Genomic DNA, 63,524 nt, shown 5'->3' with positions numbered 1-63,524 from the left:
GCTCCGCCTTATCTCAGTTCACTGGTCACGATAACACCACCCACCCGTAGCACACGTTCCAGCAGGTATATCTCACTGATCATCCCCAAAGCCAACACCTCATTTGGCTGCCTTTCCTTCCAGTTCTCTGCTGCCAGTGACTGGAACAAATTGCAAAAATCGCTGAAGTTTTCTGCTCTTTTGCACACCAGTATCTCTACTTGCACATCATCATCTGCTCATTTATCGCTCCAGTGTTAATCTGCTAAATTGTAATTTCGCTCCTATGGCCTATTTATTGCCTACCTCCTCAGGCCTTTTGCACACACTGTATATAGACTTTATTTTCTCTACTGTGTCATTGACTTGTTTATTGTTTACTCCATGTGTAACTCTGTGTTGTTGTCTGTGTCACACTGCTTTGCTTTATCTTGGCCAGGTCGCAGTTGCAAATGAAAACTTGTTCTCAACTAGCCTACCTGGTTAAATAAAGGTGAAATAAAAAATACATAAATTGGCATACAGAGATTGTCAGCAACCATCACTCCTGTGTTCCAATGGCACGATGTGTTAGCTAATCCAAGTTTATCATTTTAAAAGGCTGATTGATCATTAGAAAACCCTTTTGCAGTTATGTTAGCACAGCTGAAAACTGTTGTTCTGATTAAAGAAGCAACAAAACTGGCCTTCTTTAGACTAGTTGAGTTTCTGGAGCATCGCCATTTGTGGGTTCGATTACAGGCTCAAAATAGCCAGAAACAAAGAACTTTCTTGTGAAACTCTTCAGTCTATTCTTGTTCTGGTAAATGAAGGCTATTCCATGTGAGAAATTGCTAATAAGCTGAAGATCTCGTAGAACGCTGTGTACTACTCCCTTCACAGAACAGCGCAAACTAGCTCTAACCAGAATAGAGTGGGAGGCCCCGGTGCACAACTGAGCAAGAGGACAAGTACATTAGAGTGTCTAGTTTGAGAAACAGACGCCTCACAAGTCCTCAACTGGCAGTTTCATTAAATAGTACCCGCATAACACCAGTCTCAATGTCAACAGCGAAGACGCGACTCTGGGATATTGGCCTTCTAAACAGAGTTGCAAAGAAAAAGCCATATCTCAGACTGGCCAATAAAAAGAAAAGATTAAGATGGGCAAAAGAACACAGACACTGGACAGAGTAAGATTGGAAAAAATTGTTATGGACAGATTAATCTCAGTTTGAAGTGTTCGGATTAGTGAGATGCAGATAAGATGCTGGAGGCAATGTGATGGTCTGGGGGTGCTTTGGTGGTGGTAAAGTGGGAGATTTGTACAGGGTAAAAGGGATCTTGAAGAAGGAAGGCTGTCACTCCATATTGCAATGCCGTGCCATACCCTGTGGATGGCTCTTAATTGTAGCCAATTTCCTCCTACAACAGGACAATGACCCAAAGCACAGCTTCAAACTTATGCAAGAACTATTTAGGGAAGAAGCAGTCAGTTGGTATTCTGTCTATAATGGGTGGCCATAATAGTCACCGGATCTCAACCCTATTGAGCTGTTGTGGGAGCAGTTTGACCATAAGAAGTGCCCATCAAGCCAATCTAACTTGTGGGAAGTGCTTCAGGAAGCATGGGGTGAAATCTCTTCAGATTATCTCAACAAATTGACAACTAGAATGCCAAAGGTCTGCAAGGCTGTAATTGCTGCAAATGGAGGATTCTTTGACGAAAGCAACATTTGAAGGACACTTATTTCAATTAAAAATCGTTATTTATTACCTTGTCAACGTCTTGACTATATTTCCAATTGATTTTGCGACTCATTTCATGTATGTTTTCATGGAAAAAAAGAACATTTCAAGGTGACCCCAAACTTTTGAACGGTAGTGTATATCATTTTTTCTAAATGAGAAAATATTAGATCAACTTTACTTCAGAATCGTTTTGTTGGTGACTTGCATTTTTTTATATGAGCGCTATAGCATTTTCAGCTGAGCAAGACTAGCGGTAGCCAGGGAAAGTGGTTTCTGTGAGAATACAGGGGCAGTTACCCAGGGGGGCTAGTTATCCTGTTCAATGTGCACATGGCGTTTACCTCCTCTACTTGACCTGTTATTGATTCTATTCTGCAAGGTCAAAGTAAAAAAATGTGGGTGAATGACTGAACAGCTGTGGTGCAAACTATGAACAAGTTGTAGATCTTGAAAATCTGAAATAACTATTTTAAACAATACCTGTTTACTGTCACTTGGCAATAATAATTATTCATAGCTTATACAGTTACTTGATGTTTCAAGTGCAGCTTTGCAATTCATTCATCTTGATGTTATTGAGAGGTTGTTTCCCTTCAGATTGCATGCTATTGTCCCTTTTCACATTGAAATAACAGGGCTATTCTTTCCTGTGTCAGTGTTGGTCCTCTGTCTGTCAGCAGCTCTGCTTGGCAGACCTATTTCACACACAATTGGACTGTTATTTAATTGCCTGTGAAAGAAAGGGAGAAAAAGACCTGATATTTTAAATTAGCCTTGGATAAAGAGCATCAGTAAAGCTTTGTTATAACGTTGACTTCTCCTTCCCTATCACCATCAATCCCTGGTTACAAGCAATGAGCCATTTGCCATTACAAAGCTTGTTAGGAATGTCCAGGCTGTGTAATTACCTGTGTCAACGGCAATGATTGTCTCCGGTGTCAGCTGATTCGTCACTACATAATCTTATAGGTTGAAACATTTAAGAAATATCTTGGAAGGTGTATACATTGAAAATGTTTGTCAAATGTTCTTGAAAGATTGACATGGCTTGAAAAAACTCCTTTACATCCAGAATGTGCATAATGCTGTCTTGCAATAACAAACACTTTGACAGCCCTCTTCAAGTACATATTTTTCGTATAATGTTATTTATAAAATGTTTGGCTTTGGGATGAATTCTACAACTGAGTTTCACCATCGGATTCGGTCAATGTTGGTATTGCACATGGACCCTCTTTTAAAAAAATGTATTAGGGGGAGGCTGAGTTTGGTGCAAGCCACAACATCCCCCAGACAGCTAACAACTGACTCCACGTCCACGGCAGCAGCTGTCCTTTACAGTTCCCCGTGGCGCAAATATTTAAGTCGCAATATTTTGCTAATATAAAAACGTTATTTACTGTATCTGGCTCGACGAAACTCACGCTAAATTGCTGTTTTTCTGTCATTTACGCAGAGATATTAATGATGAGGTAAGTGCTTCCGGTCGCCATACTTGTGGTGCTTAACAATAGCAGCAGCACAGATAGAACAAGGACCGATTTCTAAATATATTTGGCAGCAGTGTGCAGAAATTGTATGGCATCGACCTACTTTTGTTCCTTATTGTGGATAGCTATTTATGTGTAAAACAAAAAATGTCGAAACGACATCGATTGGGTTTGGGAGATTGTTATTCATCGAGTGAAAAGAGAGTCTTCTGATGGGTGTGTATAGGGAATAATAGGGAGAGGATCCTTTGTTTTCGTGTGATGGGCACTGCAGTGCAGGAGTTTTTTTGGGGGGCTACAGCTAACGTCGCTCGCATGCTATCTAGCTAGATAAAATGTAACTGGCGAATCGACAAAACGTCCAGGGACGTGCATGCGGCGGAAAAGTATTCTAGCCTAGTTACGTTCGTTAGCTTGTCTTTTAAATAAACACGCAGTATAAGCTAACATAGCTAGGAAGCTCCTAAACCAGGCTAACGTTACAGAACAGTGCAAAAGATGCATCATACATGCACGTGGGTAGCCTCCTGCGCGTGGCCATAAGGTAGGTAGGTAACTTAGGTATGTAGCTAGCTAGTTAGTATCCAGTCAGTAGTATTGCTAATGCTAACTAGACCGCTATCATGGCAAGTTAATAATGTTAACTAGTTATATTAGCTAACTATATTATTTGTGTTTTTAAACATAAGTGGCTAGCTGACATGCTTTAGGTTTGTTTTGGTTGAAACTACCCGAAAAGCCGTCTCTGTCCATTGGGTAAGCCAGCAGCATACCACCCTGCATCCCACTGCTGGCTTACTTCTGAAGCTAAGCAGGGTTGGTCCCTGGATGGGAGACTAGATGCTGCTGGAAGTGGTGTTGGAGACCCAGTAGGAGGCACCCTTTCCCTGGTCTAAAAAATATCCCAATGCCCCAGGGCAGTGATTGGGGACGTTAAACGGGTGTCTTTATTATTTTTGGCCACTAAAGATCCCATGGCACTTATTGTAAGAGTAGGGGTGTTAACCCCGGTGTCCTGGCTAAATGCCCAACTTGGCCTTCATAGCATCATGGCCACCTAATCACCCCCAGTTTACAATTGGCTCATTCATCCCCCTCCTCTCCCCTGTAACTATTCCCAAGGTCATTGCTGTAAATGAGAATGTGTTCTCAGTCAACTTACCTGGTAAAATATGGGTTAAAGAAACAACGCACTGTTAACTAGCTAAGTCAGACTTTATACATTTATATAATCCCTAGCTATATAAAATGTCTCATTTTGTATATCATCTGATGATTCAGTTGTCAGAGGACATCAACGTGGTGCTGAAACACATGGCCAACTTTGTCAGAACAAGATTCATTCATTAAGTCCTTCGCTATAATTGGGTACTGAAATGTCAACATTCTAGGCCCATAAGAACATGACACGAGTTCTGAAGGGTCAACTGGTGTGTGTATGTATGTACCCAAGCCGACATGATGTCCTAGGAAATAGTGTAGTTGCTCATGACACAGGCTACATTGCTAAGACCCGTTTTTGCTTTTTGCCAATTCTTCAAATGGAGTCTTCAACATTGGTCTCATCAAAGAAGGAAATTCAATACTTTGGTTCTTGGGTGCAGACATGCATTGTAGCATAATAAAGATCTCGCCCCGCTACATTGCCACAACCTGTTTTAGCCTTTTGCCAGTTCATCAAATGGAGTCTTCAACATTGGTCTCATCAAAGAAGGAAATTCAATACTTTGGTTCTGGGGTGCGGACATGTGTTGTAGCATAATTAAAAGGAAATAAAGATATCACCCATTTGTAAAAGGAAAGGGTTCCCCTTTTGACTTGATATTTTAGCCTATTAATTTCTTTATTAATGTGACCTTTGCATGCAACACTTGATTACATCCTTCTGCAGCGTGAAAGGGAAAAGCGCAGTAACCTTTTCATGTTATTTGAGGAAAAGGACATGACATAGCCGAGCCGTGGCACATTGTAGAATCTGAGCCGTCCTATTTCTGTGTTGGTTGTTGGGTTCATTCCATTTTGGAATGGTGATGGGAAAAGAGAAGGGAATTGGGCCTGGCCGATATAAAAAAAATATATTTAAAAAAGAAGCTTTGTCTCGTCTGTCACACTACTCACATTCATGCCTCGACCACAGGCGAGACAGGGACCGCGACGAGCGGTCGAAGGACAGGGACAGAGACCGGGATGCCAAGCTCTCTGGCATGGCCCTGAACCCGGCTGTTGGCAGCGCAGGCCTCTCCCACAAGCAGACGGCCATGCAGCAGCAGATCAACCCGTTCACCAACCTGCCCCACACGCCGCGTTACTACGAGATCCTGAAGAAGAGGCTGCAGCTGCCAGTGTGGGAGTACAAGGAGCGCTTCAACGACATCCTGGGACGCCACCAGAGTTTCGTGCTCGTCGGAGAGACGGGCTCAGGCAAGACCACGCAGGTAAGCAGGACAAGGGATAGAGGCTTTACATTCATGTGGTGAGACGGAATGTATCTATTAAATGTTCTCCAAGCAACATATCATTGTATTCACGAACCAACAGTAACACAGCCGAGAAAAGCCAACTGATAACTCAATACTGTTTCCTATGAGATGCCTTGATGCCCTCACACACTTTCCCGTTATTTTCAAATAAATCCTGCTGCTGTGACTCATCTCCTTTCCCCCCATCTTGATTTGTTGAAATGTTAAATGCAGAGTGTGTGTTTCCCTTCCCCGTAGCAAAGAGGTTGGTTGCCACTGACGGGCACTCATCCGAGCACAAGGCTAATCCGGCAGAAGAAACAGTTTCTAACTTTAGGCTGCTCTTAGCAGGTCCCCTCGTCTTTTGAACAGTGAGCGGGGGGATCCCCACCGGGAGTGCCTATCAGCAGAAAGCTGGCAGACTGTCTAATACAAGCTATCATCTCAACTTCTCTGGAGCTCGCAGTTGATTATCAGAGAGTGGAAGTGATCGGGGATGGTGGCATGGGGTTTACAGACAGTAACTGGCCGTTTTATTCTTTGCTCTCCAAAACATCCATGCTATCATTCATTTTTTTGACTTAAAGTTATCTTCAGTGCCATTTTATAAAGCACTTTTGATTGATATTGGTTTGGTTGCTGATTTGTGGAAGGTCAAGGTATTCTAAAAGTGAGTGTGGTTGAGTAACTTCTTCCTCTCACTATCTCCCCCTCTCTCTCCTCAGATCCCCCAGTGGTGTGTGGACATGGTTAAGGGGTTGGGCGGACCTAAGAAGGCAGTGGCCTGTACCCAGCCCAGGAGGGTGGCAGCCATGAGCGTGGCCCAGAGGGTGGCCGACGAGATGGACGTCAAGCTGGGCCAGGAGGTCGGTTACTCCATTCGATTCGAGGACTGCAGCTCGGCCAAGACCTTCCTCAAGTAAGTGCCAGTCTCTACTGAAGTTGAAAAGCCAAAGATACTGTTTTATTTCACTGGGGTTCAGTGGGACGCTTCGAAGGATATGTTTTCCGTTGAAAAATGTATTGCTATCTGAACATTTGGCATGTTCAGATAGTACCTCCCTATTTTTTGCTGTTAGAAAAAAAAAGTTCGATTTCAAATATTCTTTACAAGAGAGAACTGGCTGATTTGGCAGTACACAGTTAGCAGTTAAATTGTTCGACGAAAATGTCCACTTTAAAGACTTACCCGTTGTGTTTCCTCCCTCGGTGCAGGTACATGACAGACGGTATGTTGCTGCGGGAGGCCATGAATGACCCTCTGCTGGAGCGCTACGGCGTCGTCATCCTGGACGAGGCTCACGAGAGAACGCTTGCCACAGACATCCTCATGGGTGTCCTCAAAGAGGTGGTCCGACAGAGGTCAGACCTCAAGGTACACGTCAAATCCTCATACCCCTGGGTGCAATGTACTGAACCTTGTAGGTAGAGGTGTCCTGAACAGAGCTGACCTTATTTGTACTTGACTCTACTTGTCAGAGGAGCATGTCAGTTCTATGGTGTGTTTCTATCTAAATGTTTCCTAACTTTGTGCACCTCTTGAAAGTGATCTGATCCGTGCCAGGTGAATGCAACCCTGGCCGTGCCAAGTTTCCTCTCGCCAGTCTACATTCCACAGCATCTCATAGAGTCATGCCACAGAGTTTCTAAATCCAAAGGTGGGAAAAAAAAACGTTTTTATGGTTTGAGAAGTCAGTGAGAGAAGTGAACAATTCTTCCTTATTTGTTCATTTTCTCGATTTCTAAAGGCGCAAGCCAGTGTCTCAAGTAGCTGAACCTGTCGTTACTACAACCTTGTGAAAGTGACAAACTGACACGTTTTCATTTGAATCAAAAACAACTTTATATCAGAAGAGTGCGTTTGATTTCATGGCCGCAGTTCGACACAACCTGCAGACCTATGACGTGTTTCTGTGCATGAGCTTAGCTAACTAACGTCACCATGACATCGTCTACAAGTGATCAGGGATTTCTATTGGAGAACCAGTTTCTGTTGTGTTCTTTACTGCTTCTCAAAGCCCTGTGCCGTCTGATCCTCATGTCTTCTCCTCAGCTCACTCTCCTTAGACTCAAATCCTACCTCTGACCTAGTCCTCTATCCTTCATGAGAGCCTGCCTCTCTGTGTGCACACACCTGGTTGTGTACACACACACTCAATTATTACCCCCCCCCCCTAAAAAGCCTCAGTGTGGCAGTCTCTCCACGGGCTGACTGCTATGTGTCTATTGAGGAAAAGACAAACGTCAGCCATTCAGCTCAGAAATGCACGGCGAGTCTCCTCTGCGGCAGCACTGAGATTGCTGCCCGGGTCAGCCCATTTAAGAGAATCAGACAGGGATGGGTGGGGGTTCAGTTTTTATAGGCCGAATGTGCCGGACACAATTCTCATAAAACAGATGGGTAATGACTAGTTGTTGTCAGGGACGGCATCAAAGGTTACACACGTGTTCAGGGACTTTTAAATAAGGTCTAGGTTAGTGGCAATGATCGTACCGGCCCTGCTCATGTCCCTCTTCCCAGTCTCCCTCCTCTCCCAAATTTGAAGTGTAATTTGCCTTGATTAAGAGGAATTATAATGTCTTGTTATGCGTAAAGCGAAGTAGCGCATAGACCGTGGACCGAAATATTTGAGAGTGAAAATGGGAGAGCAGAGAGGCGCGCCGCCCACCATCAGAATTTTAATGTGCTTAATGGGCCCTAGGGGAGAACATGGTGTGCCCGCGAGACTTATCCGGGCAGTGAGCGTTGTGATCCTCATGGGTCAGGGGCTCTGTCCTCCTGTGATATGTCCACCATTTTGTTTCCTCTCACTTGGCCAGGGTCTAATCTACACTCTCTTTCTGGCTCACGCCCGCTTCCTATTCTCCTGCATAGAGGGTATCTATTATGTTTCCTATTTCTTTAAAAAAAAAAAGCATTTTGCCTTGTCATTATGGGGTATTTGTGTGTAGATTGATGATCATTATTGTTTATTTAGTCCAGGGGTCTGAATACTTTCCCAATGTATTGTATGTTCTACGTCCTAGGCCTTATCCATTTCATCAGTCACATGTGTTAACTATCACTCTTAACTACCCTGTGGTGAGACTACACCAGACCCTACCATTCGTCAACTTCTAAATACTCCTACCTTAACCTTTATCAACCTACGCTATACTATCGCCGCTGTCCCCTGGCTATATGTAAGCTCCTCTCTTCACAGTATTGCTCCTGCTAAAAGCTGCTGTTTCGGGTTGCCCTTAGACACTGATCTAAGATAACGCTAATCAGAATCTGAACCATTAGGCCAAACTATAATCTAGAACTCTGATCAGTGTCTAGGGGCAACGAAATCCTATAGCATCATATAACCCCATCGGCAGCCATTTTCTCTTCCCAGTCCACCTCTCAACACCCTGTCCTTTGTCTCATCAGGTCATCGTCATGAGCGCCACGCTGGATGCCGGCAAGTTCCAGGTGTACTTTGACAGCTGTCCGCTGCTAACCATCCCGGGACGCACGCACCCGGTAGAGATCTTCTACACGCCGGAACCTGAGAGGGACTACCTGGAGGCAGCCATCCGCACCGTTATCCAGATCCACATGTGTGAAGAGGAGGAGGGCGACTGTCTGCTCTTCCTCACTGGACAAGAGGTAGGCCCTTTTCTGCCACCATTCCAGCTTTTCGCACACGCACAAACGAGATGATCAATGCTTAGATGAAGAGGGGTATTGAATGCATGTGGCCTTTCCTGTTTGGAACATTACCCTGGTAAGAGGGAAAAAAAGACAATGTCCCAGATTTTGCCTGCCCCATGAATCCTTGAAATTTCACTCCTAAAAATGTTGTATACTAATGTGTAATGGAGGGCGAGGTTTATGCCCATAATGATGAATTTGGTCACAGCTGGGCGGGCGCACGCCTGCCTGCCTTCCCCCAGAAACATCTGTCTGCCTCCCAGTTCACGAGTGGGAGAGGCAGCCTGTCTCAGGGCTCAGCAGTACCACACTATTATTCTCACCATTCTCTCCCTACGTAATGTAACAGTTCGTGTAGCTTATGGTTGTGACATGGGAACTAATTAAGTGAGGTTTGTATGATTGTAACCCTAGACTGAGTTTAAAGGGATACTTGGACATTTTGGCAAGGAAACCCTTTATCTACTTCCTCAGAGTCAGATTAACTTGTGGATACCAATTGTATGTCTGGGCTCCCAAGTGGTGCAGCGGTCAAAGACATTGCATCTCCGTGCAAGAGGTGTCACTACAGTCCCTGGTTCGAATCCAGGGTGAATCATATCCGGCCGTGATTGGGAGTCCCATAGGGAGGCGCCCAATTGGCCCAGCGTCGTCCGGGTTTGGCCGGGGGAAAGGCACACATTGTAAATAATAATTTGTTCTAAACTGACTTGCCTAGTTAAATGAAAAAGATGTCTCTGTGTCCAGTTTAAACGACGTTAGAGGTAGTTTTGCGAGCCAAGGCTAACTAGCAATAGCACAATGACTGGAAGTCTATGGGAACAGTTAGTTAGAAATTGCGCTAACGCTACTTAGCAACTTCCTTCAAACTGCATGCAGAGAAATAGAAATGGTATGCACAAGTTCATCTGACTCTGGGGAAGTAGGCTAGATAAATCTCTTAAGTATCCTTCGTGACTGAGCGGGAATGTTAATGTGCCTGGAGCTTCTCATTTTGAATGTATGGATTTCCTTACGTTAGCGCCACGTCATCATCCAGCGTAGCCATCTTTAAAAAATAAATCATATCTGCCGAGGGCTCACCCAGTCAGATAATATGGCAGCCTATTCATTAACGGCAGTCATTTGTCATTCATCGGCAGGACGGCACTACCGCGCATCTACATCCGTTTTTATTTGCAGATGCCGGATCGATGCCTGGTTCGTTATGGTAGGGATGAAGTCACAGAGGAGCATTGTATTTGAAGTGGTATCCTTCAAGGGGCTGGTAGATTAGATTAGTGGTGTTCCAGCCACTCAGACAGCCAGGGAACAGCATTGGCCTCCCCTCGTTGCGGGAAATGTGTTAAACATTGATACGTCTCTTGCTGAGTATCCACCCCCATTGCCACCTCCCCTAGCTCAATAACGCTGAACGCGTCAGGGTGTCAAGCTGCCGAGGCAAAGCAAGCAGTGCAGTCGGCGAGCACTCCCACGGTGAGTTCATTAACACTTTCCTAATTGGGTTAAAGAAGTCAATGTGAGGTAGCTCTGGAGGAGATGGGCGTTAAAATAGTGCCTCCCCGGAGCGCATCTCAACCTCTCGTCGTCCCGCAACTTTGATGTTGACTAATGATCGGGTACGCAGCTCTGCAACGTAGTTCTGTCTTTGAGGTAAAGCTGTTTTCATTTATGACAAATGAAAAGCGAAGGGGGCGGGTTCCTTTCCCTCCCAAGTATTTAGGGGAGATTGTCTGTTTTTTAATGGTTCGCGGCAGGGACAAACTCAAACTCCCCAAAAAAGAGAGGCAAAACTTATCACAGCTGCCTCGCCCTGATAAGTCCCACCATTTAAGCTGCCCCCTCAGCGGTTCACTTCAAAACGTAAAGATTCGCCCGGGCCTCTGCTAATTAAGTGGACCGAGGCGAGTGCCTAATTGAGTCTGGTTATAGGTGCCTGGTGCTCCACCGCATCGCTCCTGGGGTCGCGTGGGCCGGCTGGTGTGCAGGTTCTCACAGTTGGCTGGCCGCCCCGCTGTGCACGCGCTCCATTTCTCTTCGGGCACTGGCACACCAGCTCAATCCCGGCGCCTTGGCAACGGCGTCCACTTTTCATGACAGCTGCTGCATCCAGAGGGTTGATGGTCTATTAATACCCAGGCTAATTTTACCAATCTATTCATTACTCTTTTCCACTCTAACTTGTCAACGTGTTGATTACATGGCCATCGGTGGGATGGATTTGACTTGTGTAGTGAGTGAACACAGCAGGGAAAAATTGGGCTAGGAATGCATTACTGTCTGCAAACAAAGTCCACAAACACACAGAGAGATCCTAGCTGAGGCTCCCTATGTTTTTGTGTTTTACTCAATCGGGGCAAAGCCTTGCCAGTTCTTACCCTGAGTAAAGTAAATGCCACGTAAAGAGTAAACGCTCCAGGTCAAAGGAGAGCATCTGTTCTACTGGGTATTTCTAGGTTGCAGTCAGTGTCACATTGTGGCTTTGGTATGACTATCAAATATGGTTCCCATTAATTTCAGAATACACCAAGCCCCTATACCCCTTCCTGCCCCAGCCCCAGTCTCCTTCGCATTCCAATAAAACATTTATTTTAATCTGTAAGTGCTAATTGTCACGTGACCCCGAAACAAACTATAGAAGGAGCTGCACAGTTCCCTAGGGCCTGAAGGTGGAGCAACAGCACAGGCTGTGACCGTTTACATGTTGGTGTTCTTGTTTAAAAGGAAGATTGCAGAATTAGGTTTCTTTTAAACATTCTGATTGGTTTCATCCTTCCAACTAAAAGTCCCAATAAGACATATCAATTTTAAGCGTTTCGGAAAAGTGATGTCAAGAGGAGAACACACAACAGGAGTGAAGCCACTGTCCACATAAGACGGTAAAGACCCACATCATAGAGTCGTTATTGTTTTTGAAAAAATATTTTTGGCACTCTGAATAAAGCCAATTTATCATCTGACCATATCCTGTGATTTCTTTATTCTATATCAGATAAAAATGTTTTTTAATAACTTTTACAGCACACAGGCTTTTAGCATTGCCCCTTTTACAGCCCTATTACCTACCCACTAACAGCTTTGAAACATCAAAGTATTCAGATCCCTTCACTTTTTCCACATTTTGTTGCGTTACAGCCGTGTTCTAAAATGAATTAAGTAAAACATTATCCTCATCAATCAGGACTCCCCATGCTGACAAAGCAAAAACAGGTTTTTAGAAACAGGTTTTTAGAAATGTTTGCAAATGTATAAAAAACCTTTGCTATGAGACTCGAAATTGAGCTCCGGTGCATCCAGTTTCCATTGATGATTCTTGAGATGTTTCTACAACTTGGAGTCCACCTGTGGTAAATTCAATTGATTGGACATTATTTGGAAAGGCACATACCTGTCTATAAAAGGTCCCACAGTTGACTGTGCATGTCAGAGCAAAAACCAAACCATGAGGTTGAAGGAATTGTCCGTAGAGCTCCGAGACAGGACTGTGTCGAGGCCCAGGTCTGGGGAAGGCTACCAATTTGTTTTTCAGCATTGAAGGTCCCCATGAACACAGTGGCCTCCATCATTCTTAAATGGAAGAAGTTTGGAACCACCAAGACTCTTTGGAACCACCAAACTGGGCAATCAGGGGAGAAGGGCCTTGGTCAGGTGGTGACCAGTAACCCAATGGTCACTCTGACAGAGTTTCTGTGGAGAACCTTCCAGAAGGACAACCATCTTTGAAACACTCCACCAATCAGGCCTTTATTGTAGAGTGGCCAGATGGAAGCCACTCCTCAGTAAAAGGCACATGACAGCCCACTTGGAGTTTGCCAAAATGCAGCTAAAGGACTCTCAGACCATGAGAAACCAGATTCTCTAGTCTGGTGAAAGATTGAACTCTTTGGCCTGAATGCTAAGCGTCACGTCTGGAGGAAACCTGTCACCGTCCCTACGGTGAAGCATGGTGGTGGCAGCACCATGCTGTGGGGATGTTTTTCAGCTGCAGTGACTGGGAGACTAATCAGGAATGAGGGAAAGTTGAACGGAGCAAAGTACAGAGAGATCCTTGATGAAAACCTGCTCCAGATCGCTTAGGACCTCAGACTGGGGCCAAGGTTCACCTTCCAACAGGACACCAACCCTAAGCACACAGCCAAGACAACAAAGCAGTGGCTTTGGGACAAGTCTCAATGTCCTTGAGGGGCTCAGCCAGAGCCTGGACTTGAACCCGATCGAACATCTTTGGAGAGACCTAAAAATAGCTTTGCAGTGAAGCTCCCCATCCAACCTGACAGAGCTTGAGAGAATCTGGAGAGAAGAATGGGAGAAACTCCCCGAATACAGGTGTGCCAAGCTTGTAGCGTCATACCCAAGAAGACTCAAGGCTGTAATCGCTGCCAAAGGTGCTTCAACAAAGTACTGAGTAAAGGGTCTGAATACCTATGTAAATGTGCAATTTTACCAGATTTTTGCTGCTTTGTCATTATGGGGTATTGTGTGTAGATTTGATAAGGGGGGAAAACAATTCATTCCATTTTAGAATAAGGCTGTAACTTAACAAAATGTAGAATAAGTCAAGGTGTCTGAATACTTTACGAATACTTTACGAATGCACTGTATTAGCAGTTCAGCACATCAGCATTTATTGTACTGGTACACAAAATCAAAATGAACCTTTACCATCATAGTAGACATTGAACATCTATAACCAAACTGTTGTTGGTTGATGGTAGCTATAGCTAGCCACATGCTAACCTGAGTACTAACGTTACTAGCAGTAGTAACAGTAAATCCAGGTGTAATGGCTAACACAAACATCAGCCACCATGATATCCTGCAAGTTACAGTTGAAGTCAGAAGTTTACATACACCTTAGCCAAATACATTCTAACTCAGTTTTTCACAATTCCTGACATTTAATCCTAGTAAAAATTCCCTGTCTTAGGTCAGTTAGGATCACCACTTTATTTTAAGAATGTGAAATGTCAGAATAATAGTAGAGGGAAGGATTTATTTAAGCTTTTATTACTTTCATCACATTCCCAGTGGGTCAGAAGTTTACATAGACTCAATTAGTATTTGGTAGCATTGCCTTTAAATTGTTTAACTTGGGTCAAACGTTTCGGGTAGCCTCCCACAAGATTCCCACAATAAGTTGGGTGAATTTGGGCCCATTCCTCCTGACAGAGTCAGGTTTGTAGGCCTCCTTGCTCGCACACGCTTTTTCAGTTCTTCCCACAAATGTTCTATAGGTTTGAGGTCAAGGGCTTTGTGGTGGCCACTCCAATACCTTGACTTTGTTGTCCTTACGCCATTTTGCCACAACTTTGGAAGTATGCTTGGGGTCATTGTCCATTTGGAAGACCCATTTGCGACCAAGCTTTAACTTCCTGACTGATGTTGATGATGTTGCTTCAATATATCCACATCATTTCCTGCCTCATGATGCCATCTATTTTGTGAAGTGCACAACATAGTTAGTTTGTTTTTTAAATAATCTACTAGCAACATAACATGACAAAACTCTTTGGGCACTTTAGTACCTACTTTCCCCGATTCGCCTCTATCACCGAAGCCACCAGCAGGCTGTTCCTCTCTTGACGTCAAAGCCGCAATGTGTTGTTGGTATGAGGTTTTAATGCATTTAATTCAAATTGCGAAAATAGAAGTGTATTAATTTTTTTGTAAACTTTTGCATGAAGGCTGTTTAGCTGTTAGATTTGCGGAATATATATGGAAAATATATACAGTGGGGCAAAAAAGCATTTAGTCAGCCACCAATTGTGCAAGTTCTCCCACTTAAAAAGATGAGAGAGGCCTGTAATTGTCATCATAGGTACACTTCAACTATGACAGTCAAGATTAGGGGAAAAAATCCAGAAAATTACATTTTTAATAAATTTATTTGCAAATTATGATGGAAAATAAGTATTTGGTCAATAACAAAAGTTTATCTCAATATTTTGTTATATACCCTTTGTTGGAAATGACAGAGGTCAAACGTTTTCTGTAAGTCTTCACAAGGTTTTCACACACTGTTGCTGGTATTTTGGCCCATTCCTCCATGCAGATCTCTAGAGCAGTGATGTTTTGGGGCTGTTGCTGGGCAACACAGACTTTCAACTCCCTCCAAAGATTTTCTATGGGGTTGAGATCTGGAGACTGGCTAGGCCACTCCAGGACCTTGAAATTCTTTTTACGAAGCCACTCCTTCGTTGCCCGGGCGGTGTGTTTGGGATTATTGTCATGCTGAAAGACCCAGCCACGTTTCATCTTCAATGCCCTTGCTGATGGAAGGAGGTTTTCACTCAAAATCTCACGATACATGGCACCATTCATTCTTTCCTTTACACGGATCAGTCGTCCTGGTCCCTTTGCAGAAAAACAGCGCCAAAGCATGATGTTTCCACCCCCATGCTTCACAGTAGGTATGGTGTTCTTTGGATGCAACTCAGCATTCTTTGTCCTCCAAACACGACGAGTTGAGTTTTTACCAAAAAGTTATATTTTGGTTTCATCTGACCATATGACATTCTCCCAATCTTCTTCTGGATCATCCAAATGCTCTCTAGCAAACTTCAGACGGGCCTGGACATGCACTGGCTTAAGCAGGGGGACACGTCTGGCACTGCAGGATTTGAGTCCCTGGCGGCGTAGTGTGTTACTGATGGTAGGCTTTGTTACTTTGGTCCCAGCTCTCTGCAGGTCATTCACTAGGTCCCCCCGTGTGGTTCTGGGATTTTTGCTCACCGTTCTTGTGATAATTTTGACCCCACGGCGTGAGATCTTACGTGGAGCCCCAGATCGAGGGAGATTATCAGTGGTCTTGTATGTCTTCCATTTCCTAATAATTTCTCCCACAGTTAATTTCTTCAAACCAATCTGCTTACCTATTGCAGATTCAGTCTTCCCAGCCTGGTGCAGGTCTACACTTTTGTTTCTGGTGTCCTTTGACAGCTCTTTGGTCTTGGCCATAGTGGAGTTTGGAGTGTGACTGTTTGAGGTTGTGGACAGGTGTCTTTTATACTGATAACAAGTTCAAACAGGTGCCATTAATACAGGTAACGAGTGGAGGATGGAGGAGCCTCTTAAAGAAGAAGTTACAGGTCTGTGAGAGCCAGAAATCTTGCTTGTTTGTGGGTTACCAAATACTTATTTTCCACCATAATTTGCAAAGAAATTCATAAAAAATCCTACAAAGTGATTTTTCTGGATTTTTTTCTCTCTCATTTTGCCTGTCATAGTTGAAGTGTACCTATGATGAAAATTACAGGCCTCATCTTTTTAAGTGGGAGAACTTGCACAATTGGTGGCTGACTAAATACTTATTTGCCCCCACTGTATATATATATATATATATATATATTTATCTGGTGCAACCTTTCCTTTAAGTATGACGTTGAAAATGCAGTGGCTATCGCTTCAGTACGTTTTCTGGTCTTTTCATAGCTAACATTGTCCAATGTCTGGAGATGGGGGGGTAAAAACAAGTGTGGTGTTTAGTGTAGATATTCCAGGAATCATAGACACCTATCAGGCTATATAGTATTATGTAGGCTGTATATAAGCTTGTCACTTAGGGTTCTCGTGGGCATGGTCGATTGCAAAGTAATAGTCTTAATTATTCATGGGCCGTTTACCGATTTGATATGTTGCATTTGCTAACGTCACATTATGGCAGTCCGTACCATGTTGGTTTATTATATTCAGGCTGCCTAGTTCAGTCGGAGTCCTAGCCTTTTGTCGTCTGTCATGTTTTCTTATTCCCCTGGTTGTTAAGTTTCTCTGTCTGGGAGCCCACTGGCTCTATAATGTTCAGCTCCACTAAACTGATCTGCCATGATTTGCCGCTGGTTATGCATCAGTGCAGCATTCTCATTTCACATTTCTCCTACAATATTGTGGTATGGAATAATGAACCGTGTGTGTCTGTGTTCTCCTGATTGCTGCATTTGACAACACAGCCATGGGGAGCTCAACCAAGCACGCGGCAGTCCAGGTTTAATTTCCTCAGTCAGATGGAGAGATGGGCAGAACAAATGTTCTCCTTCGAACCCCTCCTCTCCTCTTCAGACCTTTTTCTCCCCATTGTCTCTCAAGGTGCTATTCAAACCAAGCCCCAGGTTACTGTGTGCCCAAATGCTTGCTCCTCGTCAGCCACCCTACACCTGCCTGCCCATTTTTACTTTTTCCGCTTCATCTTTCAGGAAATCGACGAGGCCTGCAAGCGCATCAAGAGGGACATCGACGACCTGGGACACGACGCGGGGGACATCAAAATCATCCCGTTGTACTCGACGCTGCCGCCCCAGCAGCAGCAAAGGATCTTTGAGCCGCCACCACCCCGCAAGCCCAACGGAGCCATCGGGAGGAAGGTAAACGCCACTCGATTCACTCCTCAGCAGCACAGGGCATCCCAGCAACTCAATATCTCCCTTCCAGAGAGGGAGGGAGTGAAAGTGGGAGAGCTAAAGGAAGCGAGAATTGGAGAGTGGCAGAGAGACGGGGAAGTAGGTGGGTGGATATGGAGAGGGAGGAGTGGGAGGGGGGGTTAGAAAAACTGTTTTCCCGCTTCAGCTTTGGTGCAGGACTGACTCACACAACATATGCTGCTTTTGTCAGCATATGATTCCCTGCTCTAAAATATAACTGGGGTATTACTCACTCCCTCCATGCCTGAGGAAAGCACTGAAGCCACAGTCTTTTAATCTCTTGCACTCCTCTATTGGTTTTGCACAGCCTCTCTCTCAGAGAACAGAGGCCACAATCATCTGGTCTTCTCAGTGCCAGGGAAAGGCAGCATGCATTACCGGAACTTTGCTCATCTACAAAAGAATGTGTGAACATTCCCCTCTTCTTGTTCCCTTGTCCTGAACTGGTCCCACAGAGCAATGTACGGCCCTTCGACTTCATGTTCCATTATTAATACGGGCCGCAAACCTGTCCAGCGTTTTGTTTATGGCTCGGTGTTCAAACGAGCGCACTATAATCACAGCAGTGGAACCACCTGGACGGCCACGCTGTTGGCAAGGAATCTGATGGAATATCAAAACCCTGTCACACCGCCAGTAATTTGCGAACATTTGCCCCAACATCTGACTGGGATTTGATGAATGACTCATTGTGTGCTGCCTACCCAATTGAGGCTGATTTGGCTGTCATCGGAGCCCCGAAAGATTATTGATGACTTATTTGGAATAATGAAGTCACCGCCTGATCATTTTTATATAGACAGTGCATTTGGAAAGTATTCAGACCCCTTGACTTTTTCCACATTTTGTTACATTAAAGCCTTGTTCTAAAATTGGTTTAATTGTTTTTTTTCTCCTCTCATCAATCTACACACAATACCCCATATTTATTTTGCAAATGTATATATAAAAAAAAAACTATCACATTTACATTAGTATTCAGACCCTTTACTCAGTACTTTGTTGAAGCACCTTTGGCAGCGATTACAGCCTTGAGTCTTCTTGGGTATGACCCTTTAACCAAGGGACCCTTCATCCAACCTGTATTTGGGGAGTTTCTCCCATTCCTCTCTGAAAATCCTCTCAAGCTCTGTCAGGTTGGATGGGGAGCATTGCTGCACGGCTATTTTCAGGTTTCTCCAGAGATGTTCGATCGGGTTCAAGTCCGGGCTCTGCCTGGACCACGCAAGGACATTCAGAGACTTGTCCTAAAGCCACTCCTTCATTGTCTTGGCTGTGTGCTTATGGTCGTTGTCCTGTTGAACCTTGGCCCCAGTCTGAGGTCCTGAGCGCTCTGGAGCAGGTTTTCATCAAGGATCTCTCTGTTCTTTGCTACGTTCATCTTTCCCTCAATCCTGACTAGTCTCCCGGTCCCTGCCACTGAAAAACATCCCCACAGCACCATGCTTCACTGTAGGTATGATGCCAGGTTTCCTCAAGACGTGACGCTTGGCATTCAGGCCAAAGAGTTCAATCTTGGTTTCATCAGACCAGAGAAACGTGTTTCTCATCGTTTGAGGGTCTTTAGTAGGCTGTCATGTGCCTTTTACTGAGGAGTGGCTTCCATCTCACCACTCTACCATAAAGGCCTGATTGGTGGAGTGCTGCAGAGATGGTTGTCCTTCTGGAAGGTTCTCCCATCTCCCATCTCCACAGAGGAACTCTTGGGTTCACTTCCCTGATCAAGGCCCTTCTCTCCCGATTGCTCGGTTTGGCCGTGCGGCCAGCTCTAGGAAGAGTCTTGGTGGTTCCAAACTTCTTCCATTTAAGAATGATGGAACCCACTGTGTTCTTGGGGACCTTCAATGCTACAGACATTTTTTGGTAGCCTTCCCCAGATCTGTGCCTCGACACAATCCTGTCTTGGAGCTCTTCGAAAAATTCCTTCAACCTCATGGCTTGGTTTTTGCTCTGAAATGCACAGTCAACTGTGGGACCTTATATAGACAGGTGTGCCTTTCCAAGTCATGTCCAATCAATTGAATTTACCACAGGTTGTCTCCAATCAAGTTGTAAAAACATCACAAGGATGATCAATGGAAACAGGAAGCACCTGAGCTCAATTTCGAGTCTCAAAGCAAAGGGTCTGAATACTTATGTAAATAAGGTATTTTTGTGTTTTGTTTTTAATACATTTGCAAACATTTCTAAAAACCTGTTTTCACTTTGTCGTTATGGGGTGGTGTGTGTAGATTTCTGAGGGGAAAAACATATATTTAATCAGTTTTAGAATAAGGCTGTAACGTAACAAAATGTGGAAAAAGTTTAGGGGTCTGAGTACTTTCCGAAGGCAAGTCTAGGAAGGCTGCTGTCATCACGTTCCTTTCTACCGCTGCGTTTTGACCCACAGCATTTTGACAGGCCCCTCTTTTCCTGCTGTTCAAGACGAGTCGGATGAAATGCTTGCTCCGGCCTTCCTCGCTCACCCTCCTGGTGTGACATTATTTTATCTCTCTCTTCCACGTGTGTGTGTTTTGTGTAAAGGAGGCTCAACAGTTTGGCCTAAGCTAGGGCCTGGGATCTTTCCAAAGTTCAAACATCATCCCTGTGTTTGCTTGCGCTGTTCAAAGGGATGTTGACATGAAAGAAGGACACAGGCAGCACAGGGAGTGGTTTGGATGCCACCTCCACATCTTAGTAGATTGGGACGGGGTGTTTTGGATGGTTGGGAGAATTGGTAAGTGGCTGTAAATTTGCATTCAACAATTCTTTGAACAAAGAACCTCTTCCCAATATGCACTCTCAGCAGTGCCAGACTCCTCCCTGGTGTTTACAGACCGTCTCAACAGCGTGCTACCTCTCAGGTAGTTTTTTCTTCATGTTGTCCCCCATACCTGGCCTGAAGGGACTGTCACATGGAGGTGAGCTGTTGTCGGTGTCTGAACTTACATTGCAAAAGGGGAGAGTGAGGCTAGAATGACCGTGTAGGTCGCAATGATCATTGAACACCATATGACTTGCTTTCACTCAATGTCCAGGTTGATGAATATCATCAATTCTGGTCTTTCGCTAAGCTTAATTGGTCAAGGGTCTTGAATGTAGCAGTGGCAGCCAATGGCATTTGTCTTGAATGGACAAAAGCATGCACAAGAGTGAGTTTGGCCTTCTGTTGTCAGTCTGACGCCATCAGTGGCTGAGCCTTAGCTGAGGTGAGATGTCACCCAAGCAAGTCCAAGGAGAGGCAATGAAAGAATTAAGGCTCCCGGCCTCTGCTGTCCCGCATGCTAATGGCTGCATTAAGCACTCCCTCCATTAACATAACTTGCTTGCCCGTCATGTCTCCCCAGAAAAGCCACTGATCTCCCATTTTAGAACATTTTAATGATTTAGTGTTGGAGCTTCAATTCACTGTGATTACTAGCAAAGACTTTAATCCCCCCCTCTCCCTTTCAAAGTATCATCATTATGCGCTTTTGACAAATGGGCTCTTGTTTAGCGTTAGGTTTGTTTTCTATCATCCTCACGTGTGTGGATATCCCTTCAATAGTCAGCGACGCACGCCCGCTGGGATCCATTCCAGTAAGTCACTGATGTGGCAGGGCCCAAATTGTCATTTTTACCAATCAAGGGAAGGTTTTATTTTTCAACAGGCGGTTCCTCCCAGAGGGTTGGAGTGAAAGATGGCCCCTGTTAGCCACAGTGCTCACCCCCTGCAGGTTAATAACCCAGAAATAATGCGCAGAGATGATGCTCTAATGATATTACTGATGAAAAGTCTGGAACGCTCAATACAGCTGACAGACAGACAGGAAGGAGCCGCACTGTGCTTCTCTGTGTAACAGGCCCCAGCCTCCAGACGCATTCTGAATCAATGCAGTCAATGAGAGGCCCTCCTTTATGGTTATGAAATGTGAGGAGACAGGCTAGCTACTGTGGCAGCTGCTAAAGCACTGACTTACTCTTCCCTGATGTACAGGTCATTGGCCTAAACTGGTGGGAGTCATCCCATTGAACCTTTCACAGCTCCCTTTGAACAGGATACGAAGTGCTCCTTGCCACCCGTTCCTTTTGGGGAAATGTTGGCCGACATTGTTGTTTTCCAGAGATGATGGCCCAACCTGCCGGTCCATGCTAGGCTAGCCAACTTTGTTCAAGATTGCTTATCAGCTGGGTCATTGACTCAAAGAAGACGCAATTTCTCCACACCTACGGGTCACTGAATATGGCTAGGTGTTCTTAATGTCTTGAACTCTTTGCCAAGCAATTGGTTTTGGTTTAATTACAGTTTTTCTCTAGTTGTCAGCATGTCATTTTGTTTCAAAAGGTGGTTGATTCCTCTTAGTTCAAAGAGATCCCCTCAGACGTATTGTGAAGTGATACCTGCCACCGTTGATTCTTGCAATGCACCTCCAGTGTTCAATCCGATCAAGATGTACATCCCTCCCGAGGGGGAGGTGTAAACTAATCGAAGTGACCGTTGGCTTGGCCAGGCTGCCTTCTGACAGGTTTAAAATGGGTCGTCTTTGGCTGCTGCCTCTCTCCTCAGCATGAATAGAAAGCAGAATGCTTCTACTTCTAACGGCAGAATTACACAAGGCCGAGGGCTGGGCCCCCAAAAAATGTCCAAGACATTAATAACTAAACAGTCAGCCATTCTCTGGCTGGAGAGAAATCCTCGCTTAAAAGGTAGGATTTTGAAAAGCCTTTAAGGCTCACAGCTTTAGACAGCCAAACGAAACGGAGCTACGCAGGATGGGCGGCAAGTGCTCAATCTGTTTTGGACCCATATCAATGGATGATAACTCTCAGAAGTATTTTTGTACCGGCAAATGTTTGATCAAGAGATGTGAAAGCATTAACGAAATGCATTCACATACAAGCCACATGTACACTAACAAATTAAGTACATGATTGGCAGATTTGTTAGAGGAAAGTGATGCTGTCTTTTTCCTTGGGAGAATGTTTCTCACGCCTGTGTTCAATGCTTTTGGAGATTTAATGTAAATTGGCAACTTTCATTATTAGCATCTTTCCTGTGCTTGTAGTTGAACTGGTATTACTTTTCTATATGAAAGAAGTGGCAGTGCACAGAATTTGCAATGAAGCAATTTTATTACCACCTTCCTCCCCTCCTCTCCACATTATGCTGAGACATTGGAGTGGGAGTGGAAGTTCCCAGTACAGCAGGTTTCTGCCTGTCTGACTCCAGTCTCCAGTGCCATGGTGCACAACATAGTTCGAAGGGTTCTGGGGCCAATCAGGCTCTATCGTTACATAACGGGAACACCCCCCCAGCGGCGGTCAAGGCTCGCGTGAGAGCAGCTGCAGATCTGCCTTCCTCCCCTCCTCTCCTGTTTGTGTAAACGCTGACAGAGAGAGACCCATAGGGTGATGTGACTCATTTGATTTCGGTGCTCCGATTCAGCTGTCATTGCTCATAGACAGCCTTGCTATAGGGGATAATTGTAATAGAAAAAGATCTGGGACTGGGAAACGTGCAACTCCACAGCAGCTTCCCCGTTTGCGTTGATACCACAACCCAAACGGCTTTTCATTTGTTATTTCTCTTCCTTCTCTCCCCTCCCTTACGCAGTATTTGTCTGCACCCTATTACATTTTAGGGAAAATAAATGTTGCAGCCGGGCCCTGATGCTTTGATCAACCGACGCACCCTTCTGACAGCTGAGGAGTGGGCTTTTTTCCCTCCTCGTCTCCCCTCTGCTTCTTCTAAGTATTACTATGTGTTACCTCGGAGGAATTTCTCCTAAAGAAACCCAGCTGTAATATTTCTAACATTATACTTGGAAATGGGGAATCATAGGAAAAGAAAACCCCCTCCTTGGCTTTGAAGCAGTTGAAAACAAATCTCTGTTCTCATCACCTGCTCTAGTTTAGAGCCTCATTTTGCCGTGACTCATTTTTTGTGACTCTAAACATAATTGCCGCAATCCTCCGAGCTTATTAATTTTAATGCAACTTCGCTTCTATTTCGAGGTGGGTTTTGAGCACATCTCTGATTGCTGGAGTGAGTGATTTTAATTTGGTGGGCGCTCTCTTGCTGCCACATGACGCCTGCACCTTGGGGCGCATGAAACATCCGCGTGTTGCTTTGTTTGTTGAAGGCGACAGGCTCCATTACTCAGAAAGCAAGTCAGAATTTGATTTCCTTTCATTTTTCACCGCAACTTTCATTTTAATCTAAAACAAATTCCTCCAGTCTTGTCAGACTATAATCTCGGAGGATGAACGTCAACGTACACAGTGATTCTGAAAGAACTGCATTTTAAATGCAGGCCACCCGCTGGAAAAGGAACTATTACATCAATTATTTGTTGTAATTTTGAAGACCTGTGGGAGGGGCTTTTTGTAAGAGAGAAGATGACATCTCGTGGAGACTGGTAGCGTGCTGCGAGCTGACAGCGGCACCCCCTCCAAAAAGAGCAGTGGTAATACATGTGGAAGGGACACTCAGCGGCGAGGCAGCCCGCTGCAGTTTGCAGACGCCTCATTCGACTTGATTGCAACAACTGTTGCAGTACTCCCCTGTTGGGTCCTATTAGACAGTGTGTCTGCGATGGGCCATGGAAGTGTCTGCAGAACTTAATTCATTCAGATGTTGATGCGTGCTCGCTGTAGAAGTGTAGTGACTTGAGTGTTGAGTAGTGTCTCCACTAAAGGGGGATTTGTATGGGGCCACAAATTAACTATTGGTCATATTTCCTTTTATTAAAACATTTGCTCCGTCTCGCTCTTATACTAAGATATTTTGACCTCCCCCAATGGCAGTAGGTTTTGACCTATGACCTAATCATTTCCCTCACATATTCAACACCTTATGACTAGACTCGGTGTCAAAATTGAGAATTCATGAATATGTGAATGACTGAATTATTAACCTATCAAATGACCAAATACCGGAATGAGTGAGTGAGTGAGTGATTGAATAGTGCCATTCCATTACAGGGCCTCGACCCATGTTACTCTCCCTTTCCCACAACTCCTCCCTAACGACTTACTCTAAACCCAGCTGTACTAATTTTCGCAGGTCGTGGTTTCGACAAACATCGCTGAGACATCCCTGACCATTGACGGTGTGGTGTTTGTAATTGATCCCGGATTTGCCAAGCAAAAGGTTTGCCGCTGTCCTTCCTCCCCTGCGTCACCCCCATCCACCCCTCCTTAGCCTAATCTTCTCCGATCATCTGCCTCTGTTGCCTGAAAATCCCCAGATAAACAGAGCAGCGCTGCACCTGACAGCGGCAGAGATGGAAAAGCCTGTTATTTATTCCTCTGACATTTCTCTAGCCCAGAGCCAAGTCATACACGTGGCTCAATCAGAGATGATATATTTTCCCGGTTGGATTATGTGTGCATGTGTGTTTGTGCTTGTATGTGATTTGGGAATATGTGTGTTAGTGTCTCTTGTGTATGTGAGAAACTCAATTTCCCCCTGTAACCTGCATATAAATGCTGGTCTATTTCTCAACCATGATGCCCCCTATGCCTCATCCCTTTTGTAAATTATTGTGCACCTGTGTTTGTGAAAAGAGTGATTTGAATCCTCTGAATACCTCACCTGTCCCCCTTGCTGTTCCTTCCAGGTGTATAACCCTCGTATCAGAGTGGAGTCCCTCCTGGTGACGGCCATCAGCAAAGCCTCGGCCCAGCAGAGGGCAGGGCGCGCCGGGAGGACACGCCCAGGGAAGTGCTTCCGCCTCTACACAGAGAAGGCCTACAAGACCGAGATGCAGGTTAGTAGTGGTACTGCAATAAGAATTATAGTAGTCCCAGATGAATTGTCTATAACCGATTTGATTATTTGAAGCTGCTTAGGAATTCTAATGTCCCCAGGTCGAGATACCTACATCTTACATTATTTCCAGAGAGTGTATAGAGCAACGTTGTTTATTGCTTACTTGTATCCGTGATTCTTATAAGTGCAGTGCACTTGTACCTCTAGACTATACAGAGAAAAGGCATATGAGGCTTAATTATACCTGTACACTGAAAATAAACATCTCCATTTCCCAGCTATCCAGTATTTCCACTTAGAACACAAGTCTCCTATTCCTTATTCAGCCCTTTTCACTCTGACAGCTGGATTCCCCACCAATCACCCACAGCCCTTTTTAATAACCTGCACCAGTGACACGGACACCCCCCCCTCCCCTGTGACAAATGAACACGTGAAAGACCCAGTCCTCCACTTTAACAGGGTAATTCTTTAACGACACACCGACTGGCAGAGGGCATTTTAAAACAAGTTAAATAGCCCTTCAAGCGGCCCTAGACTTCTATTTTCTGTTCACTTTGACGTACGAGTGCGTGTAACGAGATAATCAGCACCCTTACTAATTTGTTTTGATTTGAAACTGTCTCCTCCGGTTTCCCTTTCTTCTGTCACAGGACAACACGTATCCAGAGATTTTGAGGTCCAACCTGGGTTCGGTCGTGCTGCAGCTCAAGAAGCTAGGTATCGACGACTTGGTCCATTTCGACTTCATGGACCCACCAGGTAAGAACTCTTTTATTGCATTTTGACAAAAGGGATAGATCTTTTTTGTTGTGTTAATATCTTGTTTTTGTGTTACTAGGGGACCTATTCAGTCAATCTCAGTCAAGGCTAAATTAATTTCTTTCTGCACAGTGTGTGTACACAGTGTGATTGTATATGCTGCTGAGTTTATCTTTGTTTCACAGTGTAAATCACATAGCCAAACATGACTTTTTTTTTTTTTACTTAAAAGAGATTAATGTTCTTGACTTATCCTGGAAACCCAGTTACGGAGATTGATTGAATAGGGCCTCAAGTTGTAAAGTTTGGGTTTTGATAGATAACACCATGGTGAATTTCTGTCTCATTTCAATCACAGAATCATCTGTTTAAGGGCTAATGAATAGACATGGACGGGTACATCTCAGGTCCACAAAAACATTTTTGTTGAACTGAAAATGTTTGATGTATGACACCCAATCTGGGTCAGCTATGAGCTTAGAAAAATGAAAAAGAGAAAATGTGGAGTGTTTGTAGAGTCTAAAATAATTGTTCTGTCTTGGAAGTTGAGCATAATGGCCACATTGGACCTTGTGGTTCTTTGCTCCTTTGCCGGAATAGGTAGTTAAACTGCACTGTCAAAACAAGTCTGTTTCTATCCGCTGTGGGTGGACATGGTGTAGTGACTAGGGAGGAGTAGTTTGGCTGGTCAGTCGATGTGTGTTTGGGCTGTCGCTTCTCCAGGCACCCCCTATTCCCCCTGTTCATCTGCACTGGGCTGGAGCCTGGCCAAAACACACAAGAGGTGCCTTGTCTCATCCCAATGTCACTTACTTCTCTTCCCAGCAGCCCCAGAGCCAACACACCATGCGTGTGTTCTTACTCTCCCCAAGGAGAACTGCCCCCCCCCTCGGACTCTCTGTCCATAGCCTCAACCCCAGACCCCCCCACCACCTTAATACAGTTTTCATCTCACCTCCGAGATTAAACCCATCTCTCCCCATCCACGGCGCCAAACACCATTTTGAGAATGAAATTGGTTACATCAATAGCCCCGGTATCACCTTGGCTATTGCCTTCTCTTTATATTCCGCCAATGAAACGTGACTGACCTATTCCCCCAACCTCCGCCACCCACCCCCTTCAGTTCTCTCCCACAACTATACGTCTCCTAGCACTTAAGGGTTAGCCCCCCGCCTGGTCCACTCAAGCCTTGTCCATTTAGTCTAACTGGGAATGAGGGGAAGGAATGATTACCTTATTCATCCACTTAGAAAAAAAGGCTGTCCCTGGAAGTTCTACACGCTGTCAGTGGAGGCACTGGGTCCGTCTAACTAGCTGCTTAGCGCCCCGGGAACACGAGCTGATTGGACTAGAAAGATGAATAGCCGGAGTATGCTGTGCCCTCGCTCCAACGCACTTCAAAGCTTCTCCTCCAAGAAAAGTCTTTGTATCTCGCCGGCGCACAGGTCAATTTGACATGCGGTGCAGAAGAACCACTCCCAGGATGGCTATGCCAGAGTTTTGGGTTCAGCCAAGTGGATCTCTGGAACTGGTTAAAGAGAGCAATGGATGTGGGTCTCCGGGTAGAGGGGCATGATTGGAACATGTTTTGCTCCTTAGCCCAGCGTTTCCCAAACTAGGCGTCGCCTGATTTTGAAAAATGGGGTCGTGAGAGAAACTCTGAAATACTGGCCCAACGCTCTAAACGCTAGACCAGAGCGCTAGTCCCAATTAAAAAAGTAAATATTGAGCTGCAAAAAAAAATTGGGATCACAAATGGGGTTGTGGACCAAAAAAGGTTTGGGAACCCCTGCCTTAGTCTGTAGCCATTTGGATTGTCCACACACCGTCATCTGACTGATGAGGCCAGACAACCCAATGAATAAAATGTCAGCTCCTCAAAGGGCTTGAGAGATGGAATGCTTCCTTGAGACGATTGAAAACCTCTGCTGCTACGATGGTGCGGGGATGAGTCCCATCAGCCATTTGTTTTAATTTATCATCAATTTGGGCACATTAAAAGGATTTAATCACGACTTGGGTTTGTGCTGCTGTCATTAAGGCAAGTGGGGACACTGTCATTGAGCTGCTGCTCTCTTCTGTGGCTGTATGCAATGAAACGGTGCAGGCAGGGAGATACCTTGGAGTGGGCAAGGATTGGAGAGGTCCATATATTTTAAGGTTAACCAAAGAACCCAGGCATGGAGGCCATTGGCTTTTAGTTTGTGTTGCATTTGAGTTAGGCCTGAATCTTAATGGAGAACCTTGGTTTCCACCCTGTAACCAGGGAGCACACGAGCGGCCAGTCTATTTCTCTGTCAACCTGCCTCGCTCCACGCTCAATAAGCACAGTGGCAGTGGCGTGAAGCGGCTCACCAAATCACATAAAGTCCCAGAGAAATCAGTAGCGATTTACAGGAAGGACCAGCCTTAAGGTGGGATTCATTTGCCTCTTGACATTTGCAGAGTAGTACATTTCAAAGCCAATGTGAGTTTAATGTACCTTTCAGCCTTTAGTCCCATTGATTTGGCCCTTGGTTAATATATTGGATTCTCATGTATTAAGGTGGTCAATAGTTTATTTCTGATGAGGTGCATCATGTATAGATTGCATTTCTACACTTGTGCATCATGTTACAGATACTGCAAAATCTGATTTTCCTCCAAAAGGAGTGCTTCTGCCACAAGCCATTGATAAAGTAATGTGGCTAGATCTCACTTTTCTATAACAAAAGTAGGTTTGATGCCCCGAATCGATTTGTTCGTCATAAGAAAATACCTGCTTGTATTTTGAAAAAGGCTTTTTTTGATTCCTTGTTTGAGAGAAAGTAAAGTGAACAACATGGCCCTCAGCTGAAGCCGAAGCTAATTTTCAGTTGACATGCAACTGGTCATTAGGCTTCAGTTTTCCCGAGCCGAAGGTCAATAATTGCATCTTGGGGAAAATCTTTTAACCAAACGTGGGAGCCCTGTTTTGATGCATTAAGTGAAGGGTTCCCCTGTAATTGCATTAGAGTTGTTTTGAATCAGCGGAGCTGAAGATGAAAAATGAGTCTCCCCTCCACCATTAAAGTTTCCGTTCGGGGTAACCGGCCATCACATATAGAGGTGCTTGTTTTAATCTCCCCTTATGTTCTTTCCATCTTCCTCTGCTGTTTCTTTTTTTCACTTTCCTCCTATGCCATCCCTTGCGCTTCCTGTGCTTCTCTTCAATTTCTTATTTAAACCTTTCTTTATTTAAACCTTATTTATCCAGGTTACTCTCATTTGATATAAAATCACATTTTTGTGTGAAAAGACCTGGTCCAAGATGGCAGCAGTTGACAATAGCACAAATATTTTCTTACCCTCGTCTCCCTCTCGTCTCCCTCTAGCACCGGAAACCCTGATGCGGGCCCTGGAGCTGCTCAACTATGTGGCGGCGCTCAACGATGACGGCGACTTGACGGAGCTAGGCTCCATGATGGCCGAGTTCCCCCTAGACCCGCAGCTAGCCAAGATGGTGATTGCCTCCTGCGAGTTCAACTGCTCCAATGAGATCCTGTCCATCACAGCCATGCTGTCAGGTAATACTCAGGGAGAAAAGTGTGGTATGCCCATCACAAGCCACCGTCATTATTGTGCACACTAATTTTCCTGTGAAAGTTGTATGTTCTTGACAAATTTGCCCTTCATCCTCCACAAAAGATGGATTCAGTGCCCTGCATCTGCAATTTTTTTTCTCTTAGTTGTCCAGACGATGATCCCTTCACCCTTGACCCCTTTCTTGTTTAGTCTATATCACCAGACAGGTTTTGCAGATAATTAGATTATATGTTTAAAGTCATGAACTTGCCTAGTTAAGTAAAATAAAAAAGTCATGAACTTCTCCTGAAACTCAAGACTTTAATGTGATTGTTTCTGCAGACACAACATGAAGACCCTACTCTATCTAGCCTTTGATATGCAGTTGTTGACATTAGATTTGTTTGTCTGGTGTCTAGAGCTGGTCCGAGCATTTCACACCTGGTTCGTTAGAAAAACATATTTGTCCGGGAAAGAACATAAAACCATGCCTCTGTCAATGTAGCAATGACATCACTCTAGTACTGATGGAGTTCTAAAAAGAGCTGTGTATAGGGGGTGTAATCTGAACTCCATCTCTGCAACTGTGAATTTCAATAACGATGTTGATGAATGTGATTTGACTTGCGGCTGATAGCAAATTTAATCTCTAATGGGCCTTAACTTTGCACACGACCCCATTGAACACAGTGAGGAAGAAAGAGTAGAGCAGAAGGAGTTGGTGGTGTCAGTCAGTTAATATTTGTCAGGCAGGAAAAATGCGTGTCTACAGTAAATTAATGAGTTTATAGTCGGAGCAGCACCAATGTGCTGTGGCAGTAATTGCACTTTAGGCTTGCCAAAGCAGAGTGCTGCTCATTGAGATGAATCCGATGCTTTTGAACAGAGGGAAAGGGAATTTAACTAGCTGTTTGGACAGGCTGCACATCTATAACTGGTGTGTCAAGGAACCCGGTTTTCTGCTGAGTTCATTACCGAGTCAGCAGTGGATACTAGGCCTCGCATCGCCCAGGCAACCAAGTGTAGGGGTTCGAATCGATAAACACTCAGCTTTCACCCGTTAAGCCCACGATGGAGCATGTTTTAATGTTAGGCTGCTCACAACAAGTTTTGGGAAGGCGGGAGGTGTTTGATGCAGCCTTTTGATGTACAAGTGCTTTTCCGCGTGGATGCAAGACCATGGGTTTCCCTCTAAAGTGCTCAGGCAAAGATTGAGTGGTTAAGAGGACACTTTCTTTGGTGTCCCTCTGCACCACCGCTTAAAGAGCTTATGAGTCAGATGCAGGCTAGCCTCATAAATGCCCTTTACCCAAACAGTTTGAGTAAAGATAATGTTTTAGGGGTTGGAGCCCCTTTCTATGCCCCTCTCATACCCTGGCTGAGGTTAGGTCTTACAGTATGCAGCTCGTAAAACATCTAACCTCAATCCTGCGCAAAGCAGGAGAAAGCCAACCCTCCTTTGCCTTCTCCCACCCCCCTTCACCCCCTTCTTCCGACACGCACCTGTGGCAATGCTCTGCCCCGTGAAGTGCTCTCTCTGGCCTCTCTGACCCGAGGCCTTGTTCTTCTCTGTGGGAATTGCTTAACTCATCCCTATGGGCGGCTGTGTTGGGGCCCATACCAACCTTGTTTAGTCCCACAGTGCTTCGTACGACCCACGGAGGCTAGGAAGGCGGCCGACGAGTCCAAGATGCGTTTCGCCCACATTGACGGAGACCACCTGACCCTCCTCAATGTCTACCACGCCTTCAAACAGAGTACGTGTCCCACAGAATGTCCATTGAGCATGCTTTATTAGAATTCAGGACTAGGCTTAATCTGTGTCCGGTAAGCCAACCTTAATGTTACCTAACATACAGTGCCTTTTTGTCAACGATCTACACAAAATACTCTGCAATGTCAAAGTGGAAGAAAAATTCAAACTTTTGTAAAACGTTTGTGAAAGATAAAACACTATCTTGATTCCATAAGTATTCAACCCCCTGAGTCTGAACATGTTAGAATCACATTTGGCAGCAATTACAGCTGTGACTCTTTCTGGGTAAGTCTAAGAGCTTTGCACACCTGGATTGTACAACATTTGCACATTATTCTTTAAAAAAATATTCAAGCTCTTGTCAAGTTGGTAGGTAATCATTGCTTGCCAGATATTTTCAAGACAATTTTAAGTCAAAACTGTAACTAGGAACATTAAATGTTGTCTTGGTAAGCAGGTCCCATGTATATTTGGCCTTGTGTGCTAAGGTATTGTCCTGCTAAAAGGTGAATTTGTCTCTCAATGTCTGTTGGAAAGCAGACTGAAACAGGTTTTCCTGTAGAATCTGCTTAGCCCTATTCCATTTATTTTTATCATAAACTCCCTAGTCCTTGCAGATGACAAGCATACCCATAACATGATGCAGCCTTCACCATGCTTGAAAATATGAAGTGCTACTCATGTGTTGTGTTGGATATGCCCCAATCATAACACTTTGTATTCAGGACAAAAAGTTAATTTCTTTGTCAAATGTTTTGTAGTTTTACTTTAGTTTACAATTCGGGCTTTAACACAACAAAATATGGAAGAATTAAGGGGTGTGAATACTTTCTGAAGGCACTGTAAATCTATATCTCACCTCTCACAGACCATGAGTCGACACAGTGGTGCTACGACAACTTTGTGAACTACAGGTCGCTGATGTCGGCCGACAACGTGCGCCAGCAGCTGTCCCGGATCATGGACCGCTTCAGCCTGCCCCGCCGCAGCACAGAGTTCACCAGCAGAGACTACTACATCAACATTCGCAGAGCGCTGGTCACAGGATTCTTCATGCAGGTCAGTGCTCACTGGCCAAACAGAGAAAGGAAGGGCCCAGAGGGTTCTGTCTCGGAATGTGTTGTCATGCTCTATGGCACCATATTGTTTCCCAACAACACAGCACTTGGTTTTGACCTTTGGGTAGTTGGCTAGTCCCTTGTACATGTTCCAAAAATGTCACAGGCCAGAGTAGAGTATGTGGATTAGTCAGTTAACCCTAGTCAATGTTTTGAAATTGGAAAATAGCACTGTACCACTGACTTATGGTTAGATAACCCGTATTCAATATAAGCTTGTTAGCTTGTCAAACTAATGCCATCCCTTAAAGTAGCAAACAACAGTTGAAACAATAACAAAGCGTACTCCACGTTTCAGTAAAAAGCTGAGGGATGGGGCTGGAGAAATGTAATCGCTCTCAAATTCATACACAGAGCTATGGATGCAAGGACTGATCTAAAAATGATAGTTTTAACCATGTTTTGAGGCTATAGTTTTACATTTACTTTAACAAACATTGGCGTAAAACAAGCTTATATTTTGGGTTCTGATGGGGTACGACAGTTGAACTAAACTCACGAGACAGAAGTTAAATTCTTTGTAGCAACTGCAGATTGCCCCTTTAAGACTGAAGTAAGATACAGCGCTGCTTTTGTGCTTCACCTTGGTGGTGTTTTCTCGATACTCACCATGTTTGTTTAGTTAACAGGTGTTTACACTGTTGCTTAAAACACAACACGTCAAGATGCTTATTGTAATGGATCGCCTCCCCTAAGTGTGCGCACACAGGCACTACCAGTTAAACACATAATAAGAATTCAAGGCAATTTGCTGCCTGCTAAGGGAAAATAAATGACATTTTGTTGAAAGTCCATTTCTGAGGGAACCTGAAAACAAGGGACCTGACAAGTTGAATTACGCCGTTAATATAACAATATTTGTCAACATTAACCTTTTATCGCAAAGACACATTTGTAGCTCATATTGCAGTTCAGAGGCGTTTGAGCGCACATCTTTGTTTGGAGAGGTCTTTATTGAGACTGATTGATTGGCCTCGTTAATCACAGCAGCCATCGTCTGCATATTGAAGTACCCCGAAAGGAAACCAAAAATGAACCGCCCTCCTTAACTTGGCAAATTCTGCTGAAGTTAAAACGCCTAAGCCCAGAGCTGCCTCTTCTTCCCTTTTTCTGTGTAATTGATTGTGTTCATTGTACTTTAAGATGTACACTATATTCCAAGGGGTCAGTCTAGTTCATACCTGAATAGGCCGATTTGGCTGCAGGGATTATAGATGGTAAAAAAAACTATGTTAAATCGCCTCAGGATTTAAAAAAAAAAAACATGAGTGCCTGATCAGTAAACCTTTGATACTGTGTTTCTGTGCGTGTATGGTAGGGATGTAACGTTTGATATGCATTGGTCCCTGGTTCAAATGTTTAAGATTTGAGTGCATCGGTCTGTGGGACCTCAAACCGATCCAAATGTTGCATGCATCGGTCAGAACATAGATTCAAACGTTATGAATCGCCGGTTCACTAAAACGTTTTGCTCAACCTTCTGAAAATACCTACTCTTTTGTGCCAACTGATACGTCCTCTTCATCAGTGTCAAACTAAGCATGTAACTGTGTTGAACGTCATTGATCTACAAGTCATTTTTCATGCTGAAACACCCCAGGCAATATCAGTAGCCGAGTCAAACTGCTCACTGTGCTGCTTCGTGCGCAGACCAACAAGATGTAGGCGGACTATTCCTGATCTTGCAGATTTGCGTGGCACCTTCAGCATTCAAATGCTTGTAAACTGGCTTGCACAATATTAGGCTTTATTAGTTGAGTGAAAACCAATGTAATTTGATAGGTTATTGTGCAGTTGAAAAATGTGTTTTACCGGAATAAAAGTAAGCTACCGGAGACAACTTTCATCTGGCTATAGCCTATACCTGCTGATCGGGGCTTATATTGGATTTTTTTTAACGATTGTTCAGGTTCCCCATCAGCAATAGTTTTGGTTGTTTTGCTTTAAATATTCTGTGTATATGGTCAGTTTTAGATATACAGGGTCAAGTTGATAATTACATAACGACCAAAACCATTCGTTTTGAGACGGTGCTATTTATTCATTGCCATAGCTAATTATTTGATACATTACTAGCTAAAACATGTTTAATTCAGATCAAAAGAGAAAATCATACATTGCCCCCCAATCTAACAGTAGCTCAGGTGACTACATACACCATAGACATATATTGTACATAATTTCGACACACAAGTCAGCTCAGCAGATTTGAATTGAAAATGGAAAATTAATGTGTTTATGCAACAGATGTTAGAGCATTGAACCGTATCCCACCGAACCGCATCGATTCATTCCTCTAATCAAACCGAATCGCACCAAATAATTTCAAACTAAAACGTATTGTTTCTGTATCGTATAGGAGCCCATGTATCTAGATACACATTGAATCGTCTTCAAAGAGAAAGATGCATATCCCTCGTGTATGGACTTTAAATTAGTTGATACTGTATGCATTAGTGAGATTTTGTTAATAAATGTCAATGGAAGCCCTCTTGAAATGTAGTTAGTCTTGTGTGAACAAGTGCCTACTATCTAGCCTACTGTCTCTGTATGTGATTGACAGGTAGCCCATTTGGAGCGTACAGGCCACTACCTGACTGTGAAGGACAACCAGGTGGTCCAGCTGCACCCCTCCACTGTGCTGGACCACAAGCCGGAGTGGGTGATGTACAATGAGTTTGTGCTGACCACCAAAAACTACATCCGCACCTGCACCGACATCAAACCAGAGTGGTAAGCTCACTGCCTGCCTAGCCCCAGGTCCATCTTGTCTAGTGCGTGTGCTCCTGACTATAGTCGGTCCTCGCCTAGATTCTTCTAGGCGTCTGTGAATGTGCTTGCCTGCAGTCAAACCTGCCTGCTCCTAGATCCATATTCCAGAGAGAGAGACTACAGCTTCTAGTGTTCATGTTTCCTTCTAGACTGGTGAGAATGTGAGTAGTGTGTGTAAAAAAGAAAAGAAGCATTCAGCCCGCTCCTTATGTGTTTGTGGGACTGTGCGCGTTGTTGGTTTACATGTCTGCACCGATCTCTCTCTCTCTCTTTCTCTCGCTCTGTACCTGGGAGAGAAAGCCTTCCTTCTCTTTCTCTCATACACACACATACACACACACACACACACACACACACACCCACAAATACACACACACACAATCCAGACACATTTCATGACTGTTTATTTGTGTCCTTTCCCAGGCTGGTGAAAATCGCCCCGCAGTACTATGAGATGGGAAACTTCCCCAACTGTGAAGCCAAGAGACAGTTGGAGCGCATCGTAGCTAAACTCTCAACCAAGGAATATTCTCAGTACTAACACAAGTGTGTATGAGAACAATACCATCACCACCAGCACTAAGGGCATCTGAACTCTTTATCTGAGCACTCTTCATTTTCTTCAAAAGCCTTTTCTTCTCATTGGTTCATAATGTATTCTTTTCATACTTTTTGTTTGGGTCTTCCTTATTTTGACCACCTGTAGTCATTTGTGATTAACAGGTGGTTGGCACTGCGGCCGATCCGGGTAGGAGTTAGCGGTCAACACAGTTACTGCCATTGACCATGGTAAAGCATGACCATTTATGTAGATGTTGACATTCCTTTTTACAAAGTATGAACTCTTACTGAAATGTACTTAGGTAGAGACATTCCATGCTAATTCATTGAACCAACTTTGACTTCAATTTAAGGAAAAATACCAGCGTGGACGGTTTAGCACCCTCAGCCTTGCTTGTATAGCTACCAGACTTTGGTGTTATGTTAGGGGGAGGGGCTCAATACGTTGAAATGTTAAAAACGTGATTGTCTTGTGTTTTATATATTGTTTTTGAGGTTGGAATAATACTGTGAAAATGATAATGCCCATTTAGTGTAAGAGCTGTTTGAAAAGAGCCTGACATTTCAGGCTGACACTTTCTGTTTTGATTGGATGGACTTTTGTAAATTAGTTGATAGACCAATAAGAAAGGGTTCCAAAGCTCTGCCAATAACAGCTATTTTTCCGTTTTCCCCTCGCCACTCAGACCACTTCCAGACAGTCCAAGCTAAGTTCTTGCTTGAGAAATTGCTTTCTTTTTGACCATTTTAATTGAAAACTATCACAGTAAGGTACTTATTTAACAAGAAAGGTTTGATATTGATATAAAAACAGATGCATAGGGCCTTTAATGTATGTTAATGGACACAAGGGAGATCCCCCTTGTGTGAACAAATGTGAGATTATAGTGGTGTGCAGACTGGGAAATCACCTGGTCATCCATTTTAAATAACATGAATAAACTGTAATAATTTGTAATGAAGGTCTTGGCATTTTTGGGGGGTTTTCAAGCTTGGCCTTGGAAGTCAATTAGTTATTTTTTGTGCATATAGATATGTACTCTGCATACTGAACAAAAATATAAATGCAACATGCAACAATTTCAAAGAGTTCAAATAAGGAAAGCAGTCAATTTAAATAAATAAATTAGGTCCTAATCTATGGATTTCACATGCCTGGGAATACAGATATGCATCTGTTGGTCACAGATACTTTTGTATATATAGTGTATGTGGACATACCTTCAAATTAGTGGATTTGGTTATTTCAGCCACACCCATAGCTGACAGGTCTACTATTAAATTGATCATACAGCCATACAATCTCCATAGAAAAACATTGGCAGTAGAATGGCCTTACTAAAGAGCTCAGTGACTTTCTACATGGCACCGTCGTAGGATGCCACCTTTCCAACAAGTCAGTTTGTCACATTTTCTGCCATGCTAAAGCTGCTCCGGTCAACTGCAAGTGCTGTTATTGTGAAGTGGAAACTACTAGGAGCAACAACGGCTCAGCCACGAAGTGGTAGGCCACACAAGCTCACAGAATGGGACTGCTGAGTGATGAAGCATGTAGCGCATAAAAATCATCTCTCCTCGGTTGCAACACTCACTACCAGGTTCCAAACGGCCTCTGGAAGCAGCGTCAGCATAAGAACTGTTCGTCGGGAGCTTCATGGGGTTTCTGCACACAAGCCTAAGATCACCATGCGCAATGCCAAGCGCGGCTGGAGTGGCGTAAAGCTCGCCGCCTTTGGACTCTGGAAAAGCGTTCTCTGGGGTGATGAATCATGCTTCACCATATGGCAGTCCAACGGACGAATCTGAGTTTGGCAGATTGGGAAATCTTAACGCTACAGCATACAATGACGTTCTAGACGATTCTGTTATTCCAACTTTGTGGCAACAGTTTGGGGAAGGCCTTCATTGGCCTGCACAGAGCCCTGACCTCAACCCCATCAAACTCCTTTGGGATGAATTGGAACGCAGACTGCGAGCCAGGCCTATTTGCCCAACATCAGTGCACGACCTCACTAATGCTTGTGGCTGAATGGAAGCAAGTCCCTGCATCAGTGTTCCAACATCTAGTGGAAAGCCTTCCCAGAAGAGTAGAGGCTGTTATAGCAGCAAAGGGGGGGAACAACTCCATATTGCCCATGATTTTGGAATGAGATGTTCGACGAGCAGGTGTTCACATACTTTTTGGTCAGAAAACCAGTCTGTATCTGGTGTGACCACCATTTGCCTAATTTAGCACGACATATCTCCTTCGCATAGAGTTGATCAGGCTGTTGATTGCAGAATGTTGTTCCACTGCTCTTCAATGGCTGTGTGAAGTTGCTGGATATTAGCTGGAGCTGGAAAATGCTGTCGTACACGTCGATCCAGAGCATCCCAAACATGTGCAATGGGTGACATTTCTGGTGAGTATGCATGCCATGAAATAACTATGACATTTTCAGCTTCCAGGATTTGTGTACAGATCCTTGCAACATGGGGCCGTGCATTTTCATGCTGTAACATGAGTTGATGGAGGCGGATGAATGGCACGACAATGGGCCTCAGGATCTCCTCTCAGTATCTGTTGTCCGTAGCATCTGCCTGCTCATACCATAACCCCACCGCCACCATGGAGCACTCTGTTCACAATGTTGACGTCAGCAAACCACTCGCCCACACGACACCATACATGTGGTCTGCGGTTGTGAGGCCGGTTGGACGTACTGTTAAATTCTCTAAAACTACGTTGGAGGTGGCTTATGGTAATGAAATGAACCTTCAATTCTCTGGCAACAGCTCTGGTGGACATTCCTGCAGTATGCCAATTGCACGCTCCCTCAACTTGAGATGTCTGTGGGATTTGACAAAACTGCATATTTTAGAATGGCCTTTTATTATATGCTACACCTGTCAGGTGGATGGATTATCTTGGCAAAGGAGAAATGCTCACTAACAGGGATGTAAACAAATTTGTGCACAGAAATTTGAGAGAAATAAGCTTTGTGCATATGGAACATTTCTGGAATCTTTTATTTCAGCTCATGAAACAGGCGACCAATGCTTTACATGTTGCGTTTTAAAAATATTTTTGTTCAGTGTATATCAGCCAATAACTTGAAGTCTGCACATTTCAGGAAAATTCCAGATATCACTTTTAGTCAAAGTAATCATAGATGAGTTAATTACAAATGTTTGAGGGTTAAAAAGATGTGTAAATCTCTTTGCCTGCATCTGTTGGAGTGGTAGGGACTATAGTTGCATAAAATCTCTCAACCTTTTATCAAGCCACTGATGAGGCTGCATAATAATTTGAAACGGGACCCAATAACATTCTAAACGTTCTTCAGTCCACTTCCTAATTTGTCATTGGGATTGGACAGCTAGTTCTTATCAAACTTCGAACAAAGGAATTTAATATTTATTTGCTTCTCTAGCTAAGAAAGTTTGATGAGCCCTGGAGAAGTTTCTTAGAGAACTCCCCTGTCATCCGATGGGTCAGCAGCCCAAATGAAACACATCATCGCTGTGTGAGGCGGTGCGTGAAGCCACAGGAAATTGGACGCAGGACTCCTTAGAGATGAGAGCCTTGAAGACAGGGCTGTTCCCCAGGCTCAGGTCAGCCCAGGTCCCAAAGAAGACTAGCCCAACTGGTGGAGCATCTTGGGTCCTTCCACCCCTCAAGGCTCCCTCGTGGCTGCTTTGGGTTGAGGGGGTTTCGCAGTGTGTGTCCAAGGCAGCTTCAGCTGGCTCTGTTTGAGGCTCGGCAACTTCCATAAAATCTCTATATTATTCAGAGTTAAAGCCTCCTGACAGTTATATGAACTCTGGCGTTTTAGTCCCTCTATGGTAGATCATGCCTTAAGAAAAATGTCAATGGCTGTGGATGCAGTTCTTTGAGATTTAGTGCTTATTCCCTAATATATGGTGCTTTATGCACTCTGACCGTTGCGGGTGAATTCTGTTGGTTTTTCCCTGTTGTGACATTTCTCTTTTTTCCCCTCTTTCTCTACCTCATTGTATATTCTCAGTAAGGCTATGAAGGGTCCAGTTCATCTCACCTGAATGGCAGCCTGTGTCTGGGACACCTCTGCCATTGCAGGTACTTTATGTCCATTTCTTTTAAAAATGGCTGCCCCTGTGTTGCTGGGCAAAAACTGAAGCATTTGCAGCAGCACGGTTCATGTTTCTGCAGCTGACTACGTGGGCGAGAACGCAGTTTGCCACGGCACCCAAGGGGTCTTTTTTGTTTTTAGCTCCGTGATGATCCATTAGTCTTACATGAGGACCAAATAATTTTTTTCTCCACCTATGGCGTAATATATTTCACCCGTGTGCCTGAGAAGTGTTGAGTCTTATGCTAAGAGACACGACTGAGGAAGACGAACTTCAAAAGCGACCCTTAACTTAGCATTTGCCCCCTGATTGAAGTTTCAAAGGCAAGTCAGCCAAGTGGGGAGGGGAAGTTTAAGTGTTTTCAGAGCGGCCTTTAGTAGCGAGAGGAGAGAGAGGAGGGGAATGTGGCACCCTATACTACTGAGGGAGTATTAAGGCTCTGGTTTGTGCAGTATGCAAAGTCAGGAGATTAGTATGTTTATTTTATATTTCCAGACTGTTGGGAGGCAAGTTTTTCAGCCCAAGTTTTTAAATCGACTCCTTTTTGCACAGGAACATGAATGTAACCACGAGATGGTGCCAGGGAGATTAGCACCCCTAACTGAAGCCAACGGAAAACCCATAGGTTTGAGCTGATTGGGATATTGTCGTGCTCAATATTTCCAATCCACCCATTCTGTCATACATAATTACAAAAGAAAAATCACTCCTTTTTTTTGTTGGTTATATGTTATTAGTGAGTGGCTAATGACACACAGTGAAAGCATAACATATATTTAACAAAATGTCCTTCTCTAGACCCATCCACCATATATCCTTTGGAATTACGACGGCCGTCTGCACTGACAACGTTTGCTGCGTTAGTGTCTCCATCTGTCGGAAGACAATGGTGTGTAGTACAGTTCATTTCAGTGGCATGGTGAAATGTGTGTTATGTAAACATAATGTCCTCTTGTGTCTTAATTGTACTTAAATAGTTTACAACATGGACCGTCCACATGCTAGCTGATATTTCCCCATTTTTAAAAGCCATTATTTTATGCCTAAGCAGTCATGATTGAAGTTTAGTAATCTCATGCTTCAGTATAAAGGAGTTGTATAATTTCAGCAAATGCATTCTATTTTAGAGGAACCTTTAGTCCTGGGTGATAAAAGGCCATGGATACATTATTATGTCGAGGAAGGAGATTGCTTGAACCAGAGTAACCTCAGATCATCACTGTTCACCCAACCCTCACCTGCTGACATGGTCATTCTCAGCCTTTGCTGATGTGCCCCCCTTTGAATGTGACAGAGGACAACACAAGGGACCATTCAACAGTGGTCTGCGAACATAACTTACCAAAACCACAAATTCTGAGACAAAAGGACGAGGAAATGGCTAGCCAACCGGCACACAAATCACCACTTTGTATGGGAACGACTGCATCTCTGGACCACCCATGGGGCGATGGATGGAGGCCTCATCAGTTTGGGAGGGGGTTTCCACCATCTAACCCATCTAGCCCCCTACCATCCTGCACCAGACTTTCCTCCCAATACGAGCCCAGACAGGTGTCTTATCTCCATCACGCAGCACAAGAGCAGCCAATCTCACAGGAAGATGGCGACTGGAATGTGACAAATCCATCTGTCCTGGTTTGAATTTGTATGCTAATTTGAAGTAATAGCCTCTCTGGTGACAGTGCAACGGAACAATTCAATCATGCCATCTCTGACAGTCGCTTGCCAGCCCTTTATGTGATATGGTATATATGCATGAACCACCGGGTTAGGCTTGATAGATTGGCTATATAGGGGGAGGTGGGTGGTAGTCTGCATGTTTAAAATTGAGCTGCCAATTGGAAATTAATCTCGCCCCCCAACTAGAGGGATCTATGCAGAAACATGCTGGCAGGAAATGAAAAACAATATTTGCATCATTTGTGACTTCATCTATTTCCTCAAGCTCAGTAGATAGATATCCTGACATATCACCTAACCAGTTCACTGGTGTGGTCCCCTTATGGAAAAAAAAGGGAAATTATTAAAATATACCAGTATTTGAAATGGCACACATGATTGTCACAGTGGATTATTACTACCTGTCAATGCGATTTCTCTGAAAAACAAATATGCCCCTAGAATTAGACGTAATAAGAAAGGGAGATCACAGAAAGCAAAGATTCAGTACATTGCAATGGACCCTGAAGGGTAGCGTGTACCGTAATACATTTGTTTTTAAAGAGCTTGCTCAGACTATTGTGATTTCTCTTGCTGTGCAGCTCCCCTCTGCTGTGTAAATGCATGGTGCTCTGCAATCTTTAAATTAATCTACAGTAGAGGACAGATTATGGTAGATTATGACAGAGATAAAGCACAAACCACGCACCCCCCCAGTGTTCATATAGCGTGCGTCACCCCCCACCCCCACTCTCTATACTTTCATCTAGGCCTCCTTACTCTTACTACTTAATTGGTTAACCTATTTTTTTCTACCCATAGAAACTAGGTTTAGGCTATTTACAGTCATTCTATAAGGCAGTACCACACTTGGGAATTCTAACTAATGACCTTAATAGGAAAGGTCATTTGCAATCACTAGTCCAGGGAAATATAAGGAATGTGTAGGAGAAATTATAGTGGAAACATGACACTAATGATCCTTGGTGGTAAATCCCAATTAAGACAATTTGATCATATTTAATTGACAAATTAAATACAATTACAGTATGCATTTTGATGTGAAATTTGCATGATACATGAATTCCCTATTGGCCACATTAACTGTGACATATTAAACATGTGTTTTTCTTATCTTCCTCCAAACCAAGTGACCATGCTGAAATCTGATTGCTGTATGAAAAGCCTTTTACAGTGAACACAGTTTCTCCTTCCATGTTAATACCATCAGTGTCCATTTCATTTTTACATTACTCTAGCCAGTGAAGTGTATGACAAGTTGTGTGTGAATGAAAATGCACAACATTGAGCCACTCAACCAAAATTCAAAAAGGTCACAGCTGATGCGTGACAAACACACGTCAAATCAAACGAGGAGAGCAAAGAGAGATACAGGGAGAGAATGAAAGGCTCCGGCTGCTTTGTGGTCCTCAGCAACAAGTCATGATAAACAGGCGAAAGACAGCCCCCCAAACAAGCTCTGTTGGTGCACCTAGTTGAAGTGAGTCGAGAATACAGGCAAGAGAATCAGCCTTGTTTGATGAGCAACGTTTGGTATCCTTTAATCCAGTGATTCTCTACTGTTGGGTTGTGAGGTTTTGAATGGGTCCAGGTGTCTGGGGGAAAAAAATATTTATATATTTTTTGGGGTTGAGAAATACTCCAGTCTGAATTTAAATAACTAAACCCAGGTAGAAAGTGATTCAATAATTTAAATGGCATTCTTTTATGCTATTAGCAGCGCTATTTAGCGGATTTGGTCAATTTGATGGTCTCAAAATAGTGATCTTATTAATGTTCTTAATGAAGAATATGGGCAAAATGTAATTATTTCCTATTTTCCTTTGTCATATAATTTGTCATATAATTGCTACTTCTATCAATATAGCATTAAAAATACTTTTCAGATTGCATTTTGGCAATTTTTCCGCAATGCGAATATTGGGTCGCGAGGCAAAACCATTTGGGAACCACTGCTTTAATCTCAGCGCTGGCCTCCGGGAAGATACATGATTTGCATTTGGAGAAAAAACGTAGATGTTTGGCCTAGTGCGAGTGCAGGAACCAGGGTGGACTCTCTTTGCTAGCTGACACACCCCCTCCTCTGACATTTTTCTGGGTCAATATGAGATCTTGCTGTTATGTCTCTTCTCCTGCACATGTACACTCCCCTACCTATTTAATTGGACAGTGAAGCTAAAACTTTACATTTAGCTCTACTCCAGCATTTTGGATTTGAGATCAAATGTTTTATATTAGGCGATAGTACAGAATGTCACCTTTTACTTGAGGGTATTTTCATACAGTCCATTCGGAAAGTATTCAGACCCTTTGACTTCTTGTATTTTTGTCTTTTACATACATTTTTTTACATTTTACATGTCACATTATGTTACAGCCATATTCAAAAATGTATTCAATTAATCCCCCCCCCCCTCAATCTATATACAATACCCCATAATGGCAAAGCAAAAACTGTTTTTTAGAATTTTTGCAAATTAAAAAGGGAAATATTACATTTACATAAGTATTCAGACACTTTACTCAGTACTTTGATAGTCTTGAGTCTTCTTGGGTATGACACTATAAGCTTGGCACACCTGTATTTTCTTTTAACTAGGCAAGTCAGTTAAGAACAAATTCTTATTTTCAATGACGGCTTAGGAACAGTGGGTTAACTGCCTGTTCAGGGGCAGAATGACAGATTTGTACCTTGTCAGCTCGGGGGTTTGAACTTGCAACCTTCCGGTTACTAGTCCAACACTGTAACCACTAGGCTACCCTGCCGCCCCGTAAATGGGTTTCTCCCATTCTTCTGTATCAGGTTGGATGGGGAGCTCTCAAGCTGTATCAGGTTGGATGGGGAGCGTTGCTGCACAGCCATTTTCAGGTCTCTCCAGAGATGTTAGATCGAAGTCCGGGCTCTGGCTGGCCCTCTCAAGGACATTCAGAGACTTGTCCCAAAGCCAGTCCTGCGTTGTCTTGGCTGTGTGCTTAGGGTTGTTGTCCTGCTGGAAGCTGATTCTTTGCCCCAGTATGAGGCCCTGAGTGCTCTGGAGCAGGTTTTCATCAAGGATCTCTCTGTACTTTCTGTTCATCTTTCCTTCGATGCTGACTAGTCTCCCAGTCCCTGCTGCTGAAAAACATCCCCACAGCATGATGCTGTCACCACCATGCTTCACCGTAAGGATGGTGCCAGGTTTCCTCCAGATGCGATGCTTGGCATTCAGGCCAAAGAGTTCAATCTTGGTTTCATCAGACCAGGGAATCTTGTTTCCCATCATTTGAGAGTCTTTAGGTGCCTTTTGGCAAACTCCAAGGGGGCTGTCATGTGCGTCTTACTGAGGAGTGGCTTCCCTCTGAGTCGTATGACAGCTGCGTGGTCCCATGGTGCTTATACTTGCGTACTATTGTTTGTACAGATTAACGTGGTACCTTCAGGCGTTTGGAAATTGTTCCCAAGGATGAACCAGACTTGTGGAGGTCTGCAATTTTTTTTCTGACGTCTTGGCTGATTTCTTTTGATTTTCCTATGTTGTCAATAAAGAGGCACTGAGTTTGAAGGTAGGCCTTGTACATCCACAGGTACACCTCCAATTGACTCAAATGATGTCAATTAGCCTATCAGCAGCTTCTAAAGCCATGACATAATTTTCTGGAATTTCCCAAGCTGTTTAAAGGCACAGTCAACTTAAACTTTTGACCCACTGGAATTATGATACAGTGAAATAATCTGTCTGTAAACAATTGTTGGAAAAATTACTTGTGTCATGCACAAAGTAGATGTCCTAACCGACTTGCCAAAACTATAGTTTGTTAACAAGAAATTTGTTGAGTGGTTGAAAAACGAGTTTTAATTACTCCAACCTAAGCGTATATAAACTTCCGACTTCAACTGTATATAGACAGGTGTGTGTCTTCCCAAATCATGTCCTATCAATTGAATGTACCATAGGTGGACTGCAATTAATTATGGGGTGTTGATTGCTGAATAAAAAATAAAAATCTCTTTTACCGTTTAGATATTAAAGCACTTTATGTATCTAGTCCCCCCATTTGAAGGTGTCTTAAGTATTTGGACAAATTCACTTAGTGTATTACATTTAGTCAAAGGTTTAGTGTTTGGTCCCACATTCCTAGCACGCGATGACTACATCATGCTTGTGACTCAACAAACTTGTTGGATGTATTTGCAGTTTGTTTTGGTTGTGTTGTGCCGAGTAACTCTCACTCATCATTACTCACGATTCATTCATGAATGACCTTAATTTATGTAGACATGTTTAGAGACATTCTATTCTTATTTAAAATAAAAGTCACTCCAAAAATGACACCATACATGATTTACTATTCATTTCTATTGTGTACAACAAACCGAAACAACCAAAGCAAACTGCAAATGCATCCAACAAGTTTGTAGTCACAAGCTTGAGGTAGTAATTGCTAGCTTGGAATATGGGAACAAATAGATTTTGACTAAATGTAATACACTAAGTTAATTTGTCTGAATAATTATACTGAGTATACAAAACATTAGGAACACCTTTCTAATATTGAGTTGCACACCCCATAAATGTTTATTGAAATGTATGTCTGAGTTGGTGTTTTTGTCTAGACTTTTTTCATCTTTTTACTTTATGTTGAAGGTTGGGTATTAAGTCCCAGCCATTGTCGTGTCCAGTTTAGTGGATCCATGTCTGTGAAATACTAAGTTGTCTATTGTGTATTGTCCAAAAACCAAAATGGTACAATGGTTTTTTAATACTGCTTGAGTGTACAAAACACTAAGAACACCTTCCTCATATTGAGTTGCACCCCTGCACCCTACCACTTTTGCCCTCAGAACAGCCTCAATTTGTCTGTGTATGGCCTCTACAAGGTGTTGAAATTGTTCCATATGGATGCTGGCCCATGTAGACTCCAATGCTTCCCACAGTTGTGTCAAGTTGGCTGGATGTCCTTTGCGGACCATTCTTGATACACACGGGAAACTGTTGAGCGTGGAAAAACCCAGCAGTGTTGCAGTTCTTGACACAAACCGGTACGCCTGGCACCTACTACCATACCCCGTTGAAATGTACTTAAATATTTTGTCTTTCCCATTCACCCTCTGTAAGGCACACATACACAATCCATGTCTCAAGACTTAAAAAAAAAATCCTTTCTGTCTCCTCCCCTTCATCGACACTGATTGAAGTGGATTTAACATGTGACATCAATAATGGATACTAGGTTTTACCTGGATTCACCTGGTGTGTCATAGAAAGTGCACGTGTTCTTAATGTTTTGTGTAAAACACCATTAAATGCCGGGACTGGACACACAAAGTGCATTCATTTCTAAACGGTCAAAGAGATGTATAGAAATACATATAAAAAAGGTGACATGTACTGTTGCCTCAAACATTTGATCTCAAATCCAAAATGCTGGACTATAGTGCCAAGTTAAAAGTAATAGCTTCACTGTCCAAATAAATAAGTAGGGGAGAGTACATGTGAATCATGTTATGGGTATGCTTGTCATCGGTAAGGACTACATAGTTTTTTAAAAATGATGAAACGGAATAGAGATAAGCTAAATCTTAGAGGAAAACCTGTTCAGTCTGCTTTCCAACAGACACTGGGAGACAAATTCACCTTTCAGCAGGACCACAGTAGGTTGGTGGCACTTCAATTTGGCTCGTGGTAATGACTGGACCAGAATGAGTACAATGGTATCAAATGCATAAAACACATGGTTTCCATGTGTTTGATGCCATTCCCTTCGCGCCGTTCCAGACATTATTAAGAGACGTCCTCCCCTCAGCAGCCTCCTGTGAGCAGGACAACAATCTAAAAACACAAGGCCATACACTGGAGTTGCTTACCAAGACGACATTGAATGTTACCGAGTATGGTCAATGAACCACATACCGTAGATGTTATACTTTTCCATATTATGCACACAACAACAGGTAGGCTATGTGTACCATATAAATGGGATGGCACTCTAATGCTATCTATGGGTACTGGACTTGATTTCACTACATTCAAAAAAGATACATTTCAGTTATTTCAGTCTCTGTATGAAAGAGTACCTGATGTAGCCTAGTTTCTTAGGCAACATGATGGAGAAAAGCCCCCATGAGGTAACTAGGCTGGCTACCTGTTGAAGTTTATGCCAAGTCACCACCAGCACAACGTCTGACTGCGAGGCAACAATTGCAAATAAGTTTGCAAAACGTTGGTTCAATTATTGTGCTGACAGTCCATTGACTGTCGCCAGGGAATGAAAACCAAAAAAAACGAGCTTGCTAGAATCTTGGTCCTGTGAAGGTATCCTGCATCCCCGGTTTTGGGGAGAAGGTGCCCACGTGACGGAGCCAGCAAGCAATACAGCGGTCGTTCGTTTTAATACACGGCGCCAGAGCAGCAAGCGGGGCAGAAACACTCGTCGAGGGAAGAAATAAAACCTTTCCGAACCAAAAATTCTACTCACTCGTCGCGACACAACAGACCATGGACGGTTATGCGCTGACAGAAGATGAGCTGTTTTCCTCCTGCCTCCTGAACCTCACCTGGGAGAATTCTTATGAGCAGGTAGGAACGTGACTCCGCTCTTCCTCGCCGACTCTATGAAAGTATCCATCCTGTCCTTTGCCGCGAGCAGGTGCATGCTTTAGGATGTATTCAAACCCATTGAGAAGCGCAGCAGTGAATAGCTCGTAGTCTGTCTAGGCTGCTATGTATCATTTTAATAACCGAGGTAGACATAAATGAAGTTGAAGAAATCGTGCAAAGCAATTGAACCATGTCTGGCAAATGCAACGTGATGATGGCGATAATTCAGTTAAAGGGGCAATCAGCAAATGCCACATACATTTTTTGAATGATAAATTAATTAAATATGTACCCATTTTGATTCTTGAAGAATATAATTTAGAAGTGCCTCATGAGCTTAGTTTAACGGTCGTACCCCATTAAAACCCCAACATATAAACTTGTTTTATTACAATGTTTGAAAACAAAGTAAATATAAAACACTTTATAGCCTCAAAACATGGTTAAAACTAGAATGTTAATATCATGGATGGTCAGCCCTTGCATCCATATCCCTATGAACTTGAGTGGTTACATTTCTCCAGCCCCATCCTTGAAACATAGGCGGGAAAAGCTTTAATATTATTTGAACTCCTGATTCCCACTTTAAGAAGAGTTGTCTTTATTTAAATTTAGCCTAATTCTTATGGTGGCGTCACACTATGCTACTTTACTGCACTATGGCTATATCACTGTCCCCATGCTGGGACATCCCACCAAATAAACCTTTGGAAACTTGATAGGCTTATCATGACATGTGAGGTGACTTCACCCATTCAATATATCCTGACCTGTAGGCTACTTAAGCAATAAAGCCTGGGGGTGTGTGGTATATGGTCAATATACCACGGCGAAGGGCTGTTCTTAGGCACGATGCAACATGGAGTGCCTGGACGCAACACAGAGTGCCTGGACACAGTCCTTGGCCATATACCACATCCCCTCAGGGGGATTTATTGCTATTATAAATTGGTTACCAACGAGCTGTAAAAAATAAATGTTTTGTCATACCCGTGCTATATGGTCTGATATACCACGGCGGTCAGACAATCAGTATTCAGGGCTCGAACCATCCAGTTTATAATATCATACATAATATAAAATTGCAATAATTATAGGCCTACTATAGTTTAAATACAAACTCGCTGCAATATCTTACTAATTTGACTTTCCATTACATCAGATTTCCTCTGTCCCACTCAACATAGTTTTAAATTTCCATCTTCAGGCATTGTGAACCTTTTGGTTCAGTCTGGATATAACTTTTCTACTTGTGATATGCTGATAGAATTGAAATGCATCGGCTAAGTGCCTGCCCTATACTCTCCAGGAAACAGCAACCCCCATAACTCAGATCGGCTACCATTCTAAAGTTACACAGCTTTGGGCAAGGGATCAAACAACTACTGCACGCCCTCGAAATCAATAATGAATTAACCCAATAGAGAGAATAAATCTTATGCCAGAAGTCCTATCAATAAATCAGAACCAACAGGAACACAACATTGCTTTGAAGGAACTCTAATTTGATATTTGATATCCACTGGCTGCATGCTCCATAGTTAAACTACATTTTGCATTAAAAGCATAAGTGAGTCGGGGCCTCCCGAGTGGCGCAGTGGTCTAAGGCACTGCATCACAGTGCTAGCTGTGCCACTAGAGATTATGGGTTCGAGTCCAGGCTCTGTCACAGCCGGCCGCAACCGGTAGACCCATGGGGCGGCGCACAATTGGCCCAGCGTCGTCCAGGTTAGGGGAGGGTTTGGCCGGCAGGTATGTCCTTGTCCCATCGTGCACTAGCGACTCCTGTGGCGGCCGGGTGCAGTGCACGCTGACACGGTGTACGGTGTTTCCTTCGACACATTGGTGCGGCTGGCTTCTGGGTTAAGTGGGCATTGTGTCAAGAAGCAGTGCGGCTTGGTTGGGTTGTGTTTCGGAGGACGCACGGCTCTCGACCTTCACCTCTCCCGAGTCTCATAGCTGCAACTCACGTACGGACAAGACTGTAACTACCAATTGGATGCAATGCGTGAGGCAATTTGAAGTGATATACAAGTTATTGGTTTTCAAACAAAGCTACCTGATGATGAGCAGTATTGCCATGTTTTCATCCTGCAGCACTAGGCCTACAACTGCTTCTACAGAACAGCCGTATGGTCTCTGGAGATAATTACCTTCATATTTTTTTTTCAGCCCAATCATTCGGCTTTAAAAACTAATGTTGAGGTATGAAATCTGTCTTCATCGAATTCCAAGGATTGTAATTTGCGAACGTGTGAGTTATAATCATCTCCCTAACAAGAATGGGAGTGAATGTATTTTCCGTGAGTGTTATGAGGGCTCACAACTATTTAGCAAATCGTTCCGCTTGATTGATGCCAAAATAAAGGGTAGGTTTCTTGAATTCCTTGATTTAAATGGACTTGGATGGCGTCTCCTGGGTTAAGGACACATTTCTTGGAAAGGTTGCTTTTATGTGATTCTATTCAGGTCAGTTGCAATACTGTTGCAGGAGAACACATTGAAACAATAAAACACTTGCTGTTTAGCATGGAGAACTGTTTTGAATTACAAGCAATTGCGAATTAAAGCGGATTAGGTGCTTAAACCAGGCTTTTAATTGGCAATGGTTAAAAAAAATCATTTCGCAAAAGTATTTAGGCAGGGAAAACAAAAGGCATCCCAAACATTATTAATGTCATTGTGAATGCCATATAATTGTGCCACCATTAAGACTTTGCCGATTGCATAGCCGAAACCCAAGCAAAAACTCTCAATCCACATGTGCAAATGAGTGGGGCAACAGAAACTAAGCGATGTAATTAAAAACTCTCAGCCACATAATTTCACACATTTACCATACAGATCATACAAAGTACCAGTGTGCTTACTACTACATATGGGCTGCATATACAGTGTATTCGGAAGGTATTCAGACCCCTTCCCTTTTCCCACATTTTGTTACGTTACAGCAGTTATTCTAAAATGGATTAAAAAAAAAAGGTTTCTCATCAATCTACACACAATACCCCATAATGACAAAGTGAAAACAGGTTTTTAGACATTTTGAAAAACAGATACCTTATTTGCATAAGTATTCAGACCATTTGCAATGAGACTCGATATTGGGCTCAGGTGCATCCTGTTTCCATTGATCATCCTTGAGATGTTTCTACAACTTGATTGGAGTCCACCTGTGGTAAATTCAATTGATTGGGCATGACTTGGAAAGGCACACACCTGTCTATATAAGGCCCCACAGTTGACAGTGCATGTCAGATCAAAAACCAAACCATGAGGTTGAAGGAATTGTCCATATAGCTCAGAGATGGGATTGTGTCGAGGCACAGATTTGGGGAAGGGTACCAAAAACGTGTGTTTCTTGACTGATTCCATTTTATTAATGATGTTTGTTTCCCAAGCCTATTTCACTTCCTCAGTAACCAGAATCAATCTAAGATCATTTAAGAAATGTGGAATTAATTTTGACGTTTTTGCTGAGGATGTTTTAGTTGTGCAATTTGACATTAACTAAAGTGTTTGGTGCTGTGTTTCTCAAGTTCAGAAATATTTTGTCTCATTTAAACAAAGTCAGACCTTCTGGGCAGGTCTGTCTCACTGTCTATGCTATTGTATAGAGCGCAATCACTGCAGCTGTTCACCCAATGTTAAGTGGGTGAAATGTACATGGTCAAATCAAAACCAAACCTTCCAAACTCCATTTTAGAAGAGACTGACTTTATGACCAAAATGATCCTATTTGCACTTTGTAGCCAATTTTGACACTAGAATTACTGTTTCGAATCGATGCCACATAGCCTGTTTTCAAAGGGATTTAGAAAGTTGGCTATCCTACATTTTACAATGTACATTTCTTTTTAATCTGTGTGCATATTTCAAGACATGGCATATGGGGTGCGATGAGAGACCCAATGGGTTGGACCATACTTTTCTTATTAATCATTTTGACAAAACGTTTTACTTGAAATCAAATGATCCTCCATCGTTAAGACAGTGGATGAATCAAATGCTTTATTAAAATATTTTTAAAAATGTGGGCTACAGAGAGAAACAAAATTGCACAATTTGAAGCCATATGACATAAATTATTACAAGCACAAAAAATATCCAAAGGATAAAAAATGAGGAAGAAAATGTTATTATGAGAACAAAATAGACTGGTATGGAGGCTGTGGGAATATGTACAGTGCCTTCAGAAAGTATTCACACCTCGTGACGTTATCCAAATTTTGTTGTGTTACATCCTGAATATAAAATGGATTAATAAATTGAACATTTGATTTTTTGGGGTCACTGGCCTGCACATAATACCCCATAATGTATGTCAAAGTGGAATTATGTTTTTTTGTCATTTTTACATATGAATTAAAAATGAAAAATAATTTGTCAATAAAGTATTCAACCCCTTTGTTATGGCAAGCCTAAATAAGTTCAGGAGTAAACATTTGCTTGACGAGTCACATTATAAGTTGCATGGTAAAAAAAAGCAGACATTGAATATCCCTTTGAGCATGGTGAAGTTATTAATTACACTTTTGATGATGTATCAATACACCCAGTCTCTACAAAGATACATATTTTATAACTATCTTGTCGGAGAGAAAGAAAACCGCTCAGGAATTTTACCATTATGACTGTTGACTTTAAAATGGTGACGTTAAAACAGTTACAGAGTTTATTGGTTGTGATAAGAGAACTGAGGATAGATCAACATTGTACTTACTCCACAGTACTAATCTAATTGACATAGTGAAAAAAAATGAATCCTGTACAGCAATAAGGCACTAAAGTAAAACTGCTAAATTAACTTTATCTTGAATACAAAGCATTATGTTTGGGGCAAATCCAATACAACACGTCACTGAGTACCACTCTCCATATTTTCAAGCATGGTGGTGGCTGCATCATGTTATGGGTATGCTTGTCATCGGTAAGGACTACAGAGTTTTTTTAATGATGAAACGGAATAGAGATAAGCTAAATCTTAGAGGAAAACCTGTTCAGTCTGCTTTCCAACAGACACTGGGAGACAAATTCACCTTTCAGCAGGACCACAGGAGGTTGGTGGCATTTTAATTTGGCTCGTGGTAATGACTGGACCAGAATGAGTACAATGGTATCAAATGCATAAAACACATGGTTTCCATGTGTTTGATGCCATTCCCTTCGCGCCGTTCCAGACATTATTAAGAGACGTCCTCCCCTCAGCAGCCTCTTGTGAGCAGGACAACAATCTAAAAACACAAGGCCATACACTGGAGTTGCTTACCAAGACGACATTGAATGTTCCTGAGTGACCTAGTTACAGTTTTGATTTTAATCAGCTTAAATCTATGGCAAGAGTTGAAAAATGACTGTCTAGCAATGATAAACCACCAGCTTGACAGAGTAAAAAAAAAAAAGCTCTTAGAGATTTACCCAGAAAGACTCACAGCTGTAATCGCTGCCAAAGGTGATTATAACATGTATTGATTTTGGGTTGAGTACTTATGTAATCAAGATGATATATTAGTGTTCTATTATTTCTAACATTTGTACAAAAAAAAAAAATGTTATAAAAAAATCCACTTTGACATAATTTTGTGTAAATCAATTTTAATCCCACTTTGTAACACACATTTTTTGGTAAAAAGTCAAGGGGGTGTGAATACTTTATGAAGGCACTTTAGGTCTGAGCAAGTATGATGTCAAAAATGTTTGTTGAAATGTATGTACGTCTGAGTTGGTGTTTTTGTCTAGACTTTTTTCATCTTTTTACTTTATGTTGAAGGTTGGGTGTTAAGTCCCAGCCATTGTCGTGTCCAGTTTAGTGGATCCAATGTCTGTGAAATGTTAAGTTGTCTAATTGTGTATTTTTAATTGTTTATTCATAATAAATATATTATATATGTGTGTGTATATGTATGTGCATGCTGATACTGCCTGGGTCTACAAAACATTAAGAACAGCCTCAATTCATCGGGGCATGGACTCTACAAAGTGTCTAAAGCGTTCCATAAGGATCCTGGCCCATGTTGACTCAAATGCTTCCCACAGTTGTGTCAAGTTGGATGGATGTCCTTTGGGTGGTGGACCATTCTTGATTCCCACGGGAAACTGTTGATCGTGAAAAACGCAGCAGCATTTCAGTTCTGGACACAAACCGGTGTGCCTGGCTCTTATTACCACACTGTTCAAAGGCACGTAAATATTTTGTCTTGCCCATCCACCCTCTGAAGGGCATATACACAATCCATGTCTCAATTGTTTCAAGGCTTGAAAATCCTTCTTTAACCTGTCTTCTCCGCTTCATCTACACCAGGGGTGTCAAACTCATTCCATGGAGGGCCGAGTGTATACAGGTTTTTGTTATTTCATTTCAATTCAGACCTAGACAACCAGGTGTAGGGAATTGCTTACTAATGAGTGACCTTAATTCATCAATCAAGTACAAGGGAGGGGCGAAAACCCTCAGCCACTTGGCCATCCGTGGAATGAGACCTGTGATCTATACTGATTTGAAGTGGATTTAACAAGGGACATCAATAAGGGATCATAGCTTTCACCTGGATTCACCTGGTCAGTTTATGTCATGGAAAGAACAGGTGTTCTTAATGTTTTGTACAATCAGTGTATATTTCTACACCAAGGTTGGAATAATACTATGAAAAGGATGATAATGCCCTTTTTTTAGTGTAAGTGCTGTTTGAAAAGCCCCCCTGAAATCTCAACCTGTTTTGATGGGATGGAGTTTTGGCCTGCTGGTGACATGGAACAGACTGTGGGAGGTACACAGTACTACATAGAGCCATGACTACGTGGAACTCTATTCCACATCAAGTAACTCATGCAAGCAGTTTAAAAAACCCCAGATAAAAATACACCTTATGGAACAGCGAAGCAACACAAACACAGAAACATACATTCCCCTCCACTGATCTATGCATTGTCACTTTAATAACTCTACCTACACTTATATTTTTAATTTATTTAACTAGGCAAGTCCGTTAACAAACCATTCTTATTTTCAATGACGGCCTAGGTTAACTGCCTTGTTCAAGGGTACAACAACAGATTTTTATCTTGTCAGCTCAGGGATTTCATCTGGCAACCTTTCGGTTACTAGTCCAACGCTCTAACCACTAGGCTACCTGCCGCCCCACATGTACATACTACCTCAACTAACCGGTGCCCCCGCACATTGACTCTGTACCGGCACCCCCCGGTATATATTGTTATTTTTTTTACTGCTGCTCTTTAATTACTTTTATCTCTTATTCTTATCTGTATTTCTTTATCTGTATTTCTTTAAACTGCACTGTTGGTTAGGGGCTCGTAAGTAAGCATTCCATTGTAAGGTCTACCTACGCCTGTTGTATTCGGCACATGTGACTAATAAAATGTGATTTGATTTGGCGATAACATACGCACTATACACACGTACACATGGATTTTGTGTTGTAGATATGTGGTGAAATTGGTTGTGAATGTATTGTAATGTTTTTAAAATTGTAGAAACTGCCTTAATTTTGCTGGACCCCAGGAAGAGTAACTGCTGCCTTGTTAGCAGCTAATGGAGATCCATAATAAATACTAACACAAATAACCAGGTGGTAAATTAGTTAATAGACCAATAAGAAAGAGAGTTACAAACCTCTCTGCCAATAACCGCTTGTTTTCAGTCTTCCCCTCCCCACTCAGACCACTCCCAGACCGTCCTAGCAAAATTCTTGCTTGAGAATTGCTACATTTGCTAAGAAGCTATTATTTTCTTATTATTTTTGACCATTTTAATTGAAAACAATCACAGTAAGGGATTTAATTGTTACCCAGAAATGATTTGATATTGAGACGAACACATTGCCTCTCCCTTCCCAGCTCCTGGTGTACTGGTGTGGGGGTAAATAAATAAATAAAGGAAATGTTGACACATTCTGTCCTTGTGGCTAGATTATCCACTCATGCTTGAGTACTGGGTAAAGGCTCTACATTATTCAGTCTGAGACACGGAGGCCTAGGGAAAACTGTGGAATCGCTGGCTCCTGCCGGGGGTTAGAGTGTGTGTGGGTGTAGGGTAGGCTATTTGTGTGTGTCTGTTGCGGTGGGGTGACTGCCTCCAATTCTAAAAGCGCAGACAGCGAGACCACTGAGCTGCATGAGGAAAAAGGGTTGACATGTCCACTTAATTTACCAAATCAACTCTATGGTCCCTGTGTCTATCTATGTGAAGAGAAAGCAGCACAAATGTCTCCCTTTGTCTGGGGTTTCTTCAGACAGCTGTCCAAGGTGCTGAAAGTTTCATCAGACATTTGTGCTGCATGCCTTTAAAAATTCCAGACTCGGTCTCTGTTTGGCCCCCTCGCTCTTCAAAAGCGATGTATTCAGTTTGTCTTGACAAAGCACACAAGCACTCTCTGCCTGGGCTGCAAAGCGTGATGCCTACCATTCAGAGGCTTCAAAAAGCTGCAGGTACCACATCCCCGGTCTCAGAGTAGTTTCTGAGGACTCATGCATTTTTTAGCCTGTTTCCCCTTCAGCATATTGTATCACAGGTGGGTTCAGGTTGGGTTGCTACACTGCAGTTGAGTTAAATGAAAATGCCACCTTATTCACTCCATGCAAAGGTTCACCATACATTTGTACTGTGCAGCGTGTATCAGATGATTATCTAGGGGCGGGGGTGTATTGGAAAGGATCTATAGGTTTGACAGTTAGTATTTGATTCCCATAGTGCTAACACTGCTGGAAGATTGTAGATAGACAGACCAGACCCTCTTATCGTATATGATATAGTTGAAATATCATAGCTAAGCTGCTGTGAATTTCTTCCTACAATCGGTTCATGGCACGAAAAAAAAAGATATCCCACAAAAATATTTTTGTTTCACTTTTGAATGTCTGTTCAAACTGTGCATGTTTTCCCTCATTATTGCGATGCATTGCCTAGCAATTTAGCAAGAATTGTCCCTGCTAATATTCCCACTTTAATGAAATTGTCTTATTACTAGATTGTAAGTTAGCAGACCCATTTCTGTCAATAAGTATAGTGCTTTCCCAGTATCTTTCCTTTGATATAAGCCCACAGGAATAAGGCACGTTAGTGGTTTAATGAGCTAACTGCTTCTTTACTTTGCAACATATTGCCATGATATGGATGGATAATTATCTCATCAGACTTAATGAAAGTGACGCTACTTACTCAACACTGACCTGCTAAATGACTGTCTGCCTTTAATACCTCGCTATGTGTAGGGAACATCGTTTGCCTGAACACGTAAACAAGTATCGCTGAAGATCTTTTACAAGATATTACTGACAATCCTGGCAGTGCAACAGAACCCAGAGAAGAACATGTAGCTGATAACTTACCTGCTTTAATTGGTCTGCAAAGATCAAATGAAAAGACTAGCCTGTTTCTTCTAGCCTGTTTCTCCCAAACATGGTTTTCAAAGAGAATTTGGGTTAGTTTCCCAGTAAGGGGTTTCTGTTTGTTTACACTTCTATGTACATAAGAAATGTGTTATTGTAGTTGTTCGTTGATATAGCCTAGTTATCTCGCAGTTCTGCTGATGATTATCATGTAAATTCAATGTTTGTTTTCGTACTCTGAGGTGGAATCTAAAGCGACTTATGTTGTACTCATTGTCAATGGCGCTCGGACCATTGGTAAATATGTGGCGAGAAATGCCGCCTGACACTCGTGATACAGTGATATTCTATGCAATGTCGAGATGAAAGGAAATTCAGCTGAAGGTAGGTAAGGCTTGCTTGCTCTCTCACTGGGAAGTAAGCAAGCAAACATTGAGCTGTGTATCTGAAGTGTTGGCAATTTCACCTGAAAAGGAGGGCCTCTGTGTCAGCACTGAGCCTCTGAGCTTTTGATTGTGCTTGCAGGGCTGTAAACAAGTGTTTACCCATCTCTCTCTCTCTCTCTCTCTCTCTCTCTCTCTCTCTCTCTCTCTCTCTCTCTCTCTCTCTCTCTCTCTCTCTCTCTCTCTCTGATTATCTCAACTGCCGATTAATTGCTTTTCTTAACCTCTGCAAACGTGTTCCTACACCGCCCAGGAGCCCACCGCACATGCTCACACGGACCCCTGGCCTCTCTCTGCCACAGCAGAAAAAAACAAAACACACCACCCTCCTATCTCTCACCGCCTCGCAATTACTGACCTTCATCCTTTCATTTCGCCCGGGTTATTACTTATTGTCATTATCAGTTTAGTTGGTTTGTTTATTCGGTTACTTTGCTCACTGCGGCAGCTGGGATTGAATTTCATAGGAGGTGGGCTGGGTGCTCAAGCACCTAGGCTGGGTGTGGTTGAAAAGTTTTATTAATTTCTAGGCCCATTTCTAGACCGGATGGAATGAGCTTGGTGGGCGCGGGTTCGCACATAAATGTATTCACTGTCATAAAACGCGCCGGCTGCAGGGTCACTGGGAGAGGCGGTGGATTATTACATTGCCACTTCTTGAACTGTCCTTATTCTGTGATTAAATAGATTTTGGCCTTGAGTTCTGCTGCCCAAGCACTTTCTCTCTTTTTCATATTTCTTCCTCCGTGAGCTTTTTTCTTCTTCCACTTTGCCTTTCAAACATGCATGTGCATCGTGAGCACCCCTGATAGGACTGCTCCCCTGCTGTGGGTGGGAGGGAGGCTGTGCCGTGGCGACGGCTCGCCTCCCCAGAACTCTGACTTTTTTAGGACATCCTGGAAGCACGTCCGACCGCTGCCCATCTCAATGATTTATGCGCTGCATTTGAAATGTGGACCACCTGCTTTGAGATTGGACCGCGCTGTCGCAAAGTCATCTAGTGGAGGACGGAGAGTTAGTTTGAAAGTAGAAGAAAAGTTGGAATTTGTGTTTTTGTATGAGACTCAGTGCTGCTGAGCCCATCCGTTTGTCTGTTTACTTTGTGTGGGAGTTGATGTCATGCTATAATCAGATGTAAAAGGCTTGTTAGCCGAGAGTTTCTGCCTGAGCTGTTGGAACTTACTTTATCTGGCAGGAGATTCCAGTCCATAGCTTGGAACCTATTTTTGGCCCTGGTTTCACACCAACTGCATATAAGACCCATAGAGTAAAAAATGGCTAGTATGTATCATATGATGATCCAAGAGCAGAACAGTAGTGATGGTGGAGATAAAAATCGATACAGTTACATATCACAATATTATTTTGGATGATATTATACCGATACTCCAAGTATAGTGTTCATTGTAAAGGGTTTAAACACTGTTTCCCATGATTAATTGTTTATGGTTCATTGAACAAGCAACATGCACCTGTGGAACTGTCGTTAAGACACTAACAGCTTACAGACGGTAGGCAATTAAGGTCACAGTTACGAAAACTTACAACACTAAAGAGGCCTTTCTACTGACTCCAACACCAAAAGAAAGATGCCCAGGGTCCAAATCAAATCAAATTGTATTTGTCACATACACATGGTTAGCAGATGTTAATGCGAGTGTAACGAAATGCTTGTGCTTTTAGTTCCGACCATGCAGTAATATCTAACAAGTAATCTAACCTAACGATTTCACAACAACTACCTTATACACACAAGTGTGTGTAACCCTAACCCTAACCCAATATATGAATGAGCGATGGCCAAACGGCATAGGCAAGATGCAGTAGATGGTATAGAGTATAGTATATACATATGAGATGTGTAATGTAGGGTATGTAAACATTATATAAAGTGGCATTGTTTAAAGTGGCTAGTGATACATTTATTACATCAATTTTTCATTATTAAAGTGGCTAGAGATATGAGTCAGTATGTTGGCAGCAGCCACTCAATGTTAGTGATGGCTGTTTAACAGTCTGATGGTCTTGAGATAGAAGCTGTTTTTCAGTCTCTCGGTCCCAGCTTTGATGCACCTGTACTGACCTCGCCTTCTGGATGATAGTGGGGTGAACAGGCAGTGGCTCGGGCGGTTGTTGTCCTTGATTATTTTTTTGGCCTTCCTTTGACATCGGGTGGTGTAGGTGTCCTGGATGCCCCCGGTGATGCGTTGTGCAGACCTCACTACCCTCTGGAGAGCCTTACAGTTGTGGGCGGAGCAGTTGCCGTACCAGGCGGTGATACAGCCCGACAGGATGCTCTCGATTGTGGATCTGTAAAGGTTTGTGAGTGTTTTTGGTGACAAGCCAAATTTATTCAGCCTCCTGAGGTTGAAAAGGCGCTGCTGCGCCTTCTTCACCACGCTGTCTGTGTAGGTGGACCATTTCAGTTTGTCTGTGATGTGTACGCCGAGGAACTTAAAACTTTCCACCTCCACTACTGTCCCGTTAAGGGGGATAGGGGGCTGCTCCCTCTGCTGTTTCCTGAAGTCCACGATCATCTCCTTTGTTTTGTTGACATTGAGTGTGAGGTTATTTTCCTGACACCACACTCCGAGGGCCCTCACCTCCTCCCTGTAGGCCGTCTCGTTGTTGTTGGTAATCAAGCCTACCACTGTAGTGTTGTCTGCTAACTTGATGATTGAGTTGGAGGCGTGCATGGCCACGCAGTCATGGGTGAACAGGGAGTACAGGAGAGGGCTGAGAACGCACCCTTGTGGGGCCCCAGTGTTGAGGATCAGCAGGGTGGAGATGTTGTTACCTACCCTCAACACCTGGGGGCGGCCCCTCAGGAAGTCCAGGACCCAGCTGCACAGGGCAGGGTCGAGACCCAGGGTCTCGAGCTTGATGACGTGTTTGGAGGGTACTATGGTGTTAAATGCTGAGCTGTAGTCGATGAACAGCATTAATACATTGGTATTCCTCTTGTCCAGATGGGTTAGGGTAGTGTGCAGTGTGATTGCGTCGTCTGTGGAACTATTGGGGCGGTAAGCAAATTGGAGTGGGTCTAGGGTGTCAGGTTGGGTGGAGGTGATATGGTCCTTGACTAGTCTCTCAAAGCCCTTCATGATGACGGAAGTGAGTGCTACGGGGCGATAGTCATTTAGCTCAGTTACCTTCGCTTTCTTGGGAACAGGAACAATGGTGGCCCTCTTGAAGCATGTGGGAACAGCAGACCTGGATAAGGATTGATTGAATATGTCCGTAAACACACCAGCCAGCTGGTCTGCGCATGCTCTGAGGACGCGGCTGGGAATGCCGTCTGGTCCGGCAGCCTTGCGAGGGTTAACACGTTTAAATGTTTTACTCACGTTGGCTGCAGTGAAGGAGAGCCCGCAAGGTTTGATAGCAGGCTGTGTTAGTGGCACTGTATTGTCCTCAAAGCGAGTAAAGAGGTTGTTTAGTTTGTCTGGGAGCAAGACATCTGGGTCCACGACGGGGCTGGTTTTCCTTTTGTAGTCCGTGATTGACTGTAGACCCTGCCACATACCTCTCGTGTCTGAGCCGTTGAATTGAGACTCTACTTTGTCTCTATACTGACGCTTAGCTTGTTGGATTGCCTTGCAGAGGGAATAGCTACACTGTTTGTATTCGCTCATGTTACCGGTCACCTTGCCCTGATTAAAAGCTGTGGTTCACGCTTTCAGTTTTGCGTGAAAGGTACCCATTAATCCACGGTTTGTGGTTGGGGAATGTTTTAATAGACGCTGTGGGTACAACATCACTGATGCACTTGCTAATAAACTAGCTCAACGAATCAGCGTATTCATTATTCATGTTATTGTCCGACGCTATGCGGAACATATCCCAGTCCACACGATCGAAGCAATCTTGAAGCGTGGAATCCGATTGGTCGGACCAGCGTTGAACAGACCTGAGCACGGGTGTTTCCTGTTTTAGTTTCTGTCTATAGGCTGGGAGCAACAAAATGGAGTCGTGGTCAGATTTTCCGAGAGGAGGGTGGGGGAGGGCTTTATACGCGTCGCGGAAGTTAGAATAACAATGATCCAGGGTTTTGCCAGCCCGGGTTGCGCATTCGATATGCTGATAAAATTTAGGGAGCCTTATTTTCAGATTAGCCTTTAAAATCCCCAGCTACAATAAATGCAGACTCAGGATATGTGGTTTCCAATGAAAATCTTTCAGGGCTGTCGATGTGTCTGCTTGGGGGAGGGATATACATGACTGCGATTATGATTGAAGAGAATTCTCTTGGTAGATAATGCGGTCGGCATTTGATTTTAAGGAATTCTAGGTCAGTTGAACAAAAGGACTTTAGTTCCTGTATGTTGTTATGATCACACCACGTCTCGTTAATCATAAGGCATACACCCCCACCCTTCTTCATACCAGAGAGATGTTTGTTTCTGTCGTTGCAATGCATGAAGAAGCAAGGTGGCTGTACCAACTCTGATGACGTATCCCGAGTGAGCCATGTTTCCGGGTAACAAATAATGTTACAATCTCTGATGTCTCTCTGGAAGGCAACCCTTGCTCGGATTTCGTCTACCTTGTTGTCAAGAGACTGGACATTGGCGAGTAGTATGCTCAGGAGAGGTGCGCAAAGGGCCCGTCTACAGAGCCTGACCAGGAGACCGCTCCGTCTGCCCCTTCTGTGGTGCCGTTGTTTTGGGTCTCCGGCTGGGATCCAATCCATTGTCCTGTGTGGTGGACCAAACAGAGGATCCGCTTCGGGAAAGTCGTATTCCTGGTCGTAATGTTGCTCTTATATCCAAGTTGATGTTGATGTTCCTCTTATATCCAATAGTTCCTCCCGACTGTATGCAATAAAACCTAAGATTTCCTGGGGTAACAATGTAAGAAATAATACATACAAAAACTAAATACTGCATAGTTTCCTAGGAACGCGAAGCGAGGCGGCCATCTCTGTCGGCGTTGGACGTACCTGCTCATCTGCGTGAACGTGCCTTAGGCATGCTGCAAGGAGGCATGAGGACTGCAGATGTGGCCAGGGCAATAAATTGCAATGTCTGTACTGTGAGACGCCTAAGAGATGCTACAGGGAGACAGAACGAACAGCTGATCATCCTCCCAGTGGCAGAACACGTGTAACAACACCTGCACAGGATCGGTACATCCAAACATCACACCTGCAGGACAGGTACAGGATGGCAACAACAACTGCCCGATTTACATCAGGACTGTCCGCAATAGGTTGAGAGAGGCTAGACTGAGGACTTGTAGGCCTGTTGTAAGGCAGGTCCTCACCATACATCACCGGCAACAACGTTGCCTATGGGCACAAACCCACTGTCGCTGGACCAGACAGGACTGGCAAAAAGTGCGCTTCACTGATGAGTCGCGGATTTGTCTCACCAGGGGTG

At 43.4% G+C, this 63,524-nt stretch overlaps 1 protein-coding gene across 6 annotated transcripts; it reads left to right on the top strand.

The window, feature by feature from the left end:
- The first annotated feature begins 2,975 nt into the window (after nucleotides 1–2,975).
- Nucleotides 2,976–36,957, top strand: dhx15 (DEAH (Asp-Glu-Ala-His) box helicase 15). Of its 6 annotated transcripts, none has more exons than XM_024434749.1 (14): nucleotides 2,976–3,182; nucleotides 5,338–5,635; nucleotides 6,385–6,578; nucleotides 6,875–7,034; nucleotides 9,075–9,293; nucleotides 17,528–17,695; nucleotides 24,777–24,863; nucleotides 25,333–25,482; nucleotides 26,138–26,246; nucleotides 29,603–29,794; nucleotides 31,427–31,549; nucleotides 32,417–32,607; nucleotides 35,230–35,399; nucleotides 35,862–36,957. In XM_024434749.1, the coding sequence occupies exons 1-14, from the start codon at nucleotides 3,175–3,177 to the stop codon at nucleotides 35,977–35,979; spliced, it is 2,187 nt and encodes a 728-aa protein (XP_024290517.1). In that variant the 5' UTR covers nucleotides 2,976–3,174; the 3' UTR covers nucleotides 35,980–36,957. The 6 variants fall into 6 exon arrangements, with proteins under 6 accessions (XP_024290517.1, XP_024290515.1, XP_024290518.1 ...); XM_024434747.2 differs by lacking the exon at nucleotides 2,976–3,182 and adding an exon at nucleotides 3,205–3,744; XM_024434750.2 differs by lacking the exon at nucleotides 2,976–3,182 and adding an exon at nucleotides 3,206–3,416.
- Nucleotides 36,958–63,524: the final 26,567 nt, after the last annotated feature.

The sequence above is a fragment of the Oncorhynchus tshawytscha genome, linkage group LG10 (genome assembly GCF_018296145.1).
Source record: "Oncorhynchus tshawytscha isolate Ot180627B linkage group LG10, Otsh_v2.0, whole genome shotgun sequence".
NCBI lineage: Eukaryota > Metazoa > Chordata > Actinopteri > Salmoniformes > Salmonidae > Oncorhynchus > Oncorhynchus tshawytscha.
This window is presented reverse-complemented; position numbering and strand designations above follow the sequence as displayed.

Coding starts and splice junctions, on each gene's coding strand:
- dhx15 (XM_024434746.2), top strand. CDS start 5,225: ATGGTGATGGGAAAAGAGAAGGGAATTGGGCCTGGCCGATATAAAAAA. Junction 5,636..6,384: donor GCTCAGGCAAGACCACGCAG/GTAAGCAGGACA, acceptor CTCTCTCCTCAG/ATCCCCCAGTGGTGTGTGGA. Junction 32,608..35,229: donor TCACAGGATTCTTCATGCAG/GTCAGTGCTCAC, acceptor TGTGATTGACAG/GTAGCCCATTTGGAGCGTAC.